Below are 72,089 nucleotides of genomic sequence, written 5' to 3'. Positions count from 1 at the left end.
GACGGTAGGGGGATGATCGATGTCGTTTGATTTTGTATTTGTCCAGCAAAGCTTGAGTTTCCGCCCGGAAGTGAGAGCCTTGATCGCTGATGATTTCATGGGGTACCACATATCTGCCGATGATGTCGATGCCCCAGGTTGAGAAAGGCCAGGGTGACGTCATGGTGTATAAAAGGGATGGTGGTATGTGTTGTATGTTGGCGAAGATTTGGCAATTGTGGCAGTGTTTGACGTAGTTACGGCAATCGGCTTCCATGGTGGTCCAGTAGTAACCTAGCCGTGTGATTTTTCGAGTAAGCGTCATTGCGCTCATGTGAGGGCCACATTCTCCATCGTGGACCTCTCTCATGACTTTTTTGGCTTTGTGATGGTCAATGCAAAGGAGGAGAATTCCTTGGGGTGTTCTTTTGTATAGTTGATCTTGGTTTATCACGAATTGTGATGCGAGTAAACGGATGGCTCTTTGTCCTCTTTGATCAGAGTTGGAAGGGAGTTCATTTTTCGTTTTGTAGTTGAGGATGGCTTGGTACCAAGGTTCATCATAGCTTTCCTCATCGTCAATGATGGCACAAATGTGAGCTGGCTCGCTCCTTCTCTCGACATATAGGGGCATTGATGTCATGTCGTCAGGTATGTTGACGAGCGCGGCAAGCTTTGCCAGGGCATCGGCAAATTGATTTTCCTCTCGCGGCAAGTGGAAATAATCGATTTGGTCGAAGAACTCGGCCTCTTGATTGATCTTTGCTCGGTATGGAGCTAAGCTATCAGATCGGATTTTCCATGATCCGGACACCTGATTGATGATGAGCGAGGAATCGTAGTGTACCCTCAGTCTCTTGATGCCAAGTGTGATGGCTGCTTGTAGGCCGATGAGACATGCTTCATATTCAGCGGTATTGTTGGTGACGGCAAAGTCTAGTTTGACCGAGATCGGAACATGTTCTCCCTCTGGTGATATTATAAGGATTCCTACCCCGAAGCCTCTCAGATTAGATGCACCGTCGAAGTATAGGTCCCATGCATCGGAATCAGCACAAAGGATGTCTTCGTCAGGAAGTGACCACGTGTCAGTCGTTGGATCCTCGTTGACGGGGTTCTCTGCTAGGAAATCGGCAACTGCTCTTCCCTTGATAACCTTGAGGGGTACAAAATTGAGATCGAACTCGGACAGCATGAGTGTCCACCTAGACAGCCTTCCGTTTAGTACGGGTTTTTCGAAGATATATTTGACCGGTTCCATCTTGGAGCAGATGTGGACCGTGTAGCTGAGCATGTAATGCCGCAGGTTATTTGTTGACCATACTAGGGCAAGGCATGTCTTTTCCAGTTGGGTATACCTCGTCTTGTACTCAATGAACTTTTTGCTGATGTAGTAGATGGCTCGTTCTTCGCCGTCGACTGTTTGTGCTAACATTACTCCCATGGCTGTGTTGGTAACAGTCAGGTATAGGGATAAAGGAATCCCCGATTGAGGTGGCATGAGGACAAGAGGTTTAGATAAGATTTATTTTATCCTGTCGAAGGCCTTTTGACAGTCGTCGTCCCAATCGGTGTGGCCGGAGGCGCGAAGCTTCTTGAATATCGGTTCACAAATCATGGTGAGCTTGGCAATGAAACGGCTGATGTACTGGACCTGGCCGAAAAATCCCCGAATCTCTTTCTTGTTCCTAGGCCGAGGCATTTACTGAAGGGCTTTGATTTTGGTTGGATCAATCTCAATGCCTCTTTTGCTGACCACATGTCCCAAGAGTTTTCCGGAGGTGACCCCGAATGCACACTTCTGAGGATTTAGTCTCATGTTATATTTCCGCAGACGAGCGAAGAATTTCCAAAGGGCGCTGATGTGGTCGTCCTGTCCTTTTGATTTGACGATCATGTCATCGACATACACCTCTACCTCCTTGTGCATCATATCATGTAGGAGAGTGGTAGCGGTTCTTTGATAAGTTGCTCCGGCGTTGATAAGACCGAAGGGCATGACCGTGTAGCAATATGTACCCCACTGTGTAGTGAATGTTGTCTTGTGCATGTCTTCCTCAACCATTTTAATCTGGTTGTATCCGGCATACCTGTCCATGAATGATAGGAGGGCATGTTCGGCAGTATTGTCCACCAGAATGTCAACATGTGGCAAAGGGAAGTCGTCCTCTGGACACTTTGATGAAACCAGCCTTGAACTGTTTATTCACTTCTTCCTTGATTTTCAAGGCCCATTCAGGACGCATCTGGCGTAGCTTCTGCTTCACAGGTTTAGCTCCGGGCTTAATGGGTATCTGGTGCTCTGCAATTTCCCTGTCAATCCCAGGCATGTCTCTGTAGGACCAGGCGAACACGTCCTTGTATTCGTGGAGGAGGTCAATAAATTGTTATCTTTCTGAGGGGTCCAGGGTTGTCCCTATCCTGAGTTCTTGAGGTGTATTGTCGGTCCCTACGTTAATAGGTTCGGTCTCCTCAATGATAGGGGTTCTGGTTTCCCGTTTGTCAAGTTCTTTGGCTAGGTGAGGTGGGTAGTCACTCAAGTCAAATTCCTCATAGTCATTCAGAATTGCATTGCAGTTAAAATGAGACGAGTCATAAGCAAACTTAGCCTCTGAATCAACCACGACTTTGTGATAGAACAGTGGGAAGGGGACTTGACCGGGACATCAGGAGTGTTAGGAGCTATGACAGACTCTAACTCCGACTCAGACTCAGATTCAGATTCTTCTTCACTTCCATCCTTGAACATAGGGCCTTCTCCAGTTATGATCTTGAGAATGCGGCCTTGGCGATCGGTCCACTTGACGGTCTTCCTCCAGCCCTGTGCAGCTTTCTCTGGAACAATGTCAGCGATCAAGGCGGTTGGGCCAAATTGATTGTCCTTCAGGGCGATGTTGATGATGTCCTCATAGTCGAGGTGCTTAATGTTATCTTCCCCAAAGAGGAGGGTGACAGCTTGTCCATCGAGGCATGACGACGGCTTAGACTCGGTTGAAGCAGCTTCGGTGCTGTTGGGGATGAAGTAGCAGTCCTGGAAGACTTCCACACCCGGGTACCTAGCCTTGGCCACAGAGTCATAGATCGGCTCCGGAAAGCCGTGGTAGAGCTCGAATTCTCCCTCGGGGACAAAATATCCATTGAGGGTTAGATGATAGGGACGGAGGATAACTCCGTGCTTCTTGCGTTTTCGGACTAGGAGGTTCATCTCCTGGATATCTTCATCGGTAGGTTCAAATCCCAGCCCGAAGGGAATGTTGGGGACCTTAGCCTGTTTCAAGGGAGGTAAAGTGCTCTTCAGTGGATTGAGGGGCAAACCCGGGAAGTAACCCTGGCGCATCATGATGCGGTTGACTGTGAGGTTGGCAAATGGGTCACAATCAAAGGGTGTTGACTCATCAGTTATGGCATTCACGGTTTGGAATCCCCACATTTCATTATCATCTTCCTCAATGGCCTGGGAGGCTATTCCCTTTCTCATGACAGCTTTGATCGGGGAAGCAGGAATTGTGATTGTTTTCCCGTTGAAGGGGACCCTGATCTTCTGGTGGAGAGTTGCGGTAACCGCCTTGACGGCGTGAATCCAGGGACGTCCCAAGAGCATATTGAAAGAGGCGTCGATGTCGACCACTTGAAAACTGGTTTGCCTTTCCAGCGGTCCGGTTGCGACAGCCAGAGTGATGAGCCCCACGACCTTGCGACGAGTGCCGTCGTAGGCGCGTACTCCTTGATTTGTCGGGACCAAATCAGCTTCCTTAATAACCAGCTTGTGAGCAGTCTTGAGGGGAATGACATTCACCGCGGATCCGTCATCCACAAGGACCATGGGCACATTCTTCTTGAGACATTGTACGGTAATGTATAGGGCAAGGTTATGATTGGCTCCGAAGGGAGGGATATCTTCATCAAAAAAGACGACTGGGTTGTTCACGTCAGGGGCGTCCCTTGTCATGTGTGCCACTATTTCTTCAGGGGAAGAGGTGGAGGGCACGGTTAATTTTCCCAAGGCCTGTAGCAAAGACTGTCGATGCTCAAAGGACGTTGCGATCAGTTGCCAGATTGAGATCTCAGCTTTTGCCTTCTGAAGCTGTTTGAGGATTGCATTCTCCGGAGCCCTCGGTTGAGTGTCTACTTCCGGGACGACTTGGTCATTCGTCGTTGGAACGACCGTTGGATTGTTTGGATTCTGATAGGGGCGTCCGGACCGGGTAAGGTGACTGATCTCTTTCGCTCGTTTCTCTTTCTCTGGGACAAGGTAGACATCCTCAACGTCGTCTCTCCAGATGCCGTTGATTTCAGGATCTCGAAGGCACCTTGGAGGGGTATTCCTTGGTGAGTAGTTTTTGTGAGGGATATTTTTGTGAGGGTAATTTTTGTGGGGGTAGTTTTTGTGGGGTTGATTATTGTGAGGTGCATGCCAGAATGGTCGCGGGAGCAATCCGTCCTGGTGTGGGTAGTTTTGGGTGCTCGGGGGTCTTTCCCTCGGGCGTGGTGGTGGAGGATTGAAGATAAGTCGACGGTAGGCATCGTCAAGTCGGGTGATCCTCTCGGAGAGACTGGCTATGGTTTCCTCAACCTATTGGAACATAGTGAGCATAGTGGCAGCACTGAACACAAACACTCCGTCTGAGGGATCTTTCTCCAAGGCATTCACCTCGTCATCAACTGGCAGGATGAGGTGTGAGCAGTCCCATGTTGGCTCATCGTCGGAGATGGCGTGGATCCCCAGAGGGTTTTTTTTGTTGTTTGGCTTAGTCGGCGGGGGTAAAGGCAAATCCCCTTTCTCAATCATGTCTTGGATGATGTGTTTGAGTCTGAAGCAGGTTTCAGTATCATGCCCCTTCCCTTGATGGTACTGACAGTAGGCATTGGGGTTCCAGAACCGAGACTTCTTAGCATTGGTCGGATCCGGGGTGGGTCCGATTGGTTGTAACTTTCCCTGGTCCATGAGCCTCTTCAGAGTACTTGCGTAAGTTGACCCTATATTAGTGAACACTCTCTGGGGGCGCTCAGCTCTCTTAGCAGATGGTTCAACGAGGTTGACCTCATCGATTTTGTTTGTTTGGTCGTAAGGGCGGGATCCGGTTGAGGTGGATCCTTGGTAGCCTCTACCAGTAATCTTGGCCAAGACGCCCTTCCGGAGGTCATCTTCAATGCGTATCCCCAGAATTTGCAGATCCTGGAAGGTCTTGATATTTTGATACCTTAGTAAGTTGGCATACACTGGGCGGAGATTGTTGACGAACTTTTCCACCAAAGTTGATTCACTCGATTTACTGACCAATAGAGTACTCACCCTCCTCCAACGAGTTAAGAACTTGGTGAACCCTTCCTTATCGTTCTGGGTTAGAACCTCAAGAGTACGGGTATTGGCTTGGATTTCAACATTGTCAGTGTATTGTTTAGCAAATTCGACTGCGACCTCATCCCAAGTGGTAAGGTTTTTTGGATCGAGGGAGTAATACCACTGGCGAGGGATTGGTTCCAAAGAGGATGGAAAGATCCAGGTGAAAAGTTTCTGTTTGACCCCTTTAATGGCCATGTAGTCTTTGAAGGCACGGATATGATTGAGCGGGTCCTCCACTCCTTTGAACTTAGGTACGTCAGTCAGGGTAAAGTTGTCGGGTAATTGATCCCCAACAGGCTCGAACCTTCGGTTGTTCTCAAGATGGATATTGTTACCCCGGGCTAGGAGCTGTTCTTCCAAGAGCTTTAGCCTCTTCTCAGTTTTAGTCTGAGGTGGAGTATTATGTTCTCCATTTTCCTTGTTCTCCAGGGCGTCGATACGGTTCTCGACGCGATTCAGGGTGACCTTAAGAGCAGTAAGCAAGCTGGCTAGCTGATCAGTCGTGACATCTCTGTTGTTATCATTGTTGTTGTGGTTTACAGACGAAGTTGAAGACGGGGCCATGGCTCTGAGGCTGAAAAACGGCTCACATTATAACTCAATCCGATACGGTTCGAAGACTGAACGCAGACAACACAAAGGACGAGACAAAGATCAGACTCAACAAGACGAGGGTGACCGTGTGTGGTTCCTCGGTGCTGACTCGATTTATGACGTGACGGTGTCGACCGAACTTTTAACACGAGTCCGACATAACGGCGCGACGCCATTGGATCGGGTCTCGTGGTGAGACTACTCATAAGTAAAGACCCATAAGTACGTTTGCTTCGACTCGATAGACACGAGGCGGAATTGGAATGGTGGACTGAAGTTTTCGAAAATAAAAATTTTCCAAAAGATTCATTTGTCACTTTGTGGACGGCTTCTGAAGATAGAGATCTCCACAAGTCGATCAGTTGAAAGGGTTGTCTTAAGTTTATTTGCAAAAGACGGTTTGAGTTTGAGTCGGCTCGGAAAACAGTGTATTGTTTTCCAAGACGGTTTTGAAATTCAAAATTGTATGTTTTGAAAATCAAGTTTGAAATGTTTGAAGAGGTCTCGGGGACGGTGCATGGTCCTCGGGATCTCTAGAGTGTCTCGAGAAAAGGGTGTGTGCTTTTCTCGGGTTTTGAAAGAGCCATTGTCGGCACGAAACGGGTTAAAGTCCGTGTCTAGACGCGGCGATTATAACGGCGTAAAAAGGCGTGTTGAAATGGTTGTAAAAAACCGAGTTTGAAAATCGTCATTACGATGGCCTGGAAAGGCGTGTTGAAATGGTTTATAAAAACCGGGTTTGAAAATCGTCATTACAACGGCCTGTAAAGGCGTGTTGAAATGGTTTATAAAAACCGGGTTTGAAAATCGTCATTACGACGGCCTAGAAAGGCGTGTTGAAATGGTTATAAAAACCGGGTTTGAAAATCGTCATTACGACGGCCTAGGCGTGCTGCGGTCGGCGAAAGACCGAGGTTTGAAACGGCCATTATAACGGCGCAAAAGGGTGTTTTTGAAAGTTTGAAAATGACGCGGAAGGACTTATGATCAAGTAGCACATAAGCACTCACAGTTAATTATATTATGCATTATGCTGACACGGGTTTTGGTTTAGAAGGGTGGGTTACACACCAAGCGATCAAACCGCGATTTGCGAGAGGGATACCAATCCAAACAAAATGTGTAAGGAGGGTGCCCTAGCCTCGTGCTCGAAAGTGATGAAAGCTCTTTGACGAAAGAGAAATGTGTGACGTCAATGGTATGCTTGACTCAATCGGGATTCAAAACGCGGGGATAAGAAAACTCACGCCGACGAGACGAGCCAACTTGTCGAAAAGGGTTAGGTTATGGGTCCGGACAAGGAACCCGACCGAGACCGTAATATCAATTAATGCATTCCAACCAAGACCTCGTTCGAGTCTCACCATCAAGGGATCACAAAGACGTAAGTGTCCTAGTTTTCCCCCGCGGAGTCGTCAATCTGTGGACATGGCCCACCTGCGTATGCCCAGCCGATCTGTGGACAATGGCAGCGGTCTTTTGAAAGCCACGCTCAGCGGCGTAAAAATGCTTTCGACCGGATCGTTTTAGATCGGTCGGTTTCGTCTCGGTAAGGGTCTCGAAACGATTAGAGATGTTCAGAGTCGCCACCAAGCATTTGTGGGATGCTTGGAACCCGTTCGAAATCCACTTTATACCTCGGTCAAATCGAAGCAAAAAGCAGCGTTTGACATTGGTACTAAAGATAAGGAAATCATCCCTCTTTAGCATCCTATCTCTAGAATGACTCTCGTACGCCCTGGATAAGGTTGTCCACTATCCAAAGTTTCTGAGTAAGAGGTGAAGGTACGTATTGGGAAGCCCTTTAATCAGACACACAATCCCGCCCGCGGTAGCGGCCTCTACTGATCGATCTTGGTTGGTTGAATGCAAAAGTTGATAAAACGGTTTAAATGCATGAATGCGCATCCAATAATTTAAACCTAACATGTGAGAGCTTTCTAAGTCGGTTCATTTAATCCAAGTATCAAGTATAAGATGTTGAGTTGGATTAATGATTGATTTGCATGAAAGACGGAAATTAAACATCCATTTACCGTATTAGGTTTAGGGTGCATAACGTGATCCATTTGTCTTAGTAAGGCATTTTGCAGATATGATTTTCGAATAAACAAATAGTCTTCTGATCTGTCCTATATACGGGCTAATCGGAGTCGGGATCGTCCTTGACTAATGCTGGAAAGGGAACAGGTCCTGTACCAGACGGCTACATGAGGCGCGAGCCAGCCGGCGGTGTAAAGGGGCCTCCCCTGGTTCTGAAAATGAGAAAGAAAAGGCCTGCTTGAGGCGCGGGTCAGCCGACGGTTATATGCCGTATTCTGACCATTTAGAAAACGTAATAAAACTTGTTGAGAAATGGGTATTTGAACCCGATTTGGTTTGAAAGGGTCGTTTAGACCACATTTGTTGATTTGAAGAACTAGACTCGAATAATCATCATTATTTTGATAATATTCGATGTCGGGTTCGACTTGACAAGCTTGACATGAATAGTTTTGAAAATGATTATGAACTAATTGTTTTAAGTTCATTTGAATGTAATTAGTCGATACTCATCACCGTACCCGGGTTAAAATCCGGCATGGTATGTAGAACCAAGGATGACTTTGTGTTGGGGACTAATATGCTTGTTTCGAAAATGTAAAGAAAATGATGAAAGGCTTTAAAGTACCTCCCAAAATGTAAAGAAATGAAATAAAAGGTTTTAAAATACCTTTTAAATGTCATTAACCAAATATTATCGCCGAAACACGGATTTAACCGTCATGGTATGAGGAACCAAGGGTGAAAAATGTTTTATGGTTAAAACAAATGAAATGAAATAAAAGGGTTTGAAAATATTTGAAATGGTAAAAACCGATTACAAATATGAAAACGAATTAAAGGGGAAAGACGAGAACAAACACGGTTGATCTCTGGCCTGAACACCTCATTTAGGCGCGGGTAAGCCTGCAACCTAAGGGGCTTCTGTCTCAGGCCAAAAATCAGTTTTGGCTCGTTTACCCCATGTTTCGGTTCATGTTATGCACGTTTTAGCATGTTATAGTCATGAAACAAATGAAAACATGATAAAAAGAGGATTTTTACACCCTCATACTTACATGTTTGGTTATGGCGAGTGACCGACGTAAGTGTAACAACTCGTTTGGTCGGAAAAAAACTCGGTTTAAAACCGTTTTGGTAAGTAAAAAGAGTGTTTTCAGATTAGTGACGGTGTAGTGGTCGAAGTGGTCGGTCAAGTGGTTTAATGCACGATGACGGTACCAAACAATGTGTAAGGCTTGTATTTACGATCGGTAGGTCGTAAATACGCGTCGGATTGTGACTTAAGAAGTCGAGTAGAGAATTTTAAGGGAGAAAAGAGGGGGCGGACACTCGCGTAACTCTCAAATAGGGGGCATTTGAGAGGTATTTATAGGAAAATGAGTGGTTGTGTGAGTTTTGAGCGACGTGGCCACCTGGGCTGCTCAAAGAGGCGCGAGCCACGTCGCGGGTCTTCGAGGTGAGTTATCGCTTTCACACAAACGCAATCATGATTTGTTCTATCCTAGGTTTTGTAGTCATATGTTTGGTACTTGACCAAACATAAATCCGGGAAAACTTAAGATAGAAGGTTTGAAATGTTTTGTTTTTGGTGGTTGACTCGGTTTGACTCGTTGTTGGAGTCGGGATTTGAATTTTTGAGTCAGTTTTTGGTTCGGTGTCGGTTTTGACTCTAGTTAGGGTCATTGCGACCCCGTCGTCGTGCATTAAACACTCCAGGTATTTTTGAAATGTTTTGAAATGTTTTATTTTCGAAATCGTTTTAAGTTTTCCGACGTAAAGTTGTACACAAACTGTCGATCAAACGCCGCGATACCAAAACATGTTATAGTCCGATAATCATCGGGTGTTTGTCGGAATTTCAGCAGATACCAGGTATCTACATATGGGCCTAAAGATAGATAGCGATTCACGTCAACCATACCGTGATACATACTCTTGTTTGTATCAAGGGCTTTCACTACTCGAGGAAATGGACTAGGAACCGACCTTACTCATGTTTGGCACGGACCTCTCCACAGACCAGGGTTTGATTGCTTGGTATGGCAACCCACCTTTCAAAGCGAAAACCTTTTAAATGCACTCAGCATACTGTTATAATGCATGTTTGTATGTGTGTGTTTACCAAATCGGTCTCGTGTCTATTTTCTTCATTTATAAATAAAATAATGTCAATGTAAATAAAATTCATTTTCAAACCTTTTCAAATATCACATTGGTAAACCAGATAATGCCGAATTTTCTAATTTTCAAATTCCAATTTTCCAAAAAAAAAAACCTTTTCAAAAAATCCATTTTGTAAATTAAATAATGTCCAATTTTCTATAAATGTAAAATCCATTTCTTTCAAAAATCACTTTCTGTAAAATTCCATTTTCAAAGTTCAAGTTAATTTTAATTTCTCTATAAATAAAATCCTTTGTAAATTCTCAAAAAAAACGTAACAAAAAAACGTAAAAATTGAAAAACAAAAAAAACCCAAAAACGTCTTAAACCAAAATATTTTCATACCATGTAAATGTAAACATGTAAATTCAATTGGGCTAAGTTAGAGTCAAAATTCAAACTGGCTATGTCCTAGTCGGAACTCTGTCGAGTCATAAACCCGTCTTCCTTTACATTTTGGGTCTTTTCACATTCAAGTCAAGTCCTAAGGCGTCACGCCGTCATTTTGGACCCCCTACCCTTATTCAGTTAGGATCTAAATATTTCTACACCTCGACTCACACACTCGAGGCTAACACGTCGAGTCATTCCAAAATCCGTCTCTCGAATTCTCCTAATGACACATTTGGGACACACATACCCGAACCTCGAGTCAAGTTTATCTTAAAACACATGACTTAGAATCAACACGTGTCATCAATCCCGTCAATCCAGTCAACCATATAAATGTCATTCCATCAAGGTCAACACACGAGTCTAAGGTCAAGGTCAAACACCGTGAGTCCAAACACGTAAAGTCACTCAAGACATCTCGCTATTTCACAAGTCAAGAGTCTAGTTATCCCGTCTTGTCCTCATATGTTTTCCTTCGTATATCCCTTGTTTGTCGCCTTAATATGCGTGATCCCGTGTCGAATCAAGTTGTAACGCGTGTCATTTTCTTCTCGGTAGGAATTCTGCGATTTCCAATGAAAATGTTCAAGAACGTTTGTTTGTCGTCGTCGAAGAACTAAGTACTGCAGTCATTAAGCTTCAGGCCACCATCGAAGACTTGAGCACTCGTGTCATCAATATGGAAAACAAGATAGATATGATGAAACCTTTACTACCTTCTTGTACCCCAAGGCCAGGTCATAGCTTCAACACAATTCACCCATCTAAGAAGGTCAATGAAGACAAGGGGGTCAACCTCTTGGAAACTCCACCCAGAAGGCCGCGACGAGCTTATAGGGATTTCTTTTGCCTCGGAACCACATATGAAGTAGCTCTAAAAAGACTGGTTTCCCAGGGAAAACTTCATCCAATTGGTCCAACCCCAGACCCTGAAAAGATATTGCCTAGGTGGAAGGGTAATTCATATTGTCAGTACCATCGAGGTAGGGGACACGATACGGAGGAATGCTTTTGTCTAAAGCATATTATTCAGGATATGATCTAGCATGGCAAGCTTCATGTGCCACCTTTCGTCAAGCGATCCAAGAAGATCGACCCTCTTGGGTCTAATATCACTAAACATGACCATGAATCATTCCTAGATTGTTCTCACCTCCTCGCTCCTCGTGATGACAAAGAGATCAATGTCCTCGAAGACGACGATATCCAAAGTGGAATGCTCATGCTTTCCATTGCCTTCAACAATAAATTTTCCAAAATATAGGGAGCTATTGATAGCTTAAACTCTCGACTTTCCAACATGGAGAACCAGTTTGCTGAAATGGGTAAGAAGCTTGATGCCCAACCTCTCAAGATGAAAAGTGTCCAGACAAACCCTCAACTTGACAGTCCTAAGGAGAAAGCAAAAAGTGAGTAATCTATTCCTAGTTCTTCTCATCCAGGAATAAAAATAAACAAAGGCAACCTCATGGAGCCTTCGTCAAAGAAACCTAACAATTCTCCAAGGTCATTCACAAAGGCTTCCGACAAGAAGGATACACCTCCTAGGAAATTTACCAACATTGGTATTACATACGCCGATGCCTTTCAGAGACTCATGGAGCGACGAATGTTAAAACCTACAGGACCTACGCCTGACCCAGAGAAGAAGTCTAAGTTATGGGATGAGAATGTTGTTGGAGTTAGTGTCCTCCACAATAGTGCGTTTACATAATAAATCTCATTAATGGAATATCATCAGATATTTAATTATTTGATCCTCGTCAGTTGATTTGAAAGAAAAGTAGATTCATATACATATTAACATACTCATATATGTCATAATTAATTTGTCATAAAATTAAATGTGGATTTTATGCATGCAAACTAATAAACAAAATAAGGAAGAAAAATAATTTTCTCACCATAAAATCGGATTTATGGGCACAAGTGAGTTCACCTACTCACTTGTTCTTGAGCTCTCCAAATGGAAGAACAAGGACTCAAATGTAGAATCCCTCCCAAAAGCATATACCCAAGGAATACATCTTAATAACCAATATTATTTAGATCTAGCAATAATATTAGTTTTGCATTAAAAATATGACACAAAAATAATTTTTGTTCTCTTGAAAATTTCGGTCAAGAGATAGTAATCTTTGTGAGTTTATTTCTCTAGATTTCATAATATTTAGAGAGCATGTGAATTTTTCTTACTCTAGGAAAAATGTTAGTAAAAAGAATGAATAATAATAATGCATAGAAAAAAAGAAGCTCTTCTCTCTTTCTATTAGGGTGGCCGAAAAGAGGAGCATTGGGTAGTATGCCCAATGCCTTTTGTTTGTGCTCTTCACAAGAGACTAGGCATGCAAGCCTACTATCAAGTGTTATGATTGTGTTTCTATTTAAAAATAAACAACACAATATAAACCATGTACACACACCCACATTTTCGGTTTTGGCATAAAATGGAGAATCCATTTTATTTTGTCATTTGTCAAATTTGTCACATGTAACATGTTACATGACATGTCACAATGTAATGTATTTTTATCACATTAAAAATCAACGTATTATTAAAAATACGTCACATACAAAAATCGACTTAGTAATATCATAATTACTTGTACCAAAAATGTTTCCGAATTATAAACTACAACATTCTGTATTTATAATAATTCATTCATTCCGTTTCAATTGTTTCTGTAAACAATAATTTCATCTAAGTAATAAAACAATTCGATTACTTAGACCGTGTCTTATTTAATCATATTTACAATAAGATACGTAAATTATACTCACAAAATTATCCGTCAATTTTAAGCAATTTAATCAGCTCGTATCGGTATACGATTAATTAAATAATCAATTAAGAGTATTTCCCTATAGGTATGACCTAAGGGGATCAACTGATCACCACCGTCGCACGACAGTAATGTCAAACTCTAGTCAGCCAATCATTACCGATATGTGTGGACCAGTTGACTGTAAAATATTACATCCCACATGTATTCTTAAAATGAGATTTAATAATGATATTTAAATCATTTGATCGCACTATTGTTGAGGACACATTTCCCAACAATCTCCCACTTGTCCTCAACAAGTGTGCGTCACCAATTCTCTTGTCCTATTACTATCTCCCACTCAATGCAAGGTGTCTTTTTGGTCGTACTTGCAAGTGATCATATCGAGAGTGGTTTCCTCGATCCGGAGAATAATCGATTGACCGGATTTATCCACTCGGATACCTTCCGAGCGTGGCCACGCATTTCCGATTCATTACTCCTCGAGTGGCCCGAGATATTGTTTTAACCCTGACAAGGGGATGGACAATTCCTATCGCACTCATTCCCTTCGACTAGCCACGACCATCATAACCCAAAATATGCCCATTTGACCCCATTTACGAAGGTCGTAGTAACACAAATCAAAGTTAATCTGAAACTGTGCCATCTTAGGTGAATAGTCTTTAGTCAAAAGAATCGACTCATTAGAATACTATAGTAGCTCTCGCCACGACCAGGCTATATATAATCTGCCAGAACTCTATAAGCGGTCATAAGGCCCGACAAAATGTTCCTAACAGTCTGCCTATGTGATCGACTAGTCATCTCACATGACTCTATGGCACTTGAACTTGCCATCAATCGCATCACACTCTAGTCACTTCGAGACGTCACCTCATACAAATGACTATGGGCGAATACAATGCTAATCCGTGTTCACTTTAACGGGGTTCAATTGTCTCTACAACCCGTTTGGATGTAACAGAGTATAATAAAAGAGTTTTAAAGTAAAACTCGAACGACAAATGTGATTATCACATATGAATAGTCAATGCCTGATTACTATTTCATATTCTATAATCTAATTTGATCTTGTACGTAGTTGTTCATTTCAATTCAATTGAAATGACATGACTCATCATGTTTAGCCTTTGAGAAGGCTTTGGTTAGTAGGTTTTATCAACTTCTTGTACCTTACTCAACCTTACTACATACTCGTTTTCCTTTGTAATGTATACATTTGCATCACAAAACTTTCTGAGTACGTGTCGAGATCCAATCAAGACATAGGCCTTCTATCCTTAGAATAGCTCCCACTGTTTTTGCAGTGTGCGGGACTCTTCCTTCTTGCACATCCCATGATTGCAAGTGTACTCAATTTCCGTTATAAATATCTGTCATTGTTCTTTATTGCCTAGAACGATTCTAGAAAATATACTTCTTAATTAACATTGCCACAATGGTATCTTAACCATCCTAATGTGTTTTGATTATGGTTTTGTCGGAAACCATGCGCAATCTCAATTGTCAATTGTCACTTGTGTAACACCCTTACACAATATTGCATCATAAACACTTTGCTTTACTTCTTTAATGCTTCTGCAAGCACTTAAGGGTAATCTTTATAGCTTACTTGGTAAAGATTACTTAAATTCGATTTTTGAAAAACAATTCATCATACTCAAAGCATATGAAGTGTTATACATCATTTCTTTTTAATTGATTCGGCAGCGGAAGCAAATGAAATCAACCAAATATGTTCAATTTAATTGAACTAGTCATGAATCTTATCAACATAAGACTTCTTATTGACGCTAATATAATGTGGATTTATCTTCATAAATCTGGATATTAAAGATGTATTGTAATACTCCAAAAGTCTTAAATCATTCCTAATGATCAATATGTCATCCACATATCGGACTAATTAAAATTTCCGTAACTCCCACTAAACTTCATGTATAAACACAACTTCTCGACTTATCGAGAAATGTTTTATCACATGATCAAAATGTTGATTCTAACTCATTGATGTTCTACTTAAGACCCTCTCTTAAGTTTCACATTATCTTAGGATTGCAAGAATCTAATAAACTCATGATATGTATTGAATACATTCCTTCTATCGAAGAAGTGAGTTTTAGATTCACTCGCTATGTATTTCATAACCTCATAATGAAACACAATCCCTAAGAAGATCCAAATAGACTTAAGCATTTCAATTAGTGCAAAACCCTTTGCAACCAATCTTGCTTTGAAATATCTCTTTATTAGTGCAAAACCCTTTGTCACTAATCAAGCCTTTATTTCGGATTTTCATGGCTCTAAGCCTTGAATTGAGTTGTGACTTAAACACTCTTATGTAAGTCATATGTTCATTACTTTCTAGAAGTAATCAACTTGAATCAAACAATTTCTTTTGTAAGTTATTAGCTCTTTACTTTCTTAAAAGTAGCATGAATTTATCATTTTTAACAAGTGACGAATTTAACCTCCTAGGTTTTGAAGAAACAATGTCTTACACAAAACGTCTCATGTAGCCAAGAAAGACCAGTTTCTTGCAACATAACATTCTTTGTGGCTCTTGAATAATTTCTCCCACTCTGTCTTCTAGAAATAAACTTGTATTTTAGAAAGACATCTTCATGAGCCGCAAACCCGTCGTGCTCGTGATAATTGAAAAGGGAAAAATGAGCATTTGTTTCTTGTGAAAACTTACAAACATGGTACCCTTACCATTTCATATCTCATATGATCCGATTTAGTGGAAAAATAATTTAGACAAAATGATAAAATCCCCAAAAGGATCAAGTGACTCAAAGTAACTTGATTGAAGTCCAAACCATATCGAATAGCGTTTGATTTCTTATCTAACCACACATTATCCCATAATGCGTGTTAAGAGAGATTAATTTGTGATACTATATCACAATTCATTTGGCTTATATCAAAGTCTTCACTTTGATAATCCCATCACGACTAAATCGTGATTCCTTGAACTCTTTGAAATTCTTCAAAGATTTCTCTATTTACCTTATTAAGTGAATATATTAGTGTCAACTTAAATCGTTGGTAAAAGATAATGATCAACCTATTTTGGATAGATAATTAACAACCTCGATCTCCTTTTCAACCAAAAGGCATGAGACATCTTGCTTTGAATACAAGATACGCATATACCATTAACAATCTAATGGTTTCAAGAGTACTCGATAACTCTTTGCGTTCATCATTCCAAAATTTAAGGTTTAATCTTGGGTTACCAATTTGAGTCTTGTATCATCTTCATGATATATCATTCTAGTTTGGTTTAGAATATACTCACCTTGATGATGGGCTAGCCATACATCAAATCGTGGTGTATAGGGTCACAAAAGTGAAAACCTCTTTTGTATCTTAACAAGTTTATATTCTTATTTAGAGTTTATGCACTTAAAAGTCACAATTAAGTACAACTTTAAATCCAAAAGCTAGATTGAGTACACAATGACTCTATCTCTCATCATTATTGTTGCTAGTCGTCATATTGTAATCATCCTATGTGTCGAATACAATGATGAAAACCTCCACTGGTTTCTAATATTGACGAATTAGTACTAGCAAAATTTATGTTTAATCAAATAAACATTTAAAGAAGAAGGTCCCATTAGATGTCCCACAACTAACTTGTTGATTCTTCAATAATTTGGGGTAGTTTTCTTTCTAGTGTCCAACATTTAAGACAATGGAAACTTTATCGGTCGGGATTGATAGGTTTAGTATCGTCATTCCTCAATGACTTTACTTTTAACATTACCTTGTATCAATTCCTTTACTTCTTGAACCTCGTCCTCATCTTAACGGTTTAAGAGAATGCTCCCACTCATTTCAATAAGTCTTTACTTAGATAAGCAAAGTTGAATCTTATGAAGATTACTCTTCAATTTAATCGTTTTAGTCTTAAAACTTTCATTGAAGTGGTTGCGTTATTTTGGTCAATTACGAATTCTAACAAAACTAATTACCAAAATAATTTATCGCTTCAAGGTACTTAATTCAATTAAGTATATGAATAATAATCCATTGTAAGTAGATGTGTTAGTCAAGAATCAAAACCTGTTTGATAATGAATAACTTTAATCTATACTCTTTACAAGAGATCCTTAGCAATGGTTCGTTTGAGGTTTTAGAAGCAATTCAAATTTTTGTCTTTAGTTACGATGTTTTAATGGAGATTTGTATCAAAATCGAAATGATATCGTATATGAATTGTGGTAAAGAAATAGAACAATAATAACAACGGAATAGTGGAAAACTTAACATTTATCGTTTTATTAATACTTGTAAATAACAAGTAAAGCATTTACATAGTGACCTCTACCCAACTATGATAAATGATTCCAAGACCCAAATTCATATTAACTTGGGCACGGTATGGCCGATGAAACCCTTATCAATATAACTCGGTGGATTAACGCTTTAATCGATTCTACTTTTAGAACTCTTGGTCGATAAAATTACTCTAATATTTATCTATAGCCGGAACACATGCGACTACGGTCACGAATACTTCCGTTGAGCTCAATCCAAATTTCGAATAAATGTGTCCATGATCCAAATCCACATCAACTTGGGCACGGTATGGCCGATGAAACCCTCATCAACATGAATTCGGTGGATTAACACTCATCACCCACTTCCCCTACGTAACAAGGTTTGTACCCCGGTAGGGCCGAGTGCACTCCCTCGCGAAATAGGTTTTCATGGTTTCTACTATTTGGTAAGGCTATGTCTCAATTAATTGTTTTAGCGAGAGGTCATGTCAATTTATTATCTATCACGTTTTAAGTGAACTAAAGCGGTGAACTACGATAATTCTAATTGACACGGTCGATAAATTCGATAAAATAAGGATGCATGTTTTAGTTATGGCGATTTAGCGATGCATGTGACATAAAATAAAATGCAAGCATAAAGATAAATAAATCCTAGTATGGCCTTTCCTAAAAGAGAAAAACTATTTAACTATTACATATTCGGAAACCAACTCCATTGGTCCCTTGAACTTCGGTTGTGGCACGCATCTCGAGGTAACACCGTCTTTATGTATCGCCATTCTTGAAGAAATCCATCTTTTGGAACTCCGGAATGAATAAAATTACATAATAAATTACATAATTTCCTATTATACATTTGTAACTTAAAATAAAATAAATCTATTAAATTACAAAACGGTGATACGAGATCACAATAAAAATTACAACCGAATCGATATTCCCATACATTTCGGGAAATACCAATTAAAAATCTAAGGCCATACTAAGTAAAATTACATAATTCAAAATTACATAAATTAAAATTATGACAATCATAAATAAAAATGCAACATTATAATATGTATGAACATGCTCAATTTTTATGCTAAATCGCCTTTTAATTAGCCAATATCGTATATTACTCGGTTTTTACGGATTTGCGTGATTTCAACATTTTATAATCACAAAAATACATAAACTCATATTTATGCATAAGTTAATTACCCTAACCTCTTAGGACTCAAAATTTAGTCTTCACTAATAATTTGACCATAATTAACCTTTATTTACAAAATTGTTCATAAATGGACCAAAAATTACAAAATAAGCTATTAAACTTCAAATAAATCCAAAAATTCCAAATAAATTTGAAATTTGAAATTTAAACTCATGAACATTCTGGAAAAATTCCATGACACTCATAATGTTCAAAAACTTTAGGTTAAAAAATTCGAAAATTTACCGGAAAAACAATGTTGCGGTTTATCGATTTATAATAAAATAATCATAAAAACATGGAAAAATTATTTTCATTAACTTTTCAATTTTAGATCTGAAAAAGATAATAAAATGCAACATTAGATGTTTTTCCTAAGTCATAGATTATGTTTTATTAATTTTCACTAATAATGTCACTATTTATGCTATTTTTCTTCACAAATTCATAAATCATGCAAAAAGCCTTCTTTATAGCCAATTATTTTACACACATCTTGTAAAATTTCATGTGACAACATATTAATTTTCTATGACCAGATTCGAAATTTAACTCATATTAACCTATTTTTCACTTAAATCCGAATTTAATAATGAAAAATTCATTTTTCGAGCATAACAAGTCCAAAAATTATGAAAATTTACATGTTATCTCAAAATAATATATGTGACAACATATCCAAAAACAAGTGAAAATTCGAAGTATAGCTATTTTTAGACCAAAAATGACATTTTTACTCATAAAATCACATTTAAATGCCATTATTGTAAATTATGAACAATAAAAATCCGAAAAATTAACCAAAATACCCTAAAACACTTTAGGACCAGAAATATTAACATGCATGTAATAATTTCGTGATATATCATAATAACACAAATTTTACAAGTTTTATTTGTTATTCATATAACTTGGAAAAACTTTTAACCAATTTGCATGCAAACAACCTTGGCTCTTGATACCGATTGAAAGAAAAGTAGATTCATATACATATTAACATACTCATATATGTCATAATTAATTTGTCATAAAATTAAATGTGGATTTTATGCATGCAAACTAATAAACAAAATAAGGAAGAAAAATAATTTTCTCACCATAAAATCGGATTTATGGGCACAAGTGAGTTCACCTACTCACTTGTTCTTGAGCTCTCCAAATGGAAGAACAAGGACTCAAATGTAGAATCCCTCCCAAAAGCATATAGCCAAGGAATACATCTTAATAACCAATATTATTTAGATCTAGCAATAATATTAGTTTTGCATTAAAAATATGACACAAAAATAATTTTTGTTCTCTTGAAAATTTCGGTCAAGAGATAGTAATCTTTGTGAGTTTATTTCTCTAGATTTCATAATATTTAGAGAGCATGTGAATTTTTCTTACTCTAGGAAAAATGTTAGTAAAAAGAATGAATAATAATAATGCATAGAAAAAAAGAAGCTCTTCTCTCTTTCTATTAGGGTGGCCGAAAAGAGGAGCATTGGGTAGTATGCCCAATGCCTTTTGTTTGTGCTCTTCACAAGAGACTAGGCATGCAAGCCTACTATCAAGTGTTATGATTGTGTTTCTATTTAAAAATAAACAACACAATATAAACCATGTACACACACCCACATTTTCGGTTTTGGCATAAAATGGAGAATCCATTTTATTTTGTCATTTGTCAAATTTGTCACATGTAACATGTTACATGACATGTCACAATGTAATGTATTTTTATCACATTAAAAATCAACGTATTATTAAAAATACGTCACATACAAAAATCGACTTAGTAATATCATAATTACTTGTACCAAAAATGTTTCCGAATTATAAACTACAACATTCTGTATTTATAATAATTCATTCATTCCGTTTCAATTGTTTCTGTAAACAATAATTTCATCTAAGTAATAAAACAATTCGATTACTTAGACCGTGTCTTATTTAATCATATTTACAATAAGATACGTAAATTATACTCACAAAATTATCCGTCAATTTTAAGCAATTTAATCAGCTCGTATCGGTATACGATTAATTAAATAATCAATTAAGAGTATTTCCCTATAGGTATGACCTAAGGGGATCAACTGATCACCACCGTCGCACGACAGTAATGTCAAACTCTAGTCAGCCAATCATTACCGATATGTGTGGACCAGTTGACTGTAAAATATTACATCCCACATGTATTCTTAAAATGAGATTTAATAATGATATTTAAATCATTTGATCGCACTATTTTTGAGGACACATTTCCCAACATGATTAACGTAAATCAATAACGGTTGGCTGACTAGAGTTTGACGTTATTGTCGTGAGACGACGGTGATCAACTGACCCCTTTCGGTCACACCTAAAGGAACGAATCCCAATTGACAACTAATTAATTGTATGAGATACAATTTATTTAGTCCCTTGATTTATAGACTAAAAGGTTAGTCAATTATTTTTAGAGAGATTTTGAGTTACGAACTCGAGGCACGACAGTTATTATTTAATTATACGATAATTGAATAATAAATTTTTGGGAGAGGGGTTTTAGTTAATTAATTGTTAATTCACTAAAACTGTACTAATTGATTAATGTGATTAATATTAGTACGTAAATAATATGTGTAGTGGTACACGTATATTTACGGAGTGATTTGGACGAATTAATTATGGAAGTATTTAAACATGAAACGATGTTTAAATAAAATTTACACGTATTTGTGCGACAAATATAAGAACCAATATGGACCCGTAAATGGGCAAGTGGACCGTGTAAAATAGAGAAGTGGATGATTAGGAACATTATCATTTCACCTTACTTTATATACTACCATAAGTTATCTTATATAGATTTTGCATGTGATGTAAGATTAAAAATATAAGAAAAATTGAACACTCCACCTCACACACACCCCACCCGGTTTTCCCCCCCTTTATAGACCAAATTGTTGTTCATTTTTCCATAATTCACTTGTACACTTTGCATGTGATTTCTTTATTTGGTCTTCCTCTCTCTAAAATAATATACATCTTTACTAAGATTGTTAGTATACAAATTAATATTTACTAAAAGAGTTAGTAATATTAAAATATTATCAAGGGTATAATTTTAACAAGTTTCTAGTTAAATACTTGTTAGACTTTTTAGGTTGAGTTCTTGGGTGCATCTTGAAGGAGATCTTCTCTTTGAAGATTTGTAAGGAGGATCATCCATTTGTTATAAGCTCAAGAACAAACTAGTAAGGTGAACTAGTTTGTGCCCATTTTACCATAAAATCAATGTAAGGAAATTGTTTTTCCTTAAACTTTCATTTTTATGCTTTTACATTTGCATGCATGTTACATAGATCACCTAAATGATAAATTATGAGATAATTTATTTTTTATGAGTCTAATATGGATCTATGATCTTTCAAATGCCTATTGCAAGTACCATAGAGGCAAAGGGCGTGATATAGAGAAATGTTTCAAATTAAAACATGTCATTCAGGATATGATCGAAAGCGGGAAGTTGTCCCTCTCAACCTTTAGCCCACAAGGCAGCTTAGGCAATCCACATGGATATACCACTTATCAAAAAGCTCTTCTTGACTGTTATCCTTCCATTGTTCCCAATGATCAGGACGAGGTGCTCAAATGGGTGAATGCTCAAAGTTAGATGCCGAAGCCAGTTGCTGGAAGAGAAAATGTTCAAGCGTGGGCCGATGATTACGAGTCTGGATCTAAGATCGCGTCAAAATCCGAGTCTGAGTCCGAGTCCGAGTCTTTTGCTTTCTATCCCATAATTTTGTCATAGTGTCTTTCTTCGTGTCCATTTTCATTCCTAGTGACAACCTGGGGTCTATCTTACGAGTCACCTATCTTCTCGAGTCTATGTTAAATACATTCATTTCTCATTTCAATAAAAGTACAATTTTCAATCCACATGTACAATCCACATCTCTTCCTTTACCCTTTTCCTGTGACAACAAGAATTAATTTGAGACATTTTAAAACAAACGAACAACGCATGGAAAGTCGATGTGAGTACACTTAAATGATGTTCCATTCCAAGTTGTAGAGGACCTGAAACTCCGTGTTCTTTCCTTACCTATTCCATGTCTGGCAATAGAAACCTCACTATACCCTAGTTTAGGATGAGCCTATCTTAAAGAGATTCTAGGAGGAATCCAGACCATCTCCCTTGTTAACGATCTATGACAAAAGGCAAGCCCATTCCCCACAATAAACAACCCGTGTTATGAAAGACCAACCCGTTTCACACCAAAGGTGCTAGTCTGACCCAAATCCATGGTAGCAAGCAAATCCAAGACGATACGAGCCATGATCAAAGACAAAGGATCAATCAAGAGAAACTGGTGTTAATATCTAAGGCCGCAATTATGCCCATAATCCAAGACAAAAGAGTTAAAAGAAGAAGGCTCAATCAAGTAATCCATGTTAATATCCAAAGTCAAAGTTATTTTCAAAAACCTAAATCAAGAATATGAGCAAAAGCCGAGATATATTTCAAGACTAAGAATCTGAGTCTGAATCAAGAACGAACATGAAATCAAATGCTGAACGGAATACTGCTGAAGTCTATATAGAATCAAGACATCGATGAAGATGGTCATCTAGCACCCTCACTTAGCCTTTCACACACCCTAAGTCCTTCTCGAGACCGTTATGGGGAGATAGTTAGGAATTTTGAGAACCCTCTCATGCTTGTCAAGTATACCCATCCTTTAGGGCCAAGACATTAAAACTTGATCCCACATCATTTTAACCTACCTTTATGTGCTCAGGCTACATCAAGCCAAGAGACTCAATTTCCAAGCCATATTATAAGCCATAACCCCATAAAGCCTTAACTCTACAAAATCAAGCTCCAGAGATTTGTTCATCAAAGCCTCTTATGTCCGAGCCCCATATTCAAATATCCAATCCAGTTTCACCTTGACCCAGACACGGAGTCCTCAGGTACTTTTCTACCTAGGACGGGACGAACCCATATCCATCCTTATGGTCCACTTTCGAGTACGCTCACACGACAAGGAAATTTTTACAAAATTAGTTATACCTCTTTCGTCTATGATCAGAGGGAGTTATCTCAAATCGATTCTTTGAGTCACCAAAGGAATATACTCTCCTGACCCATGCACTTTAAAGCCCTGATAACATAACTAGGAACACACTTGAACTACGAGCATGGTTTGATTTCACCTCTTCAGGTGGACATGCAGGCATTCCTTTCTTACACAAGAAGGATACAACCATAACACCCAAATAAAATTAACCAAACCTCAGAACTACGATCTGGTTTGATTTCACTTCACGTGAATACGTAGGCAGTCCTCATGGACACAACCATCCCAACCATCAACTTCCAACCTCAATTACCATCTTAACCATGAACCTTCAACCTTAATTATTGACACCCATTTTACAACCATCCCTTTCCATTTCATAACCTTTCAACCACAATTTCCATTTCTACCTTTTTACTGGGGGCTCCTTTTGTCGCCCAGTCTCCATTTTACCAAAGTCTAGAGTAATTTTCTCATCCTGGGGGCTTCTCTTCCGAGATGCCACCCTTCCTTCATCCTCCCTTTTACTCTCGAGTCTCATTTGAGTCAAGCTAGTGCTCGGTCCAGACAATGACAAAGGTCTTAGATCGATTCTCGAAGTTATCGTGCCTCAAGAGGGATCTCTTTTATAGCAAACGATGAAGACATCCAAGTAGATAGCTGATCCATGGCTCATGCCTTGCCTTTATATGCCGTCATCATTCTTCCAATTCTTCTACCTTTTGGAACTGATACGCATTGTCACCCACACTTCGTTGGGGGTTGTGCATACTTAAGCAAAATCTATTAAATTCATCCCCGTGTCGCGTCAAACCCATGTCAGTGTTGCGTTAGTCTATCGTCTTGCGTCCTAGTGAGTCAATGTCGCATCAAGTCATGCATCTATAGCCCATTGAATATGCATAACGCATTACCAACTCCACCTGTATTTCAAGTTTTAAGCAAATTTTATGAAGGAAAGAGCTTTCGAAACTTGTGTTTTTCCTTCCTCATTTGAGGACCATGTGCTAATTGCGTTTCCTTGTGTGTTGTGCGCTATTTGCCTATTAGGTTGCATTCTTGTGTGGCTACTAACCATGCAGGTGAGTATCAGAAGCAGTGTTCGCTCCAACTGAGGGCTTCGCCTAAGTCTTCGTCCTCCCCAGCATTATTTTGCAGTATTGCTCATGACGATCAAGATGTCCCTAGTCGTTAATATATATGTTCCAGCGCAGCAGTATTTCGCAATATTTGCTCACCCAAGGTTTCTCCCATGGCGATCAAGATGTTCCTAATCGTCAATATATTCCCCAACGAGAATTCACTTAAGGCCGACGCAAGCAGATTCTCCAGCAGTTTCTACCGACGTCCTGCTACGCTCAATATTATTTTTTTCTCACGGAGTTTGGCAAAGGTGTCGTTCTCCAGAAGTTCCCAAACCAGCGCCTCCTTCCTTAGGTTCGCAAACCCAAAGTTAGGATTCTTACCCCTTTATTCTTAGATCTTAAAATGGCTTCCTTTAGGTCATAAGCCTTTAAGCTCCCACACCAACGTCCTTAGGTTCATAAACCCATAAATCCTTTTGGAGTTCTTATACCTCAGAAAGCTTAAACGCATGCGTTTAAAACAAGAATTAGTAACCCAGTAAGTTTCTAAACTTAACCTCAGGATCCAATTCCTCTTAGGTTCACAAGCCTTTAAATTCCCATACCAGCCCGTCCTTTTAGATTCTTATACCCAGGTTCATACACCTAGATCTTTAGGTTCCCAAACTCCCTAGAGTTCATACGCTTCTACCTTTAGGATCACCTTTTCTTAGGGTTCTTACACCCAAACCTTGGTTTCCCTTTAGGTAGAACTTATATTTGACCTCCTTCTCGTTGATGTTTTCCTTTAGGGCCCCACACCCTAACACAATCCTTACATATCTTTTAGGTCTTAACCTTAGCTCCTACGCGACTCCGGAAACATCTCGGGAAAGAAGTCTCAGGTATGGTTTCTTCTTATGGTTGGCGAGCTTCCTTACGTAGTTTAATGGACTTTAAACGACCCTCCCCGATAGTCGACAGACTCTAAAATGTTCCCGACGACAGGTCCTTGGGTCGGACCCCTTGAGCCGCCTCGTGTCGCCATAGTCTTCAGGTTGTAATCTTCGATTCACCTGATGGCTATACTTTGACTTTCGCCTTGTCCAAGCCTCAGTCAAAGTGGGGGCTCTGTAGATACCTCATTTCTACACCTTCCGCCAACCACCCAGTGATGATTGGGCCGCATGTTTGGTACGCGGAATGATTTATGACAGTCTGTAAGTTTATCGTCAAGTAATAGCTCAAATACTTGTGTCTACCCCTTGGTCGTCATCTACGTGCCAATACGGTCGTTATGACAGTAATTAGAGTTCATTTGGAGTCCGGGTCAAAAACCGCTTCATTTTCTAAGAAATCGTTTAAAATGCTGAGTCGGAATGTCCTAGAATATTCCAGATATTTGTTCCCTAATTTAATTTTATATTTTTTGGTAAAATATATCCCATAAATCTTATTTTACGAAATAAGGAAGTAGAGATCTACCGCAATTCCATAAAAGAAACGCGGAAATCTTTCTTCCGCAAGAGGAAACCTCTGGGGAAATGACGCAGTAGATGCTGCGCCTCTTGGAAGGATCGCAGCAGCTGCTGCGCCCTTTCTCCAGCTCGTTTCTTCCTGTTTTCAGATTTTTTCAGTGATTTCTTTCCAAAGATTGAGTCATTCCAAAACTCTTCACAATTTTTAGTATAAATAGGGACCTTCGTTCTCCATATTTTTCACGCGAGTGTCCGCCCTTCTCTTCTCCCTTTGCATTCTAAGACCGTGCTCTATGCTTTCGACGCCTACGTGCTTGATCAATCGACCAAGTAAGCTCAGGTCATTCTGAGTTCCAGTCACGTTGCATGACCGACCAATTTGACCACTACACATCAATCAATTAAATCTAAATCCTCTAACGAGGGCACTTTCTACATACATTCGAGTCGAGCAATCACTAACGTTAACTTAGTCAATCTCGTTTCGTCAATCATGTAAGTCTGAGGGTGTAAATCCCATTCTTTTTATTGTGTTTTATTTTTTTGTACTCATTATTGTAAGATTTACATCAAAAGTATGTTTAAAACCGACTTCTAAAACCCTTTTATCAAACCTTTTGTCACGTTGCCTCTTCGAAGGGTCCCAGCATCTGCTGCGCCTCTTCCAGAGGCTACCGCCGCTCCTGCTCTTCTTCTTCTTCATCGGTTTTTTCTGTTTTTTTCGTTCTATTTATTTTACCTTCTTATTTTCTTTTCTTTCTTTACATAAATAGATTTTAATATATTCCTTTTAATTATCATGTTGTTTCCGACTTAAATCCCTTGTAATCAATATTTTCGGGTTTTCGTTATTAAATCAAAGCCGGATTTTAGAGACTCGATTCGTTCATATCAAGTTTCTGGAATTCGTCCTTTGTACATATGTTTCCATTGTTTATTTCCAGTTTTTCACATCTTTTCAAAGGTCGTTTCCGTCTTCATAAATAAACCTAGTTTGTTTTAATTCGTTTATGGCTCGTTCTTAACTCATTTTAATCCGCTTTAATTCGTTTTATTGCTTTTATGACGATCTCAGACGTAATTAATATGTTATATCACTTTCACTTGAATCAAATATCGATAATCAATCATAAAACATACTAACGAACATTAACAAACCCGCGGTTCTGACTTCACAGCCAAAACTCAACTCAGGAATAGACGCAGTAATAATTGCGCCTCTTCCAAGGGACGCAGCAGTGCTGCGCCTGTTCCGAGATGAGCTCTGTCCCGGAACTTCCGTTCTCGCTTTGAACTAATCCTTTAACTGCGTAATTAATTGGCTATTAATCATAATATCACCCTTAATCTGCCATATTTTCTAACCTTATTTATTTTCCTTTCTTTTCTTCAAATCGTCCGTCTTAAGTATATTTTTGACGTAGATTAATTAATTCATTGTAATCCCCTATAATTTCAATTTCGCTATTTATTTATCGTATTTATTATGTATGGCTTATTTATTTGTTTTTCACAATTAATTAATCCTAAATCCTAATTCGACATTAATAAGTGCTAATTATGTGTTCACCGACTTAGTTTAATCTCACATGCTAGGATTAATCTATTCTTTGTTGCATTGCATGCATATAATCGACAACATATCTAATACGAACGATTTCCCTAATCATTAGTAGAGGCCGCTATCGAGGCGGGCGGGATTAGGTGTTCAGTAAAAGGACTTCCTAATACGTACCCTCGCCCCTTACTCTAGATCTCTATGAACATCCGTGTTCATTGGCATCCACAAGAGTCATTCTACACATAGAATGCTAAGGGTAACGAGTTCTTAGTGTTCATGTCACTACTTTGTGTCTTGACATGGCACGAGGTCTTCGAACGGTACCAATTTCCCATAAAAATTGGTGGCGACTCCACAAATGCAGGCTTATTCAGTCTTTCACCGGTTTCAATGCCTTACAAATCGGTAACGGCCCATGACGTGGTTTGGCTATCCAAGGTTCCATGGGAGAAGTGTCGCCGCCTTAAACGATTTCACACAAAACGCGCGGGTGTGCGCGGCGCGGGTGGCCCATGTCCACAATGTAACTAGATCACCTTAATATTAAATAAAATGTTATTTAGTTACTAATTAGAGGAGTTTAATTTGGGATCTGGAACTTTCAATCACATGCTTGTATTGAATTGTTAACCTTTGATTCTAAATCAGAAGCGTTGGTTAATTTGTTAATTCTTTTCCTAAGATCGAAAGTCGGGAATAGAATTAGACTAAGCATGTTTTAGTAGTCTGACCTAATAAATCTGACAGCCCACTAGTAATCATTCTAAGGTTGGTATTTACACCGAAAGATATTATTTTATAATAAACATAGATAACTATTGATTGTATGTCTCCCTAATTCGACATCGATAATTGCTAATTTACATGTGCAACCCAACCTCCCTAAATCTTTTATTACCATTGTTATACATCTTAATTTGTTATCGTTTTAATCACCATGTCAATCAAACAATCGAATCCGACCTTGATAGAACTATAACCATAGCTTATCATATTGTATCTATCGTCTCCCTGAGATCGACCCTACTTCCCTGACTACATTTGTTTGTTAACCAAGCCTAGGGTATCTTTGTTAGGTATGCGATAAGCCTTTGAATGGACGCTCGTATTCATGGCAAACGAGAGTCATTCTAGACATAGAGTGCTAAGGGGAACGAGTCTTTTATCTTTAGTATCTATTTCAACACTACTTTGTACTTTGTTTGACCTAGGTAGAAAGTTGATTCGAACGGTTTTCAAGCCCCCCATAATTCTCTTTTCGAGACCTTCATCGAGAAGAAAACAACCGAGCTAAAAAGATCTAGTCTCCTTCCAAAAAAAAGCACTTGCGTTCCCACACACGGCTTTAGACCGCTGTGAGCGAGTGCGCACAGGGGTGGCATGTCCGCAATTGTACAAACTACCGTATTATCAATAATACTCTTTATAGTCTGCACTTGTAATTTTGCGTTCTTATTCTCATGTGATACCGGGTTCAAAAGACTTTCTTAGCACACAACGCACTCTGTGTTAAATGGCACACATTCTATTTCGTATTTTCTAAAAGATCAAGAGTTTATTTATGTAAGACGACAAAAAGTCTAGAGTACACATGAAATGTTGGTCTAAAGTATGTGGGTCAAGGCTTGGAAAACAGCTGCTCCGGTCACTCTATTTACAGCTTCAGTGGGATGAAAACCATCCCAGAAATAATGGGTGCTTCTATCACTGCATGGCGTTGAAGAGTATGAAGACTCTTTGCATTGAAAATCTTCCCTTAAGATGCAACATGGCTTATCAAAAACTGTTATCCCTGAAAATTATGCGCATACATATTGTCAAATTAGACATTAGTATATACTACTATAACAACATGAGGTTGTTTTATTATATTACCCACCTTGTTGAGGACCCACTTCAATTGCTTGCATATTTATGAAACTAAACTTAGAACCAGGAAGTTTCTTATTTAGGCTATGCAAAAGGGTCTCCAATCTGTTGTTGAACAAAGTCACGGCACTATTTATTGAATCCACACAAAGTGTTTTGGGTCGGAATCGAACAATTTCACCCAACGTGCAACCAACCTTCCCTAGTCCGAATACTGCCATTTTTCTAGCTCCATTTTTGTACAATGTCTTGAATGCCAATAATACATAAATATTATTAGTTGTAACAAAATGCTCAAAAACAAATATTAATGAAAATAATTAAGTACATTATAATATTGTATACCGTTATTTGGCTCGAGTATTCAGCAATGAGCTGTTCAGAGAATTGACGAGTTTTGTACTGCCGGCTTGAATTGTAATGCTCCCGTACGAAGTAATTGTTGAGGTAGTCATTGCTTCCCATGTTAATAGTGTATAAGCAGCTTTCTAAGTGTTGACCTACTGAATTGTTCATTAAGGAACCTAGTTTTGAGATTATTGTTTCGTGGTTCTCTAATTGCTTGCCCAGGCTCACACGATCGCCCTACAAATAATTTTTAGAAATTACAAGCAATGGCAAGTTAAAAAAAACATACTCTTGTAAATTAGTAAAACTTTTAGAAAATGGCAATAAATATCATAATGCATATTCTTGAGTTTCAGTAAAGCAGTAATAGAACAAAATAGTTTACTTTTTTCTATGATGTACAGATGATGTACTCTTGTGTGTTTTTTTTTTTTTTTTTTATGATATACCCGTAATTTTCAAAGTTACAAGGTACCCTTAAACAAATACATTATTTTGGAATCAATCAATATATATATATATATATATATATATATATATATATATATATATATATATATATATATATATACTAAAAGAGGAACTTTTGAAGCGATTTCATTGGTTATTACTTTAGAGCGATTTCATTGACTATTGCTTTTGTTGAATAAAATTTTAATATTAATTCAACTTTAGATAGATTATATATTTGTAATATATGATGTTCTAGGAGTCTTTAAATAATTGGATACATATGCTAATAAAACTACGAATTACACGATACGTCAAATAATTTATATTGTAGTATGTGCTTGATGCGTGTGTATCTATAGCCTTAGATTTCCTTTAGAATGGCAACGGGTGCTTTATCTCAAGTACAATGTCTAATATTATGAGCACAAAGGTGAAGTTTGGCTAACAAAAGTTAAGGCTCCGTTTGGCAAGACATTTCAGGTACCTGATTTGGTCAAAGTAGCTTATTTGACCAAAATTTCAGGTACCTTATTTTTTTGTAAGCGTTTGGCAAGTAGCTTATTTGGCCAAATAAGCTACCTGAAATGAAATGCTACCTAGAGTAGCATTTGAGATTTCAGGTACCTGATTTGGTTTGATTTTCCATTTTTACCCTTTAAATCCATACTATTAAAGAATTATCATATCCTTTTACGTCATTTCATCAAAATCAGTTATGTTTTCAGTTAGTTTGCCAAACATTTTTTTATATAATCATCTACCTTATCAGTTCCTAATTTTCAGCTACCTTATCAGTTACCTTTTCAGGTTTCAGTTAGCTTTTCAGTTTTCAGTTACCTTTTCAGGTTTCAGCTACCTTTTCAGTTAGTTTTACCAAACAGAGCTTAACATGGGTTGCAGTGGAATCATTAACAGATGAGGGTAGATTTAGAAAAAACGTGCTTTAGTTAGTTATTAGATCTTGATATTTGAGTAATAAATAAATTTTACGGAAATTTTTTATGGTACCTCTTAATTTTGTCAGATTTTTTATGGTACTTTTTATTTCAAAAATCTGCCTATGATACCCTTGAGGTTCCATTTTTGTGTCCATGGTACCCCTAATGTAAAGGCCGTTAAATAAACGTTAAGTTTTAATGATGTGGCAATGAATTAGTAAATATGAAGTAAAAATGGAAAGTAGGGGTACCATGGAAAATTTCCGTAACTATATTAGTACTTAACTAGTTTAGATCCCGCGCAATGCATGCGCGATATATATAGGTTATTATTTTTAGCGTGCTTTAATTATAGTTTAAATTGACACGTTATTCATTTTCCTTTTCATATTTTACGTCAAAGTATTTTGATTGGAGGAAATAAATAAAGAAAGAAATGTGTATTTTAATGTTTTTTTAAACTCGAAACTAATGATGTCTATTTATAAATTTTCTAAAAAAAATAAAAAAATTCATCATATAAGCTAAGAATATGAGATTATAGTTTTATTTTCTACGGGTAATTATGCACCCAACCATTAATAATAGCTGCAGATAAAAAATTTAGCAATATATAATTTATGGGTTTATATCAAATTTATTTTACCATCAATAGTTATATTTTAGAGTTTAATAACAAAATTATACTTTGATGAAAAGAAATATGATAAAAGGATAATGGTTTAATGGAAGAAAATCAATTTTAATTTTTTCCTTAATTAAGGAAGTGCTTTTGGAGGGAAAACTTTTCAGAATCTTTATTCTTTTAGTATAAGAGGGATTCTAAACTATTGAAAAGATAAAAAGAAAAAAATCCACAACTAAAATAATATATCATCCCACTAACTTAATGGGAAATAATTGGAAACGTAGCCCCAACAGAAGTTAAGATATAATTTCAATCTACTATATATATATATATATATATATATATATATATATATATATATATATATATATATATATATATATATATATTCACACGACAATAGCTTCAACATCGTACATTATTTTCATTCTTCTTTTGTTTCTTACTCTGTATAGATTATTGTGATTTTTAACTCTATATATATTATTATTAATTTGGTGTGACATGTATGATAATAATTTATCAAATGCCTTTCTAAAATATATAAAAAAAAAATCTAGAATAGGATGATAGTATTAATATATTACTATAAACAAATTGTTCAATAGTGGAGGACAAAATCAGTATTGATGATCAAGGTGCATAAGAGATTGGACAACTGATCTATTTGGCCAATATTCGATTTTTTGGCACTATGAATTCTACCAAAAGTTTGATGTAAAAATTACTTTTGTACCGATTTTTAAAATTTTCATTTTTTTTATTTGTTTTTAACTATAGTGGTATCGACTTTCAGTACAACCCATGAACTCCCTAACACATTTTTTTATGAGCATAACTTTGGAACTTTGACTTTGAATTTATTTACTGGTAAAGATTCCCTAGCTGAAGAACATTCATAGGTTTTAGTAAAACAATTTGGACTTTTTTCGAGTTTTCTATACATTACCCGTTTGCACTCGCTAATTTCCGTTATTGGCTACGCCTACTAATTGCATTACTGCAACCGTAATTCACAAACTTAAATCATAAATATATCGAAAAAGATACTTCGTATGTATTTTTGGTATTATCGTCATACGAAAATATTAGCATTGTTATAAAAATAATTGTCTTACAATTTCACAAAAGTGAAGTTTTCAACAAAAATACTACGGAATGCAATGAAAAAACGTCAAAGAATCATCTTGAAATCCGCAAAATAATTAAGTAAAAACATTACAATGAATTATACACCCTTTTAAACTTGCAGCTCCATTATGGTTAGGATTATTAATTAGTCAAATGCTTTGTTTACGATTTTTTTAGTACTTTAACATTCATGTTATTTGAAAATTAAGAGCACGCTAATTAAAAGTTAGATATTAGCCATCTATTGCAACTTAAATTTCAAACTATATAAGAACAGTGATATTAGAAAATTCAACTTCTGCTAAGAGTGTAATTTTTTACACCAATAAACATCAACTTCATTTTTTTAACAATTTATTAAAGATTATCATTTTTTAATGAATTTTGGGGGACAGAACTTAAACGACTTAAATCCAAGGTGTCTTATATTGTCTGGACTTACAACAGATAGTCAGCTCCTACATAAAAACTACAAAGAATCCTTATCATATTTAGGAATCTGGCATAAGTTATAGGTAAGGTAAATCTCTAAGTAGTATACGCTTTCTTACTCTCAGAGTCCTGCGACCTATGGGCTATGGTTCGAGAACTTAGCCAGATACGCAATATAAGATATTGCATAAGAAAGCAATACTGTTGGAATAAGTGTCCTCCGATAATAATGCGATCACAACTGTCGATCATGATGATCACATGTTTAAATCTCATTTTAAGAATACATGTGGAATATAATATTTTTATAGTCAACTGGTCCACACATATCGGTAATGATTGGCTGACTAGAGTTTGACATTACTGTCGTGCGACGGTGGTGATCAGTTGATCCCCTTAGGTCATACCTATAGGGAAATACTCTTAATTGATTATTTAATTAATCGTATGCCGATACGAGTTAATTAAATTGCTTAAAATTGACGGATGATTTTGTGAGTAAAATTAACGTGTCTCATTGTAATTCGATTATATTAGATACGGTCTAAGTAATTGAATTATTTTATTACTTAGATAAAATTATTGTTTACGTAACAATTTGGAATTGAAATTGAATGAACAATTTATTTTAAATACAAGACGTTGTAATTTATAATTTGATAAACCGTTTTGGTACAAGTAATTACGAATTACTAGTCGATTTTGTAAATGACATATTTTATGAGTATGTTGATCTTTAATATGTTAAAAATACATTACAAATTCACATGTCAAGTAACATGTGACATTTGTCACAATTTGACAAATGACAAAAATAATATGGATTCTCCATTTTATGCATGTACCGAAAATAAGGGTGGGAGTATATAGTTTATATTGTGTTGTTTATATTTAAATGGAGACACAATCATAACCCTAGGTTGTAGGCATGCAAGACTAGACATCTTGAGCAAACCTATAACTAGGGTTGCATGCCTAGTCTCTTGTGAAGAGCAAAAATGAAAAATATTGGGCAACCTACCCAAGCCCCTTTTTCGGCCAAAACAAAAGAAAAAGAGAAGGAGTTTTCTCTTTAATTGATCATTCATTCAAAATCTATAATTTCTAGAGTAAGAAAGAAATAAAAAAAAAAAACTCCCTACTATTTGTGAAAATCCTAGAGAAATAAAACTCACTAATCTCTTCTCCTCTTAACCGAAATAGAGGACAACAAATTAATATTTTTGTGTCAAAATTTTAAGTAAGACTAATCCTAATACTAGATCATATTATTTTAGTCTTTAAGAGGTTTCCTTGGGTATATGCTTTTGGGAGAGATTCTAAACTTGAATCTTGTTCATCCATTGTTGGAAAGCTCAAGAACTAACAAGAAGAAGATCTTGTTGGTGCCCACAAATGACCGAAATTTAGATGGTGAGAAATCGATTTTCTTATCTCTTCTTATTTTGTTTGCATGTATAAGATCTAGAATTTATTTTATGACTAAATAAATTGATTCATATATGAATATGTAAATTAATGAGATTAATAATTTCTAACAAGCGGTATCAAGAGCCTTAGGTTGTTTGCATGCAAATCGGTTATTGTTTTTCCGAGTTATACGATTAATAAATAAAACTTATAAATTTGTGTTTATTATGATATATCACGAAATTTATTATGCATGTTAAAGTTTCTGGTCCTAAAATGTATTTAGGATATTTTGGTTAATTTATGGATTTTTATTGTTCATTTTATATAATAATGGCATTAAAATGTGATTTTATGATAAAAATGTCATTTTTGGACTAAAAATAGCTAAACTTCGATTTTTTCAATGGTTTTTGGATATATTTTCACATATATTATCTATTGATGACCTGTATAGTTTCATAATTTTATGAGTTTTTATGCTCGAAATATGGATTTTTCAAGATAAAATTTAATTTAAATGGAAAATAGGTTAATATGAGTTATATTTCGAATATGGTCATATAAATTTAGTATGTTGTCACATGCAATTTTACAAGATGTGTGTAAAATAATTGGCTATAATGAAGTCTTTATGCATGATTTATGAATTTTTGATGAAAAATCATATAAATAGTGACTTTAATTAGTAAAAATTGCTAAAACATACTTCATGACTAAGGAAAAACGTCACATGTTGCATTTTATCACATATTTCAGATCTAAAATTGAAAAATTGATAAAATTATTTTTCTCATATTTTTATGGTTATAATTGATAAATCCTATAAACCGCAACATTGTTTTTCTCGATAAATTTCGAAATTTTTAACCTAAGTTTTTGAACATTAGGAGTATCATGGTATTTTTCCAGAATATTAATGAGTTTAAATTTTGAATTTTGAATTTATTTGAAATTTTTATGATTTATTTGAAGTTTATGGCATTATATTGTAATTTTAAGTCCTTTTATGAACAATATTAAGAAATATAAGTTAATTATTGTCAATATGTTAGTGGAGACTAATTTTGAGTCCTAAGATGGTTAGGGTAATTAACTAGTATATAAATATGATTTTATGTAATTAATGTGATTTTAAAAGGTTAAATCACGCAAAATCCGTAAAAACCGATTAATATATGATATTGGCTCCTTAAAGGCGATTTAGCATAAAATTGGGCATGTTCATACATATTATAATGCTGCATTTTATTTATGATTGTCATAATTTTATTTTATATAATTTTTGAATTATGTAATTTTACTTAGTGTGGCCTTAGTTTTAATTGATATTACCCGAAATGTATGGGAATATCGATTCGGTTGTAATTTATTGTGATCTCGTATCACCGTTTTGTAATTTAATAGATTTATTTTATTTTACTTACAAATGTATAATAGGAAATTATGTAATTTGTTATGTAATTTATTTATTCCGGAGATCCTTGAAGACGGTGCCACTCGAGAAGACGATCCATTAAAGACGGTGTTGTCTTGATATGCGTGCCAAGACCGACGTTCAAGGGACCAAAGGAGTTGGTTTCCGAATATGTAATAGTTAATTAGATTTACTATTTTCGGAAGGCCATACTAGGATTTTTTATGCTTTGCATTTTATTTATATGTTGCATGCATCGCTAAATCGCCATAACTAAAACATGCATTATCATTTTTAATCAAGTTTATCGACCGTGTCAATTACAATTATCGTAGTTCACCGCTTTAGTTCACTTAAAACGTGATAGATAATAAATTGACATGACCTCTCGCTAAAAATAAACAATTGAGACTTAGCCTTACCAAAAAGTAGAAACCATGAAAACCTATTTCGTGAGGGAGTGCACTCGGCCACACCGGGGTACAAACCTTGTTACGTAGGGGAAGTGGGTGGTAAATGTCTATCCACCGAATTCATGTTGATGAGGGATTTATCGGCCACACCGTGCCCAAGTTAATGTGGGTTTGGATCATGGACACATTTATTCGAAATTTGGATTGAGCTCAACGGAAGTATTTGTGACCGTAGTTGCATATGTTTCGTGCTAAAGATAAATATTAATGTAATTTTATCGACCAAGAGTTCTAAATGTAGAATCGATTAAAGAGTTAATCCACCGAGTTATATTGATAAGGGATTCATCGGCCACACCGTGCCCAAGTTAATATGAATTTGGATCTTGGAATCATTTATCATAGTTGGGTAGAGGTCACTATGTAAATGCTTTACTTGTTATTTACAAGTATTAATAAAACGACAGATGTTGAGTTTTTCCACTATTCCGTTATCATATTGTTCTATTTCTTTACCGCAGTTCATATACGATATCATTTCAATTTTGATTCAAATCTCCATTAAAAACATCGTAACTAAAGACAAATATAAATTTTCTTCTAAACCTTCGAATTATCCATTGTAAGGATCTCTTGTGAAGAGTATAGATGGAAGTTATTTGTGATCAAAAGGGTTTTTGATTCTTGACTAACATATCTACTTACAATAAATTATTTCTCATATGCTTGATTGAGTTAAGTACTTTGAAACATTAAATCATTTTGGTAACTAGATTTGTTGGAAATCAAAATTGACCAAAATACTGGAACCACTTCAATAAAAGTTTTAAGACTAAACGACCGATTGAAGAGTAGTCTTCATGAATTTCAATTTTGCTTCTCATAGCAAAGACTCATTGAAATGAGTGGGAGCATTCTCTTAAACCGTTAAGAAAAGGATAAGGTTCTAAGAAGTAAAATTAGAATGGAATTGATACAAGGCAATGTTAAAAGTAACGTTATTGAGAATAACAATACTAAACCTATCAATACCGACAGATAAAGTTTCCATTGTCTTAAATGTTGGGCACTAGAAAAGAAACTACCCCAAATTATTGAAAAATCAACAAGTTAGTTGTGGGACATCTAATGGAACCTTCTTCTTTAAATGTTTATTCGATTAACATAAATTTTGCTGATACTACTTCGTCAATATTAGAAACCGGTGGTGGTTTTCATCATTGTATTTGATACATAGGATGATTAGAATATGACGACTAGCAACAATGATGTCGAGAGATAGAGTCATTGTGTACTCAATCTAGTTTTGGGTTTATTTTTATACCTTAATTATGACTATTAAGTGAATAAACTCTAAATAAGAATATAATTTTGTTAAGATACATAAGAGGTTCACTTTTGTGACCCTATACACCATGATTTGATGTATGGCTAGCCCATTATCAAAGGTGATTATATGCTAAACCAAACTAGAATGATATATCATGTAGATGATGCAAGACTCAAATTGGTAACCCAAGATTAAACCTTAGATTCTGGAATGATGAACGCAAAGAGTTATCGAGTACTCTTGAAACCATTAGATCTTATGGTATATGCGTATCTTGTATTTAAAGCAAGAGGTCTCGTGCTTTTGGTTGAAAAGGAGATGGAGAATGTAAATCATTGATACAGAATAGGTTGATCATTTTCTTTTACCAACGATATAAGTTGACGCTAATATGTTCACTTAATAAGGTAAATAGAGAAATCTTTGAAGAAGTTCAAAGAGTTCAAAGAATCACAATCTAGTCGTGATGGGATTATCAAAGTGAAGACTTTGATATGAGCCAAATGAAATGTGATATAATATCACAAGTTAATCTCTCTTAGCACGCATTATGGGATAATGTGTGGTTGGATAAAGAAATCAAATGCTATTCGATATGGTTTGGACTTCAATCAAGTTACTTTGAGTTACTTGATCCTTTTGGGGATTTTATCATATTATCTAAATTATTTTTCCACTAAATCTAAAACGAATCATATATTAGATATGAAATGGTAGGGTACCATGTTTGTAAGTTTTCAAAAGAAACAAATGCTCATTTTTCCTTATTATAATCATGAGTACAACGGGTTTGTGGCTCGTGAAACTGTCTTTCTAGAATACAAGTTTATTTTTAGAAGACAGAGTGGGAGAAATTATTTAAAAGCCACCAAAAGCCACAAATAATGTTATGTCGCAAGAAACTGGTCTTTCTTGGCTACATGAGACGTTTTGTGTAAGACGTTGTTTCTTCAAAACCAAGGAGGTTAAAGTCGTCACTTGTTGAAGATGATGAATTCATGTTAATTTTAAGAAAGTAAAGAGCTTACAACTTGCAAAGAAATTGTTTGATTCAAGTTGATTACTTCTGGAAAGTAATGAACATATGACTTACATGAGAGTGTTTAAGTCACAACTCAATACAAGGCTTAGAGCCATGAAAATCCGAAATAAATTCCAAGTGAATTGTTAGATATCAAAGCTTGATTGGTGGCAAAGGGTTTTGCACTAGTTGAAATGCTCAAGTCTATTTGGATCTTCTTAGGGATTGTGTTTCATTATGATGATATACATATAGCAAGTGAATCTAAAACCCTCTTCTTCAATTAGAAGGAATGTATTCAATACATGTCTTGAGTTTTGTAGATTCTTGAAATCCTAAGATAATGTGAAACTTAAGAGAGGGTCTTAAGTAGGACATCAATGAGTTGGAATCACTGTTTTGATCATGTTATAAAACTTTTCTCGATAAGTCGAGAAGTTGTGTTTATACATGGAGTTTAGTGGGAGTTACGGAAATTTTAATTAGTCTAATATGTGGATGACATATTGATCATTGGGGATGATTTAAGACTTTTGGAGTAATATAATACATCTTTAATATCCAGATTTATGTAGATAAATCCACATGATATTAGCATCAAATAAGAAGTCTTATGTTGATAAGATTCATGATTAGTTCAATCGAGTTGAACATATTTGATTGATTACATTTGTTTCCGCTGCCGAATCAATTAAATAGAAAATGATGTATAACACTTCATATACTTTAAGTATGATGAATTGTTTCAAATCGAATTTAAGTAATAGTTACCAAGTAAGCCATAAAGATTACCCTTAAGTGCTTGCAGAAACATTAAGGATGTAATGCAAAGTGTTTTTGATGCAATTTTGTGTAAGGGTGTTACACAAGTGACAATTGACAATTGAGATTGCGCATGGTTTGCGACAAAACCATAATCAAAACACACTAGGATGGTTAAGATACCATCGTGGCTATGTTATTTAAGAAATAGATATTCTAGAATCGTTCTAGGCAATAAAGAACAATGAGAAATATTTACAACGGAAATTGAGTACACTTGCAATCATGGGATATGCAAGAAGGATGAGTCCCGCACACTGTGAAAACAGTGGGAGCTATTCTAAGGCTAGAGGGCCTATGTCTTGATTGGATCTCGACACGTACTCAGAAAGTTTTGTAATGCAAATGTATACATTACAAAGGAAAACGAGTATGTAGTAAGGTTGAGTAAGGTACAAGAAGTTGATAAAACCTACTAACCAAAGCCTTCTCATAGGCTTAACATGATGAGTCATGTCATTTAAATTGAATTGAGATGAACAACTACATACAAGATCTAAATTGGATATGAAGTAGTAATCAAGTATTGACTACTCATATGATAATCACATTTGTCGTTCGAGTTTTTTAAAATCTGAAAACTCCTTTTATACTTTGTTACATCCAAACGGGTTGTAGAGACAATATTGAACCCCGTTAAAGTGAACCCGGATTAACATGGTAGATAAGTCCGGTCAATCAGTTATTCTCCAGATCGAGGAAACCACTCTCGATATGATCACTTGCAAGTACGACCTGAAAGACACCTTGCATTGAGTGGGAGATAGTAATAGGACAAGAGAATTGGTGACGCACACTTGTCGAGGACAAGTGGGAGATTGTTGGAATAAGTGTCCTCCGACAATAATGCGATCACAACTGTCGATCATGATGATCACATGTTTAAATCTCATTTTAAGAATACATGTGGGATGTAATATTTTTACAGTCAACTGGTCCACACATATCGGTAATGATTGGCTGACTAGAGTTTGACATTACTGTCGTGTGACGGTGGTGATCAGTTGATCCCCTTAGGTCATACCTATAGGGAAATACTCTTAATTGATTATTTAATTAATCGTATGCCGATACGAGTTAATTAAATTGCTTAAAATTGACGGATGATTTTGTGAGTAAAATTAACGTGTCTCATTGTAATTCTATTATATTAGATACGGTCTAAGTAATTGAATTGTTTTATTACTTAGATAAAATTATTGTTTACGAAACAATTTGGAATTGAAATTGAATGAACAATTTATTATAAATACAAGACGTTGTAATTTATAATTTGATAAACCGTTTTGGTATATGTAATTACGAATTACTAGTCGATTTTGTAAATGACATATTTTATGAGTATGTTGATTTTTAATATGTTAAAAATACATTACAAATTCACATGTCAAGTAACATGTCACATTTGTCACAATTTGACAAATGACAAAAATAAAATGGATTCTCCATTTTATGCATGTACCGAAAATAAGGGTGGGAGTATATAGTTTATATTGTGTTGTTTATATTTAAATGGAGACACAATCATAACCCTAGGTTGTAGGCATACAAGACTAGACATCTTGAGAAGAACAAACCTATAACTAGGGTTGCATGCCTAGTCTCTTGTGAAGAGCAAAAATGAAAAATATTGGGCAACCTACCCAAGCCCCTTTTTCGGCCAAAACAAAAGAAAAAGAGAAGGAGTTTTCTCTTTAATTGATTATTCATTCAAAATCTATAATTTCTAGAGTAAGAAAGAAATAAAAAAAACTCTCTACTATTTGTGAAAATCATAGAGAAATAAAACTCACTAATCTCTTCTCCTCTTAACCGAAATATAGGACAACAAATTAATATTTTTGTGTCAAAATTTAAAGTAAGACTAATCCTAATACTAGATCATATTATTTTAGTCTTTAAGAGGTTTCCTTGGGTATATGCTTTTGGGAGAGATTCTAAACTTGAATCTTGTTCATCCATTGTTGGTAAGCTCAAGAACTAACAAAAAGGAGATCTTGTTGGTGCCCACAAATGATCGAAATTTAGATGGTGAGAAATCGATTTTCTTATCTCTTCTTATTTTGTTTGCATGCATAAGATCTAGAATTTATTTTATGACTAAATAAATTGATTCATATATGAATATGTAAATTAATGAGATTAATAATTTCTAACAAATACGACTTAGAAATCTAAACAAAATTGAAAATTTAATATGACATTGACCAAGAAAGATTAATTGAAAATATAATAGTAGTAGTTGGTTACACTACTCGGGACAATTTGCATTATGAAGCACCGATTTCGGTTCAAATTCGGAAAATATTGAATTTCCAATTGTCATGAGTTGCATAAAAGTCATGATAAAACAAAACTCTTCTATTATATTTGTTATAAAAATGTTTTTAAAGCAACAATTTCAAGATAAATATTCAGAAATTATTTTTGATATTACCGGCCAACGGCCGGGCATGAAATCTAGTAATATAATATTTGAAAGGTTTTAGTAGAAGGAGTACAACTAATATAATCTTTTATTACTCATCAATATACAATCAATCAATCAATATCAATATATATATAACTAAAGGAGGCTTTTTTTCTAATTATACTATTAACATTAGAATTAGGAGATAATTAACTATTTACAATTTTTCTATTATAATTAGGAATATAATTTTTCTATTAGAAATGAGAATTAATTAGTTATTTTACAATTTTCCTATTAGAAATAGGAAATAAATTAACAATTTATTAAGGCTTTTTTTTCCTAATTATACTATTAGAATTAAGAGATAATAATTATTTAAAAAATTTCAGGAATATGATTTTCCTAATAGAAATGAGAACTAATTAATTATTTTATAATTTTATTATTTGAAACAGGAAATAAATTAGTTATCTACAATTTATTAATATTAAAAAATTATTCATTAGTATTTGTTCACTTTTTGTTAAATTAGAAGGAAAAAAACCTTTGATATATCGATAATATCCAATTTTATAACAACTTCCGATTAAAAAACTAAGTTATTATGTGGCTAAAAGGCCCTGGGCCAAACTGGGTTGTGACAAATGTGCATGCATAATATGTACTGCATGGAATTTACTCATGTAAAGAGTAAAATGAACGCTGAAATATGCCCCTACGTCTTTTATTATTGCTAATGTCATATTTAATTATACATAATACGAAGTTTATTTTTCAAATGTCATATGTATTTCTCATACTAATTTGAAAGTTATTTCCCTCACAATACACTTCAACTTCTATTGTTAATTTATTATAATATTATTTACATTCATTTGTCATTATATAAAAGTATATTAATCAAAATTTAAATAAGATATTCACAAATTAATAATAAGTACAAAGTTTGATATCTATTTTTCAAGGAGTATTAAAAGATAAAGAAAGTTGTTGCTAATTTGCGAATCGAAATATCATTTTATGACAAATGAGTAAATGTTTTGAAAAACTTTATTGTGCGATTGTTTTACAATTTAAAGTAAAAATGGTACCACGAGTAATAAAATAGATTTGAATGAGGCTTAAGGGTAAATTAGATACACTTATTATAGAAATATGGGTAAATTAGATACACTTATTATAGAAATATGTATAAGGTTAAGATTCAATTCAAGCAACGATCAACATTAAAAAAAAGTCATGAAAAACACATAAAAGGGTAAGAGTAGTCTTTCCCTAACATAGTGAAGACCGTCTCTCACAAACTTTTCTTCTGATAAATTTACATGCGTAAAAAACGGTACTATTCAATTATATGGAGCAAACTAATTATTGTTGATGATATATATATATATATATATATATATATATATGTATATATATATATATGTATATATATATATATATATATATATATATATATATATATATATATATATATATATTTGTGTAAATTGAGCACAACATCACTATAATTTAGAGAGAGATACGAATTGGGGAAGGTGAGACATATTCGTCATGCATAATATGATGCTTTAACAACCTTAAGGCAAAAATATAAAAATAAATGAAAAAATTTAAACCTAAAAGCGGGTCACGTACTTGCCAACTCTTCTATAGTTCTCTACCGCATTAATATTCTCATGAAATTTATGACATTTATTTCATATTAATAAAAAAATTATTATACTGCTTCGTACAATTTGTGATTTATAATTTTTAGCTAACTTATTTGAACTTGCTTAAATTTATTTCAAATGAGAAGATGGAGGGCAAGACTATTGTTATACGGGGGTGTCATAGGTAGCCCCGACCATGTAGTATTGCATTAGAATTTGGTTCACATTTAAAGGTAGGTCTATAGTTTGACCGGGAGATATAACATTTAACTACATGTAAATGTTTTTACGTAACTACCATTAGGAGTGGGCACCGGTCCAAAATCGGACCAAACCAGACCGGAACCGGAATCGACAAAAATCATGCACCGGAACCGGACCGGATTTAAAAAATTCCGGTTCAAGACCGGACCGGATCGGTTGGACCGGAATTTGTCATTACATGACCACTTTTACAAATTCCGATTGTTGGACCGGATTAAAATATAATTTTAAGAAAAAAAAAATGCAAATAACAATAGCTCCGGTCCAAACCGGTCCGGACCGGAAAATACCTATCTCGGACCGGAATCTTAGAAAATGGTGGATCGGAAACCGGACCAGAATTTTTAATTCCGGTCCCGGTCCACTAGATTTCGATCAGGACCGGTCCATTTTTCCGGTCCGGACCGGATTATGCCCACCCCTAACTACCATTTGACCAAACAATGATTATTGTTTTCCTTGACCAATTGAAAAACAAACAGGTATTAATGAACAAAATTTAAAAACTCTCAGTCCCAAGTATCATATATATAAACTTCATATTGGTTTTATTTTCTTAAAAAAACAACATTGTCGAGAGCAAGGGTTAGTTTACATTGGATGGTGGATTTTTCTAGAAGTAGAGGTTTAGTTTTTCATATGGTTGGATAAATTTGAGATAAGTTTCGGAGACAAGGATCGATCTTTCAAGGGATGAGATTGTTTTAGATCATGTGTGTGAATAGGGAAGAAAAATAGGGGTTTGCGTGAAAGATTTTGTTTCAAATGAGAAGATGGGGGCTAAGACTATTGCTATAGAGGGAGGGGGTGTCATAAGCAGCCCTAGCCATGTAGTATTTCGTCGGAATTTGGTTCACATCCAAACGTACTTCTATAGTTTGACCGGGAGATATAACATTCTAACTGCCTCTAAATGTTTTTACATAATTACAATTTGATCCATGGGGTGTCATAAGCATCCCTAGCCATGTAGTATTTTGTCGGAATTTGGTTCAAATTCAAACGTACTTCTATAGTTTGACCGGGAGATATAACATTCTAACTACCTCTAAATGTTTTTACATAATTACAATTTGATCCAGCAATGATTAAATTATGGTGGTTATTCGAAAGGAGATTTGTTGCATCATTGAGTTGATTATGCAGAGTAGATATTATTGTTTTCCTTTACCAATTGAAAAACAAACAAGTATTAATGAACAAATTCTAAAAACTATCAGTCCAAGTATCATATATATAAACTTCATATTGGTTTTATTTTTCCTAAAAAAAAGTATTTTATTAATCAAACACTCTTTTATTCTTATGTCAATATTATGTTAACGGGAATTATTTGTTGGTCATGCGGCATACATAAAATCTTAGACATGAACAATGTACTATATGTCTATATTCCATTTTATTGTGAAATTTATCACACATTATTTTAATATCCGTGCAACGCACGGGCAAGAAACTAGTTTCTTATTATTTAATACTTTTTCTACATTCTATTCTTGTTTTTTTTTAAAAACACATAATTTGATCAATAGAAAACAATATGTATTTTTTTTCATTTATTTATTTAAAAATAGAAAAGGATAATATTAATATAATAGACTTTTTTATAATAATTTTTAGAGATTCCACTTTCAAATTTTCTTAAACATATTTTCATAATTTTAAAATACTTTATTTTCTACAAAGTCGCCAAAGAAATAAGTTAATATATTATTTAAGCAATATCAAAGTATATGATCTTTTATAATTTAAAAGTAAATTATGCCAATATTATGTGACATGAATGATGAATGCAAACTTTGAGCTATTGTAGTTAAAATCAAACGTTGTGTTATTCTTAAAATCCAAAACATATATAGAAATATATATTTTTGTTAAATTCGCATTACTAATCCTCTCTTTACTAAAAGAATAGGAAAAACTTGAAATTTTCCCGCCTAAAATACTTTAGCTATAATTTGGGTCTTAATTTGGGAAATTATTCTCTCTTTTTTTTTTTTTTTTACCTTTTACTATGACACATTAAAAATTGTCTTCATAGTTAAACTCAAAATATAGTTAAATATTACTTTTTCTCTTTTCTAGCTTTTATTACAACACAAATATTAATTTAATTGTTAAGTTCTCCATATAAAGTGATCTAAAAAAATTGCATTTTCGCGCGGGATCTACTCTATTCTAATTAAAAGTATATTATTTTCTTTGAGATAATATTTTTTATTTTATTTTTTTTTTGCGGAAAAGGGCAAAGAATCTCTCACAAGAGGTCCACTTCTATATCTATATTATTTTATTTTTATAGTTTCTTTAGGAAGTTCTTTTTTCAACATATTAGATAAGGCTTTTTCCAGGTATGATTGAGATGGTATTTACTTAATGTCAAGTTACCTTAATTATATTTTCAATGGTATAAAGCAAACTAATTAGTGGTTTATCATTTCCTCGGCCTCCAAGATGTAATTATTATTACCAATAAAAATCTAACTTATCATATAGTTATGGACGTTACCGACTTTTTATGACCCTGTGCAAAATTTTAAATATAAGCCCCTAATAAAGTTTATTTTATACTCCGTAGTATTGAATTGCATAATCTTAATCTATAGTAACTTTTTTATAACAAACAGGGTTGAAATGAGAAAATGACGATAAAGTATTAGAATAAAATCATTTACCAAAAGTTCACCAGTTTCTGGACGAATACCAGCTGAACCAGATGCGTAGTTTACTCCCTTTATAATATGTTGATCTTTCGCTATGCTAAAAGGTGATATTGTATCTTCAAACTTTAAATGCTCAGCTGTAGGGGGAAAAAAACACAAATAACATTATACCTCCAGTGGTACAATAGCATCATACAACCAAGTTATATCTTAACGAGCTTATGTGTAATTTTCTTGAGCTTTTTTAAAGTTAATTTTTTTTATATTTAAGTGAATGAGTTCAGAAATTTTATGGTATAGCTCAACTTCTTTAAAACAAAACTCGAAAACTTTATTATATAACTCGGGTTCTAGAGCATACAACTGGTACAACTGGTTGTTAGATCTATTAACTGGAAAAAACATATGCAACACAGTTAAGTTATACCAAACAATTTATAGGTATTAATATTTCTTCTCATTCATTCGGTCTAATAATATAGGAAGTGATGCTTTTTAAATTGTTTTCTTTATTTTTTTTGGAAAATAACGAGAAAAAAGAAATGAAATAACAAAATATTGGTGAAAGATAATATAGAATTACAAACTATAATAATCAAAATATTATGGGCATGGGTAAACGAACTTTTGAGTAAAAGTTTTAACATTTTATAAATTAATTAAAACTAAGGACAAAAACGCCACTAAAAAACGTACATCTGATACCTATAAAAGGAAAGTGGCGACTTTGTGCAAAACTCAAAACTACTTGAATTCGCAGTATATGCCATCGCCTCACCCTTCCTCCACATTTTCCATCTTCATCCTACACTGTCGTCGGAGATAAGGCCGAACCACGACCTTTCTCCGGCGATCCTTTACTCCGTCTAGGCTTTGACTATGGCGACTCAGATTAACTCACTTGTGTCAAAACTTTGCCTTCTAATCGTCCCTCGAAATTAACGTTTTTATCTTCTTATTTCAATTAATCTTATATAGTTTTCCGTCAACCTATTTTCTCATCCAACAAGATCCTCGTTAGCGACCGGTGTATCGACGAACCCTACCAGCAGGGCCGGGTTCTGGACAAGGGCCCAATGTTGGGAAGGGCCCATTGGAAAAAAAAAATGAAAGTTTGGAAATTCTCAAAAGTCCAACGCAGGAAAGTCTCAACCCCAACCAAGGAAAGAATAAACTTGACTTTTGGAAAGTAATAAAAATTTTCTAGTTTTCCTAATTTGATCATCTCATTTCCTGCTTTTCAATATCTATTTTTCTGATTAGTTAATTTCTCTTCAAAACCCAAAAATCAATTTTTCTTATAAAATTTCTGTGTTACTTCAAAATGTAACACTTTTATCCTTTATAATTAGAATTTCGAAAGGTGTGAAGTATCGGTGTCTCTCCTACTCGTTATTCACTTATTCGCTAACCTCCAATCGTCTCTTCGTCGGATGTCGAACCATCTCCGTCACCTCAATCAGTCAAGGAAGCAGAGACTAGGGATGTCAATGGGGCGGGGTGGGTGCGGAGGATGAGTAACCCGCATCCGCGAACTATAATGCGTACCCACAGCCGCCCACGACCCGCAGCGGATTGAACTTTTCAAACCCGTCCCCGCCCCACGAGGAACTATTGACCTGCCAAATTACCAATCTCCTCACAATGTTCAATTTCGCCTTATTTCTCTACACAAGTTGTCGCTCAATGAGTTTAGGTGGGATATTGTCTCACAAATAAGACCATACAACCTGTTGTACAGTAGCATTATACAACAGGGTCATATATTATATATACTATATAAATCCAATTAAAAAAAATGTTGGACGCACATCTCAATTCTCAAATCTCTTTTAAACGACTCTCAATTCTCACACAACCACTTGAAACCCTTCTCTCATCTCTCTTAAGCGACTCTTAATTCTCAAATCTCAATCGCATCACAATTTAGGGGTTTAGGGTTAGGGTTTTCTGTAATCTCTCTTAAACGAATAGTCACCTTCCTCTTTTTTCCTAATTCTCATTCCAAAATAATGGTGAAAGGGAAGCAATTGACATTAGTATTAAAGAGGAAAAAGGCATCTAACAATATTTCAGTGAACGAGATGCAATTTACACCATCAAGACGGAAAAATACATCAAACAATAATTTGAGGTAAATTTCTACACCAATCATACGAACTATTATTAAAAGAATACGAGCTAAAAAATACGAGCACATAAGAATACGGGCTATTAAGATAATAATACGAGCTAATATAAAAAAAAAAATAAGAGCTTAAATCACATAAGAATACGAGCTATTAAGATAAGAATACGAGCTAATGAAAAAAGAATACGAGCTTAAAAATACGAGCACATAAGAATACAAGCTATTAAGATAAGAACACGAGCTAATGTAAAAAAAATACGAGCTAATGTAAAAAAAATACGAGCTTTAACTATTTTCATGCATTATAAATTTTGGATAAAAAATTTCCTTCAAGGTGATGTTCACGAGTCACGTCATATAATTTTGTTCCGCATAGTCAATTAATTATAATAATTTAAGGGAGGATGTGATTTATTAACCGGATGATGGAGGAAGATGAAGAGGAGTTAGAAAAAATATTGAAGCAGTCAGAGAGCGGAGAGCGATTGGATTACGTTAATTTTTTTTTTTCAAAAGTATATTTGAAAAAAGACTAAAATAACCCTGGATGTACAATGCTATTGTACATCCAGTTGTATATAGTCTTGGAACTGATATTGTCTTTATGTTACGAAGAAAATGATAACTTTAACTACAAGTGAACTTAAGTTGTATTTACACTTATATCTCTAGGAGTAAAGTAATTTGAAAAATAAGGCTACGATAAAAAAAAAAATTGAATACGGTAAGTGCATCATCGATAATAACATGTTTGTAAGAGTTTTTTTTTTTAGAAGATGATCCATTTTCCGTTAAATAAGCATTTTTTAACACCATTCTTATTTAAGACTGCTTTAACTTAAGACGGTTTTCACACCCGATCAAAATCGAAGTAGAAGTAAAAGAATGATGGATTTGATGTTAAATATTGAAAGGGATACTTCATGCAAATGAACATTTGAAATTTACAAATGCAAAACAAGAGATTAGAAAAAAGAATGAAACTAAAATAATTAATTAAAATTAAATATTGAAAAAGAAATGATTAATTAGTTTTTTTTTAGACAAATGTGTACTATCATATATAAATAAAAAGCGTAGTTTACATAAAACTATTACAATACCAAGTCGTATTACAGCTAAGAAAATGCTTGAGACGATTAAAACTGCTAGATAAAGCAACAGGAACAGAGGAGTTGATGAGGTCGTGTATCATACTCAGAAGTCGGAAGCTCCTGAATTTGAAAAGTACACCTTACAGTCTGAAAATTGAGGCGAAAATCATAGCCTCAGTCAGAGCTAGAATATGAATTTGAAGATGTGAAGAGCCAAAGCATTGAAATGCTTCATGTGCAACAAGGTCATTGCTGTAAACCTTGAACGATCCAACCGATAAGTTCTTGTGGAAAGTAACATCCGTCCGAAAATAATAAGAAATGTGTTGCGGGAAGGAGGATACAGTGTTGCTAACCTTAGTGGAGAAAATAGAGCGGGCATAGGGATTAGAATGGCAACTGAAATCATGTTGTCGAAGAGAAAAACGGGCAGTTTCAGCAATAATCTCTTCAGGGCAGACACAACTGTCTCTGAAAATCACATTATTCCGGTGTTTCCACATTGCGAACATAGTGAGAGGAAAATGCAGCAGTAGCATGTCATTATCGTCTGAGGAGTAATTGATGTAGCGTAGAAAGTTTTGAAACCAGGTTAAGAACGAAATATGAGAACCAACGTCTGACCGAATGCCAAGAAGAGTGGCAGCCCAGATACGTTTGATAAAATGGCAGTCACGGAAAAGATGGCTTAAAGTTTCAGCTTCCTCATGACAAAAAGAGCATTTTGGATAAACCGGCATACCTCGTCGAATTAAAACATCCGCAGTAGGCAAGATACCGTGAACAACTTTCCAAAGAAAAATCTTGATATGAGGTTGACAAGGTAGGCTCCAAATGAGAGACCATTTAAAATCCCGTTTAGCACGAGAGTGATGCGCGTCCGATGAGGGAAGGCAGTTTTGCAGAAGAAATGAGTAACCAGAGCATGTGGAATACCTTCCGTCTTCAGTTAATTTCCAATAGACGAAGTCATCCATAGGTTCAGGTGGGAGTTCAAGAGAGCAAATTTGTCTGGCATAGACTGTTTCGAAGAATTTAAAGATAATTTGCTTGTTCCAATGAGTCGAGTCAAGTAGAAGGTCAGCAAAAGTAATAGGGTGAGATCGGAACTTAGGCTTAAGATTAGGTTTTGTACCATGAACACAATCATCATTCTTGATATTAATCAAATTCCCATTCCCAAATTGCCAAGCAAAACCCTCCCGAAGAAGATATGTATTTTTCACAACACCTTTCCAAGCAAAAGACGAAGCCGAGTATTTAGAAATTTTTTCAGGAATAGGAAAGTATTTTCGATATTTTGGACGTAGGACAGAAGAAATAAGGGAAGCCTGGTGATGATGACAGCGCCAAAAAGTCTTGGCCAATAAAGCTTGACTAACAATGCGAGCATTTTTAATGCCAAGACCACCTTCTGTTTTTGGCAGCTGCAGAATGTCCGGGGACAACCAATGTTGAGCACGCTTATTCTGATTTTGTTTCCACCAAAAAAGATCAATTAAATAATTTATTCTCGTGGTTATCTGAAGAGGGATTGGCAGGATGGCGGCCACATGAGCAAAAGAGGCAATCAGAATAGTATTGATGAGCAGAAGCTTAGCTGGTGTTGACCAGGATAGAATTTTAGAAGTAAGGTTGTCCAAAATAAACTGAAACGCAGCAGTTTTTCTTCTGCCAAGATCGATTGGGACACCAAGGTATATTCCAAAATTTTGTTTCGAAGGTACTCGCAAAATATCAGTGACATGTTCTCGGAAATCATCCGGCGTATTTGGACTGAACTTGAAATAGGATTTTTGGTGGTTAATCATTTGACCCGAAAAAGCAGTGAAAGAGGTTAAGATATCTCGTAAAGACTCACAGGCTGATGGAGTTAACCGGAAGCACAGGAGAGCATCGTCAGCATAAAGTAAATACGAAATGGTAGGGCTATTCCAGGATAGCTTAATACCCTCAATAAAACGTAGTTCTTCCGCCTTAACAATCATGAGCGAAAGAATTTCCATGCAAAGAATAAAAAGGTAAGGTGAAATAGGGTCGCCCTGACGCAAGCCACATTGAGGAAAAATACGGGTGGAAGGAGTACCATTAATAAGCACTTGTATAGAGACGGTTTTCTGTTCCATGTTCTTAAAACCAAAAAGCTTAAGAACATGGAACAGAAAAGGCCAAGAGACTCTGTCAAAAGCTTTGTTCATATCAAGTTTGATCGCTCCAAAACACCGAGTACCACTACGCCTTTGGTTGATTTAAGAAAGAATTTCGTGTCCAATAAAACCGGTGTCGCTGATGAGTCTTCCAGGGAGAAATGCATTCTGATTTTGGCCGATAAGAGAATCAGTAACCTTGCGGAGCCTGAGAGAAATACATTTGGAAGCCGCACGGTAGATAACATTGCAAAGACTAATGGGGCGGAACTGGGATATACATTCAGGACTAGAAACTTTTGGAATAAGAACAATGTGAGTATTATTCCAGGCCGGGGGTAGATGGCCGTCATTGAGAAACCCGAGAATGGCTGATGTAATGTCCACATTTACAGTGTGCCAGAAGAGCTGGTAGAATTTAGGTGGAAAGCCATCTGGTCCCGGTGACTTGGTAGGTTTCATGTCAAAGAAGGCCTTTTTTACATCGTCTGCAGTAAAAGACATAGAAATATAAGCCTGCTGCATTGCATTTAACTGGGGAAAAGACAAGCTTTCCAGTTCCGAGAAAGAGGGTGCTGGTTGAGAAGATGTAAACAAGTGCTTGAAGTGGTTCATAATTAAAATCGAAAGGTCCGATTCAGACGAAGTCCAGGAACCATTAAAATCTTTCAGAGATATAATACGCAACCGTTTCTGTCTTGCTTTAGCTCTGTTGAAGAAAAAAGAAGTAGGAAGGCCGTCATTTAATTGGAAATCAGATTTAGCTCGTTGGTGCCAGAAGGAATGCTGGACGTGGACTTCATGCTCAGTACTTTTAAGATGTTGCAGGTATTGAGAGCCAGATTTGGAGTCACTAATTTGAGAAGCGGAGGCAAATAAATCCTGGGAAAAAGAACTACAGTCGAGCATGAACTCGTGACGATGTTGAAGAACCCATTTTAGAATACCATTACGGATTTGAGTAAGCTTGTTGTTTACAGAGGACGTAACAGGACCAGTAGAGAAGCTGTGCCAAATAGAAAGAACAAGTTTTTGAATGTCGGAGTGACTGAGACACAGAATATCCACACGATAAGGCCTCTTTGGTTTGGTAAGACGGGCTGATAAATCAAGAATAATAGGGGCATGGTCGGACAAAAAGATAAAGAGATTTTGGATATGAGCTTCAGGATAAGATAATAGCCAGTCTTGAGAAGCGTAACCACGATCAAGACGTTCTAAAATAAGGTTTGAGGAATCTCTTTTATTAGCCCAAGTAAACCTAGGACCGGAGAAAGGTAGTTCACAGAGAGGCGAATTTATTCTCCAGTCAAGGAAGGCATTCCAGCCAGTAATGCTGGATGCTCCTCCAATTTTATCACAATATTTTTCAATCTGGTTGAAGTCACCAATCATACACAGCGGAGAATAAGCGTAACAAAGCTGCTTCATTTCTTTCCAAAAACTTGCTTTAAGCTCAGTACAAGACTCACCATACATAAAAAGAGCATACCATACATAGCTCAAATTATGATCTACAACTTTACAGAGGATGAAATGTTGATCAACAACTAGAGGCAAAACATCTGATCTATCATCCCAAAGTAAAAGCAAACCACCACTTAAACCCGCAGAATTTGTACCACAAAAATTGGGCAGGTTCAGTGAGCTAGATTTACAAACACTATCCGCTAAAGAGCACTTAGTCTCTTGAAGGAAAACTATTGAAATATCGTAGTAGCGTACAGACCACTTTATGTACGGAATAATAGGGGCATCCGTACCACCCAAACCCCTACAATTCCAGGAGAAAACTTTCATCGATCTATTGGTGGCAGAAACGGGCCCGCCACAAGCCAAGGCTGCGAAAGATCATCCAAGTTGACTGGAGAAACGCGATTGGAAACCCTCTCCGCATCTGCAATCGAAGAGCAAATCTTTAGTCTTTTATTTGGGAAAGAAGGAATAAAGCCTTGAGAAGATTCAGCTTCAGAGAAGCAGGCAAAATTCCTCTTTCGAGAAGCTGTTGGAGAACTAGTGAACCTCCTAAATTCAGAATTCGAAGAAGAGGAGAAGGTTGATGGTTCCCGTGAGCTGTGAATGGAAATGTCATTGAGGAATTCTGAGAAGCCAACCATAGACGCAGGAGAGAAAGACGAGGATGCAGAAACAGTGTACTCAGACTCGAAAATACCATCAGATATTGAAGATGAAGGAGTGAAGACAGCAGACGAAACATGAGATACAGTAGGAGATGGCGACAACAAATTTTTAAAAAATCCAAAACTAACAGAAGTAAAATGACAACTTAAATGATCAAACTTCGGACCTCAGCATGCCTTCTTTGTTTGCTACTTGGCCCAATACCACTATGCCACAATAAGCATTATTATCATTATGGATCGTTAATAAATACTTTAAGGGTTTTTCTATCCTATGTCCACTAGGCATAGGATAAGAAACCTAAAAGGAGAAAGAATTAGTGGATTTTTATGGGAAATTGCAATGTCCTATTACTGTAAAAGAAAAATATCATTAATTCTTTCCTTTTTAGGTTTCTTATCCTATGCCTAGTGGACATATGATAGAAAAACCGATACTTTAATGATAACTATTTCCACATTACGTCCCCACCCTATTGGACCCCAATTCGGGGAATCGAATCGAGTTGCAAGTTTAGGTCCGCCCCTGAGTTTTGGGCCTAAGGATAAGCTAATTAATATATTTAGCTTTGGCGGTACCAAATATATATAAAGATTACTTTTGTCAAAATTTTATAAGGACGGATTGTTAATGAAAAACGTAAATAAAAGAATCAAAGAGATTTAGTAAAGATTTGAAATTTTACTACTTAAAAGTTGAAAGAGGCAATCCACCATTCGTCGATTCATACTTTGATCAGCTACTAATATTGACTTTATATTAACACACATGTAATAAATTGGATTTGGTGTAGTTGTTGCTTACTTTATCCCTTAACCATAAGGTCATGGGTTCTGCCCATGTGAATAAAGGAAACTCTTTGGTGAGCCGTTTACCTCTTCGTGAGAGCACCCGCGGCGAGGGGATTATACATTATTGTTAAAGGTGGACACCCCGGTTTACAAAAAAAAAAAAATATTAACACACACGTGTATTATTGTTGTTAACAGTATAAGTAGATCGGGGAAGTGGTGATTTAGCCCCATAAGTCTTTACAATTGTGAAATTAAGCCCTGTAACTCTCAATAAGAAAAAAGTTATACAATAACTAAACCTACTTAATAACTCTCAATAACTCTCAATAACTCTCAATAACTCTTTACAATTGGAGTAATTTAGCCCCATTACTTATACAAAAAGTTCAATTTGGCCCCAATTCAAATTCTCACCAAATTCTCCTCAAAATCTCAATAGCTAAACCTTAATTTCTAGCCCAATCTAATCTTACCTTACTCAAAAGGTAATATATTCTTGTTATTATCATTTAAATCGTCTTATTTTGTTACTAAATTGGATTAATTAGAGAAATATTTATGTTCATTAGTTGGTATATCAATCCGTCTCATTGTAGACGGACACAATCCATCTAAAGATGTAGACAGTGACCCTTTCACAAAATGCAAGTGAGAGGGCAAGTGGGAACTATCTGTCTATAACCTTAGACGGAAAGTGTCCGTCTAAAGTGAGAATTTGTGTTGGTATATTATATGGTGTCGGGGCATGTAGTGGTGGCTGGTGGTGGGTCTTTGCGTTGGGGAGATGTGATGTGTGGGGTTGGGCAGAATGCTCCTACAAGAGATGTGACAGATGGAAGTGCGGCTGCTATGGTGTTTGGGTCAGATGATGTTTTGGGGGATACCGTGGGAGAGATGGTGCAGGGAGAGCGTGAGGGTTCTGGGCATACAGGGAAAGGGGGTGTGAATGTTCAGAAGTGGCAGCGCAGGGCCAAGATGTTGAGTGTGGAGGGGTCGGAGGTCGACAGGGAGGATGGGGGTTTGATCTTGAATGAAAATCAGAAGAGGTTACGAGTGGATGATGAATTAGGGGGTGGTATATTAACGAAAAAAGCTACTTTACACAGGGATGTGTCTATATCTGAGGCGGAGGCTGACTCGAGTCAGTCCCGTCGGGCCCAATGAATCTCTTAAGCCTCAACTGCAGAGGGCTGGGCAATCCCGATGCAGTTGGAGGTCTCCGGAATCTTATCTGGAGGGAGGCCCCAGCTTTAGTTTTCCTTTGTGAAACGAAGCTGAGTAGTGTAGAGTTTGCTTTAGTTATGGCGAGTTTTGACGGGTATAGTAGTGTGTCTGTTGATAGTATGGGTCGTTCTGGAGGGCTTGCTTTTATGTGGAAAATAGATATTCATGTCACCTTTCGGTCTGCTTCTGTTCATTTTATGGATTTTGATATACGGATGGATGATCAGGATTGGAGGTGTACTGGTTTTTATGGGTGACCTGCGGTACAGGACCGTCACCTGTCTTGGTCGCTGTTACGGTCACTCGCAGCTGAGTCGCAGGGGCCGTGGCTTTGCATGGGTGATTTTAATGAAGTTCTTTTTGCTAATGAAATGAAAGGGGGTACGAGGGCACAGTGGCAAATGAATAATTTTAGGGATGCGGTGGATGTGTGTGAGCTGAGTGATTTAGGTGTGGAGGAGTATGCGTTTACCTTTGACAATGGGCAGGCCGGGGAGAATAATAGGCAATGTCGGATTGATCGAGCAATGAAAAACGAAGGATGGAGGGAACTTTTTCCTTATGCAAAGGTAGTTCATTTAGGGCGGGAGTGGTCTGATCATTCTCCTATTAAAGTAGTGCTGGATGGTAGAGAGGGTATGGATGGGCGTTCTAAGCGGAATTTCCGTTTTGAACAGATATGGGTTGGCGAAGAGGGGTGTGAAGATACAATAAGGCGAGCTTGGGAGAGAGTGACTGGGATGTTGTCGATACGATTTCTAGGTGTGCTAGGGAGCTGCAGAAGTGGAAAGGAGTGAGTATTGGTAAGATTATGAGGGATATTAATAGAAAAAGGAAGAGGCTTGAGTGGCTAAATGTAAATGAGAGATCAGTAATTAATGTACGGGAAAGGAAAGTTGTTATGAGGGAGTTGAATGATTTACTTAAGCAGGAAGAGATTTTTTGGTGTCAACGTTCTCGGGCATTATGGTTAAGAGAGGGGGACCGGAATACTAAATACTTTCATAGGAAGGCTGGGCAGCGTAAGAAAAAGAACCGGATAGACCGTGTGGTTGATGAGGAGGGACGGGTCATTACCGGGGAGAGGGGTATACAGGCGGCAGCAGTGAAGCATTTTGGTTCGTTGTTTACGTCCACCATGCCGGTGGGTTTCAGCGAGTTATTGGATGGTGTGCGGGATTGGGTTACGGGGGCGATGAGTGCAGTGTTTGAGGACGTGTATAGAGGAGAGGAAGTATTCGATGCGCTGCAACAAATGCATCCGTTGAAGGCTCCTGGGCCTGATGGGATGAATGCGCTTTTTTATCAGACATATTGGCATATTGTAGGTCCATCTATTACTCGGTTGGTGTTGCGGATTCTAAATGGAGGTGAGTTCCCTGCTGTTATTAATAAAACTCATATTGTCTTAATTCCAAAAAAGAAGGCGCCGGACAAATTTGGTGACTATCGACCGATAAGTTTGTGCAATGTTTCATATAAGCTAGTGGCGAAGGTTCTCGCTAACCGGCTTAAAATATTTTTGGCCGACTTAGTCTCCGAGAATCAGAGTGCTTTTACCCCCGGTAGGCTAATTTCTGATAATATTCTGGTTGCGTTTGAGATGTTTCATTATATGAAGAATGCCCGAAGTGGTGGGGGGCATATGGCTCTGAAGCTTGATATGGCCAAGGCGTATGACAGGGTTGAGTGGGTGTTTTTGGAAAGGGTTTTACAGGCTATGGGGTTTGCAGGGCAGTGGATTTTTAATGCCATGAGATGTGTGAGGTCGGTGTCTTATGAGGTGTTAGTTAATGGGGCTCCGTCTGAGTCTTTTGTTCCTGAGCGAGGTCTGCGACAGGGTGATCCTTTGTCTCCGTATTTGTTTATTCTCTGCGCGGAGGTGCTTTCAAGTATGATTAGGAGGAAAGTGGAGGAGGGGGCTTTGAATGGGATTCGGGTGGCACCTGGGGCACCAGTGATTTCTCATTTGTTTTTTGCAGATGATAGTATTATTGTTGTTAAGGCTAATGAGAACCAGGCGCGAGTTGTCATGGATGTTTTGAGTAAGTATGAAAGGGCGTCAGGACAACTTGTAAGTAAGGAGAAAACGACGGTATCTTTTAGCAAGGGCACGGTGGAGTGGCGAAGGGAGAAGGTGGCGAGAGTTTTGGGAGTGAAGGTTGTTGCGGAGCAGGATAGGTATCTGGGTTTACCGACGGTTATAGGGCAATCGAAGCATGCTCTCACCAAAATTGTTCGTGATAAACTTAATAATAAAATGCAAGGTTGGCGTGGTAAGTTATTTAGCAGAGCAGGGAGGGAAACTTTGATAAAGGCAATTGCCCAATCTATTCCTACCTATGCGATGAGTGTTTTTAAGTTACCAGTTAAGTTTTGCAATGAGCTTCGGTCTATTGTATCGAGATTTTGGTGGGGTTCAGCTGGAGGTGCGCGTAAGATATCTTGGTTGTCTTGGGATTTTATGTGTCGGGCTAAGGTGAGAGGGGGCATGGGTTTTCGTGATTTTGAAAATTTCAACTTGGCCCTGTTAGCGAAGCAGGCTTGGCGGTTAATTTGCGATGATGGTAGCTTGATGGTGCGGGTATTGAAGGGTAAGTACTTTCCGAATGGCACGTTTATGGATGCGCCAGTAGGGAACAATCCGAGCTATACTTGGAGGAGTATTTGTGAGGCAAAGTGTGTTATGGGATTGGGCTTAAGGAAAAGGGTGGGCAATGGAGTTGATACGCGGGTTTGGTTGGATCCGTGGATACCCAATACTTCTTCTAGGTGTGTTGTCTCGCCACGAGGGGATAATGCTCTTGAGATGAGAGTAGCGGAGCTCATGGTGGTGGGTGATTCACGGTGGGATCGAGAGAAGGTGGAGGCGGTTTTTCTGCCTTTTGAGGTGGAAAGGATTATGAGTATCCGTCTGAGTGAGCATTCTAGGGAGGATAGCTGGTGTTGGGATAAGGCGAAGAATGGGGAGTACTTGGTGAAGGAGGGGTATCGCTTGTTAGCAGCAGATGAGGGAGGGGAGGGGGAGCAGTCGGATAGTTCGATGGGAGGTTGGTTGTGGAAGGCGTTATGGGCTGCCCCGGTTTTACCGCGTATTAAAGCCTTTATGTGGCAGCTGTGTAACAATGCGTTGCCGGTCAAGGCTAATATAGCAGCACGTTTGAGAGGGGTGGATGGCTCGTGTCGTTGGTGTCATTTTGAAGCTGAGTCTTGTGTCCATGTATTGAGGGATTGTGGGTGGAATGATGATGTATGGGAAGGTGTCGGCTTAGATGTGCAAGGAATGGTTGGTGGCGGGAATGTTAGGGAGTGGGTGGAGCTGTTAATTCGTGATATGGGGGAGAAGGAGAGGGTGATGTTTATGACTACTTGTTGGGTAATATGGGAGCAGCGGAATAAGATGGTTTTTGATGGACGTGGGTGGAGTTGTGAGGCTATAGTCCTGAGAGTAATGGATATAAGCTGGGAAATGCAGTGTTGTCAAGAGGATAAAGCGGGGGCAGCGAGGGAGAGGGGGGTGTGTGGTCGGTCTTTTGGCGGGTGGGTGAGGCCGGGTGCAGGTGTATGGAAGATTAATGTCGATGCGGGCGTTAAGGAGGGTCTGGGAGTGGGAATGGGGGCGGTATGCCGAGATGAGCAAGGGGGAGTGGCGTGGGCGGTAGCTGTTCAGGAGGAGGGTGGTCGGGATGTGGCAATGGCGGAAGCAGAAGCTGTGTATCTTGGTCTCAAAGAAGCAAGACGGCTGGGGTTGCGGAATATTATTATTGAAAGTGACTGTCTTAATGTGGTCACTGATTTGCAGAAGAATAAAAAGGGCCGGAGTGATATTTGTTTGATATACGATGATATCTTTAGAATTAGTTTGTTTTTTGAGTCTGTTGTTTTTACTTATACTAGTAGATTGTCTAATATATTGGCACACGAAGTGGCTCACGCTGTTCCGTGGTCCATAGGTAGGCGATTTGGACAGATGATTTGCCTCTGGTTTTTGTTAACATTGCGGCCCTGGATTTAAGTAATATATGATAACCCGTTAGGGTTTCTTTCAAAATATATATATATATATATATATATATATATAGACATGTCAGACATGGGAGTGTTTGCTTATGATTGCTTCTGCTTTGATTTTTTTTTTTTGTTATAGAAGTTTGAAGATGAAACAACTATGTACGGAAAATGTGAAATTTTAATACGTATATGGAGAGTACAAGATTTTTTTCTTATTATTTTAAGGAGAAATTGATGAGATATTGATTTCAAGGGAGATAGGAGTATTAGATACAATTTGAATTTGGGCCAAATTTCACTTTATGTATAAGTATTAAGGCTAAATTACTCCAATTGAAAGTTATGAGGCTTAATTTCACAATTTTAAAGAGTTATGGGGCTAAATCGCCACTTCCCCAATTAGCCAATTATATCCAATCAATCATGCAGTCGATTACCTTTATCAAAAGTTAGATTTGATATACCAACCCTGTATATTAATTGAAATTTCATCACCTTTATCAAAAGTTAGATTTGATAATATACCAACCCTATATATTAATTGAAATTTCTAAGCACTTTTCCAGCATTATTACATGAAGACAAGCACATTTCGTTAACCTAACCATTATTCTACTCCAAAGTTGATGGACAATTTAAATTGAATAATAAAACTATAGACCATTTTACCCTATCAATAAATCTCCCTTATGATAGGTATATCGGTCACATACTTGTAACAGGTTAAATATCATTCACATGACTAGATAATAAGGGAGTTACAAATGACTTGTCTTTATTTACCAACGTGAGTTATTAACCCGTCACAAGCTTGTGATTATCCTTCACAAATGATAATTTGTGTTTCGTGACTTAGGCCTTTTTCTTCTAAACTTAATTTTGTTGAAGTCAATTGAACTGAAGTTATAGGAACTTAATTTTTTTAAACTAAATTTATAAGAGTTTAACTGAACTTATACCAGCTTAATTTTTTCGAATTAAATTTTGCTAACCCGAACTTATAGGAATTGAACTGAACTTATACAAACTTAACTTTTTTGAACTGATATTATAAGAGCTAAACTGAACTAAAGCGATGACTTTAATTTTTTTTTTTTTAAAAAAGAAAGAAAAAAAAAGGGCCTTAGACATTAAGATTGATTTCACGAGACAAATCAATTCAACTTGTTACTCCCAGTCCTGATCCTCTATTTATCTATTTTATTTGGGTGTCTTGCTCATTTTTTACCTTTCTAATATTGCAATAATTTTCACAAAATATCATCCACAGCTATATCTACTAATGTTCATCCCCTCACTTTGGTCTTTATGAGCAAATAAAGGTAAACACGAAAATAGCACAAGACCGTTTGAAGAATAATCCCATAAAAAAGAAGAAGAATGCCGTTTAGTTATCGTTTCTCATTTTTAATGCGTTAATTAACATGAATTATTAATAATCGGTGTTTTCGTTATGTGTGGACTTTTGACTTGTGAAATTAAAGAGGCTTCATGTGTAAAAGTCAATTACACAACTCGTCATCGCTCTTTTGCAAATTTCAACGACCCTTTTACCATTTACTCTAGTCATTTCAGCAATAAATCAAACGTTATTTTTGTTTATCAGTGTTTTTAAAACGGTTTTCTATTGAAAGTCATAATATACACGGAGTATTTCGTAATATAAAAGATATATGCAAGATGTGTCATGTTACGTACTCCATTTTTATTAATCAACAATTTACATCATAGTTACGGCGACAAATAAACGGGAACATCCACATCCAATACTCCTTCTTGAAACAGCGTGCTAAATCTAATCTTCGTTTTAATGATGGCCTTCCAACTTCTTATTTTTTTAGTAGATCCAAATCACGACAGAAGCATCTTCGGATTATTGCTTTGAAAAATGATATGGGAAATTGGACTTCCTCTGATACAGATCTTTCTCAATTGGTTATATCTCATTTCACAAGCTTATATAGTTCGAATGTTCAAGCACTCCCATCCTCTGCCCTTGAAGACTTGCCTATTCCTCAATTAAATGGTTTTAATCAAGATTATTTGTCAAGCCCCTTCTCTCCTAATGATGTGGAAAAAGCTTTTTTCTCGATGAAACCAGATAAGTCACCTGGACCAGATGGCTTTCCACCTCATTTTTATCAGCTTTACTGGGAGCTCATCAAAGAAGATATTACATCAGCGGTTCTTTTATTCCTAAATGATGGGTGCTTTCTCCCTGCATGGAATAATACTCATATTGTCCTCATTCCAAAAGTGGACTTACCAGAGTCTATTTCTCAATTTTGTCCTATCAGCCTTTGTAACGTCATATATAGGGCGGCATCCAAATGTATTGCTCTCAGGCTCAGGAATGTGATTGATGGCATTGTCGGCCAAAATCAAAATGCTTTTGTACCTGGCCGTTTAATCACTGACTGGGGTTTTCTTGGCCACGAGGTTCTTACGTATATTAACCAACGCAAAAGGGGTACTAGATGTTTTGGAGCTATCAACATGAATAAAGCTTTTGATAGGGTATCATGGCCTTTTTTATTTACAATTCTAAAGCTTTTTGGTTTCCCAAAGAAATTCAGAAAGCTTATCAAGACTTGTGTTAGGACGGTCTCTTTGCAAGTTCTTATCAATAGGACACCCTCTGGCCGAATTTTTCCTCAGTGTGGACTGCGTCAAGGTGACCCTATTTCACCCTATCTTTTTATCCTATGCATGGAGATCCTTTCCCTTATGATTACAAAAGCGGAATCTAAGGGACTCATTGAAGGTATTAAACTATCACGACATAGTCCTGCTATTTCTCATCTTTTATATGCTGATGATTCACTCTTGTGCCTCCGTCTGACTTCTTCAAGTTGTTAAACCTTGCGAAGCATCTTGAACGACTTGAGCTCTATGTCGGGTCAAATGATAAATAATCAAAAATCTTATATCAAGTTCAGCCCAAACTCTCCTGCTGATTTTAAAGAGCATATTATTGATATTTTGCAAGTGCAAGCAAAGACTAATTTTCGTTCATATCTAGGCATCCCGATCGATTTAGGCAGGATAAAAACTTCATCTTTTCAGTTTCTTCTTGACAAGATATCACACAAAATTCTCTCCTGGGGACCAGCGCATTTTTCTCAAGCGGCTAAGTTGATTCTTATTAATTCAATCCTTATGGCTTCCGTTACTTATATTGCATCTGTTCTTCCTATTCCACAGCAAATCACCTCGAAAATCAATTTTTTGATTGACCTCTTCTGGTGGAAGAATTCCCAAAAGAAACGTGCTAAGCATTGGTTACCATTTGAGCAATTACAGCTATCAAAGACAAATGGTGGTCTGGGTTTAAAAAGCGCACGACTTATTAGCCAAGCAATGTTGGCTAAAAAATTTTGGCGCTGTCACCAACATCCAACCTCACTGATCTCAGAAATTCTCTGTCCAAAATACCGGAAAGATTTTCCTATTCCTGGCAGTATTTCAAAATATTCAAACGCTTCTTTTGCTTGGAAAGGAACTGTCAAGTCCACCTTCTTACTTCGTGACGGTATTGCGTGAAAATTTGGAAATGGAAGCTTAATTGATCTAAGGAATGACGCATGGGTTCTTGGGAATAAGCCTATTTTAAAGTCCCAGTCGCAAGTGCAGACAATCAGTTTTGCGGATATTATGCTTGATTCTACTCATTGGAATTCGACAAATGTTTTCCAGTTCTTTAATAAAGCTACATCAACAAGTATTTGTGCTTTGGAACTTCCTCCTGAGCCTACAAATGACTATATATACTGGAAATTTACGGAAGACGGATTTTATTTAGCTAAGTCAGGATACTTGTTTCTTTTGGACAGAAGTCATCACTCATCTTCTTCAAACTCTCACTTTGCTTTGATCTGGAAACTTCCATGTCAACCTCACATCAAGATTTTCTTGTGGAAAATTGGCCGTCATATTTTACCCACTGCCGACATCTTAATTCGCAGAGGTTTGATTGTTGATCATGCGTGCTGTTTTTGTAATCTCGAGTCTGAAACTTTGGCACACCTTTTCCGAGACTGCTGCATAACTAAAAGACTTTGGTTTGCTAGCCACCTCGGAATTCGGGTTGATTCATCCTCCAACACACCCTTTACTGCTTGGATGAATAATTTTTTAAGTTACTTTTCGCTTTCCGGGAACCACGAACCTTATCAGCTTGATTTCATGTTCAGATCTAAGAGTGATAAATATGAAATCAACTCGACTGATGTTGCCTGCCTTCGGATCCCTTCTCTAGAGCTCATTCACCATTACTTCAAGATTGAGGTTACTTTCAACAAAAAGACGTGGCAGGGCTCTTTTCGAATCCGTTGCAATGACAATATCATTCATGAAGTTCCGAACTTCTTCTGTAATTCTCATCTTCAATGTTCCATTACCGCCTTACTTGAAGCAATGTCTCATGCCTCAGCGTGTAAGCTTCAAGATGTACTTTTCACATTCGGAAACACCAGACTCCTTCAGTTGCTTCACAAAAAGGACAAGCTTAAAGTTCCCGTTGCATTTTCTAATAGTATGATGCGTATTAAATCTTATCTTAGCTGTAATTTTAAGTGGTATATTAGTGGCTATGTGTAATGCAACTTTTCTTGATTATAATATATAGTACACTTTTGTCAAAAAAAAAAAAAAAGACAAATAAACGGAAACCATATATCCAACAAGTTACTAAGTCGAATTCACTAAAAAAATTGCAAATCGATGACGAAAGTAATAAGCAATGATTAAAACGGAGAAGATAGATGTATAACGAATATTAGAACGTAGATTTGGTTTCCCCGGCCTTTCATTTCGAGGTCATTGCACCATATTATAAACATGAAACTAAATACAGAATAATTAGAAAGACAAAAAAAAAAAAAACAATAAGCATCCAAGATATAATCAAAGGACCATCATTCGCAAGAGAACTAGAACACAAATTAAATAGCAATAAGACTTATACTAACTTGAGCCATAAGTAAGTCTCCTATAAAATAGTTTTACGATAAAACATTGTAAAATTTTACGTATATGATAAAGAGTGAAACTGTGAAAGGACCTTGATGCTCCTTATCATAGAAATATAGTGGTTGATGAAAGTTATTTTTATAAGATTATTTAGGTAAAATATGATTTGGTTTGCAATAACACTTCTATAAATCGATTTTATGTAAGAATTATTGATAACATATACGGAGTACTATATGAAGATGAAATCAAACGAAGGAATGACGTTAACGATGATAAATAATTAACATGTCTTTATCTTTTGAATAAAAAAAGACGAAGAAGAGAAGGAGAGGAAAAACAAACCAATGACGTCAACGATGGTGCGACCATTTGTGAACCTTCCGGTTGGACGTCCATTGATAAGATAATCAATCCCATATGGAAGATAATTAGCAGTGGCCATTGTTTTAAGGTCATTATTATTACCGGCATCGGATAATGAATCTCCAAATATGAAATAGCATGGAACTAGAGGTTCTCCATTAACCTTTGACGTCAAAATAGATACCAAAATGATCGAGAAAACACCAAATAATCTCCACATCTTCAAAGTTTTGTTGGAGATTATTTGGTGAAAAAATATTTATTTTTAGAGGATAGTTTCTTAACCAAGTTTAGTTTTCTCAATGCATCTATGCATGGGAGTATATATAGAGATATATAAAGGCAAATGAAATAATAGTCAAGCTGTTAAATCCGTTTCTACCGTTTCAAGATGGCCACATAATTACATTTCGATCTATAGTTAACTATAGTATCTCTCAAAATAATCAAACATTATATCACCGAGAATTGTTATCTGCCTTCTTTTTTCTATCATCTTTTCTACCTTCTTCTTCTACAATCTCTTTAAATATTACTCTCTTTGTCCCGATCATTTATCCTTTAAATTTAACTTTTAAAGTTTATATTTTGAGTCATACACTTGCCTTCCGAAAAAGATGTACAACAACCCTCTAAATTACTGAAAGTTGTGCCTTTACGGAACAAGAGATTATGCAAGTATCTGGTCTAGTGGAGGGATCATTACCTTTTAGGTATCTTGGGGTACCTATCAAGACTACTAGACTCTCTGCTTTGGACTGTAAACCTCTAGTGGATAAAATTGTCCAAAGAATCAGGTCTATTGGTGCAAGGAAACTCTCATATGCAAGGAGGTTTGTGCTTGCCAAGGCTGTACTCAACGCTTTGCATGTAATACCCGCCCTGTTTAAGGACCCTTTGACCGACCTTTTGACCACATAAGACCTTAGGAGGGGATAGGTGAGAGGATATGATACTTATGTGATGATTTACTCGACCTAGTATGGATGTAATACCCACCCTTTTAGAGACCCTTTGATCAGCGTTGACTGACCTTGGGAGCGGTAATAGTCCTTAGAAGTGCGTGCCAGGTTACCTTGGGTTGTGAGTTGTGCGTGGTACTCGATAGAGTAGAGGCTACTCGATCGAGTAGGGGGACACTCGATCGAGTATGTGGGACACTCGATCGAGTAACGGGTTTTCAGCGAGGGTTTATAATCGCGTTTTGTTAAATCCGCAAATCATTTCCGCCTCATTTCTTCAATCCTTTAGTCGCCTCTTTCCCTTCCCTTCACCATAAAACCTTCATGGAAGCCTTTGAAGGTTCTTGTGCCTTAGTAGAGCATAGCTTGAGTCGGGTAGCGGTCTTTTGCCAGGTTTCTCCTTGTAGGTATGTCGTCATCATCGTCCGTATCCTTGTCTTTGCAGTTAGGGTTTGCTTGTTAGTGATAGATGATTGTGTTATGTATATAGGTGCTGCTTGATTGCTGGATTTTTCGTATGTTAGCATGGAGTGGTTGCAGTTGCTTAAAGGTAGGTTCGCCTACTCAGTTTCTGTAGATGGTATAGTGTGTCGGTTGTTCTGTCGTTGTGGTTGTATTGTGGTTGTGTTTGTGTGGCAGCATATATACGGTGGTCGGTCAGTATATACAGTTTGTTGGTTGTGTTGTATTGCGGTATATCGTGATTGTTTGTCTACGGTTCTCGAGATGCGTTCTCGGCTGAGTGGAGTCACTTGCGGGAGTGGCTTCACGCCCTAGTTTCACCCTCCGTGGAACCCGCCACGGGAGGGGATGTGCACATTAATGGGACAGGGTTATCGCTCGGTATGATGAGCGGGGATTTGGTGAGTACGGCTGCGGTCCCCCACTGGCAGGGCTGGTCCAGTGGACAGTCGGTGACGGAGAATGATTGGAGTGGGTGTGCTTGTGGGTGTGCCTGATTGTGTTGTGTTGTGTTGTGTTGATAGATGGTTGATATTGTCATGTCTTATCTCAGTACTGACCTTGTGTGGTTGTCTTTTTGTCTTATGTGTCTGCCGTGATCCCTTATGGTGAGCAGTCTGTCTTAGCAGGTGTTGATGTTGTTGATAGCTGGAGTCCGGGCAGGGATGAGTCTTCACGAGATTTGATAGTGTAGAGTGTAGCCAATGAGTTGTACCTTTATTTTGGTTAAGTTGGTTGTAACGCTTGTAATATAACTATAAATGTTCTTTTATCGACTTTTGATGATTACTTACCTCGGGCAACCGAGATGGTAGCGCCCTTATATGCTAAGGAAGGCCTGGTTAAGGCTCCTCTGAATATCGGGGTGTTACAAAGTGGTATCAGAGCGACGATTTTGGAACCTGTAACAAATGAACCTAATGAACTTAGTGAGTCTAATAAAATGAACCTCGTGTATGTATAATGGGAGCCCCAGCAGATGCTAGATTTTGGGTGAGTAGGCGCCCTCATTTCGAAATCTTGGCCCCATGGTACTTAAGCCAATCACTGGGTATGGGAATGCGGAGTCCGTGTGTATGACTAATGTGTATGTTAATTTCGTTGGAACTATCTGTGGATGAGTTTATTGAAGTTGGTATGAGCATGATAGTCGCACTTTAATCGTATATGGTAAAGTTGGATAGAATTAATGAACTTATGTGATGTAGGTTTTATTTAATAGAAATGCGTGAAAGTGCGGAAGTGTGTGCGGTAATATGAAAGGTGGACGTGTTGGTGTTTACTTTAAGTTGTTAATAATAACGAACCTATATGAGTTTATAATTTCTACCGTAGCTATAATGATGATAGTTAAGGAAGTTTTGAGATATAGTACGAGAATTGGTAATTAGTGATGCGTATATACAATGCTTGGTGATTGAAACTTTCCGCTGTGTAATGATTAATTTGTGTAGAATAATTTAGTTATGTTGAAATTGGAACTCGGTAAGCTTTAATTTGTTTGTGTGGAATATACTTAGATGACATAAAGATATTTGTCGTTAATTAGATGCTTTATATTGATGTGAGCACGAGTTTGCTCGCCATGCGGTAAGCTGAGTCTAAGTATGATATGGTGACGTAAATATGTAAGTGAATGACTCGGAAGCAGGTAAACCGAGTTGGGTAAATTGTTGTAGCGTAATATGACATGAATCTTATCTGATGAGACGTATGATATGCTTGAGTAGTAATGGTAATACATGAATGAGTATGATGACTAGTGACGAATTCCGAGCATGGTTTGGAATCAATGCGCAATGTTGTTTTTGCAGGAATCTTCAAATTATTTCGTACTTCTGACCGAGTACTTAACCTTACTTGACCGAGTGCGAGTGCTTACCAGACCGAGTAGACCTCACTCGATCTAGTTAGGAAGCTATGACGTCGGGGTGTGGGAATTTTCTACAGACACTCGATGAAATAGCACCTACTCGATCGAGTAGAGGGCACTCGATCGAGTACCCTAGGCACTCGATCGAGTAGGCTACAGTACCGAGCTTCTTACGGGTTTCTTAAAACCTTTATTTCCTCTTTCTCTCCTCATTCTTTCTTCTTTATTTCGAACCCTAAGCTCTTATATCCCTCAAAAGCTCTCATAATCTTGTAGTGTGGTGACTGATTTGGGTTGTTTCTTCTTATTTGATTGCATTCTTTTACTTTCCTATTTAATCAAGGTATGAATTTCTTCCCTATTTACATGATTTATCACTTTGAACTTGTTAGAGTGGTAGGATTAACTGAAATTTTGATTCATATGGGCGAATTATTGCTTTTAAATTGTTGTAATATGATTCACATGCTTCCCTTTCTTGAATGTTGGTGATTAATTGCTGTAAAACTAGTCTATAAATCGCAAAATCGGGGACGAATTTTCTAGGGTTTGCAAAAATCAAAACTGATTTTGGGTTGTTTCTACATATTATATGATGAAATTGAACACTATATATGGTATATATCATGTTGAAGGATGAATTTTGGTGATTTTCACCTTAAAAGTTGCCTTAAAACTCCGTCTTAAAAGTACCCCAAATTGTAATTCGTTTTCTATATTTGAAATTTGGTGTTGGATATGATTGTTTAAGTAAGGGTTAAACTTCAATATGATAATGGTGATGTTAATTGATGGTGAATATGTCAAAATCGTTACAGCTGTAGAGACCGTCTGACAAGTCTAATTGAGTTGTTTGTTTCTAATATTGAAGGTTGATGATGATATGTTGTAAATTACCTTTCTATGAGCATGTACGAATATCTCACATGTTATTAAGTATGTATATAGAGTAGCATTTGAATCATGCTAGGATGTCAGAATTGGTTGAGTAGATTGTGTTTGTCATGCTAAACTTTTCACAACAATAGAGATCGTCTGAGTTACTATAAACTGAATTTATACATATCAATTGGGGATTTGTTGGTGACAGTGTGTACCTAGTTGAATATTCAAAGTTCAATTGCGTGAATTATGTGTCTTACATGTTTATACAAGTTTGTTTAAGTTATATGCTGAAACAGGTGCCGAGACTGAACTTAGGGACCCGTCAGAGCAAGAGGGGGAGGGCTTCACAGCCCGAGCCTGGGGAAGGTAGTGGACCCGTAGTACCCGCGGTACCGGAGTACCCCTACGGTGGTGTTTGAGGATTTTAAACAGAGGGAGTGTTTTGTGGCGTTGCAGAAACGCAAAATAAGGCCTACCCGTTGTGTGGATACCACACTTCTGACTGACTTGGGGATTGAGACGGATGTCCGTCACATATTTGAGACTTTGGGGTTTATGGGGTTGTATCGGCTGAGGAAGCATACTTACCCTTTTCTTACTTTGGAGTTTATGAGCTCGTTTAAATACGAGCCAGCTGCACAAACTGTTGAGTTTCGTTTGATGAACACAAGTTTCCTGTTGACCATGGACCTTTTCGCGTCTCACCTTGGGTTGGCCAAGCCTCCCAAGGATTCCATCGGTGAGATCCCTTCTGAGTGCGGTGTCTGCCGCCTAATGCCTTGTCTTACCGGAAAGCCAGCTCCCACCTCAAGCAACATGTTGATTAATGATGTTCAACATGTTACCTTGAGGATCTTTCTTCGTTCTCTTTCGAACCTCCTTTATGATAGACCGGATATTAGCAAACTGAACAATCATGAGGTGTTGCTTCTGATGTCTTACCTCAACCCGGAGCGGACCGAGAGGGTGGTCTTTAATGCTCCTGCCATGGTCTGCGCTAGCCTTGCTTTGATGGCTATGGCCACTTCCCGGTATTTGAGTTGTGGTGCTATCGCCACTTGGCTAGCTGAAAAGCTAACCTCCTTTGAGGCTTCTTCCGAGTATGTTCCTCTGGCTACACCGGTGCCTACTATGGACCGAGACTACTACCTCGACCTGAAATGGTTGAGAACTTTAGCTGATGGCAGCCTAGCTTGGAGGGTGTGGGGCATGAGCTGGATGAAGATTCCGGCTCCTGAGTACCTCCCACCGGCAGAGCCGTTAGACCCGGTGGTTATAGCTGTGGACTCCGATGAGGAGGAGGAGGGTGATGATGGACCCCGACAGTTGCGGACGTACCTCATCGATGACACGATCCTCCAGGTGATGCCCCCGCCGAAATAGGGAGAGAATGCAGCCGTAGTGGAGGAGAGGCCCAGGTTGGGGAGAGGACCCCGTCGAGTGAGGGAGAGGACCGCTGAGACTAGACCACGACCGGTAGCACCACCGCGGCAGCACCCTTTTCGTGCTACCCCTACCTCGACACCTCGGAGACGCGTTCGAGCTATTTGGCAGAGAGAGTGTCATGTACTTTGACACTCCGGAATATGCATGAGATGGCGTACACTCAGAGGATAGGGACCGAGGGACCACATCCAGTGTGGTGGAGTGGAGTCGGGGACTATAGTGGGGGTTTTCCACTCTTACGGGGTGGATCAGTCAGCTTGGGGGACACCTCAGTCCTTTGCTTTTGGTGGCTTGACCCCATGGTACGTGAGTCTTGGAGCTGGGGCGGGGGTTGATGCGGGTATTGGGTCATCGGGAGCGGGCACATTGGGAGGTGATGGTGGTGGAGATGAGGTGATGGAGGAGGAGGAGCAGCA

At 37.0% G+C, this 72,089-nt stretch overlaps 1 protein-coding gene across 1 annotated transcript; it reads right to left on the bottom strand.

Annotated features, from left to right (window-relative positions):
* Positions 1-29,460: 29,460 nt before the first annotated feature.
* LOC141642907 (GDSL esterase/lipase At4g18970-like) lies at positions 29,461-66,356 on the bottom strand. Its single transcript, XM_074451899.1, has 5 exons — positions 66,025-66,356; positions 47,178-47,302; positions 30,170-30,409; positions 29,835-30,072; positions 29,461-29,747 (listed from the first exon to the last, which is right to left on the bottom strand). The coding sequence occupies exons 1-5, from the start codon at positions 66,263-66,265 to the stop codon at positions 29,560-29,562; spliced, it is 1,032 nt and encodes a 343-aa protein (XP_074308000.1). The 5' UTR covers positions 66,266-66,356; the 3' UTR covers positions 29,461-29,559.
* Positions 66,357-72,089: the final 5,733 nt, after the last annotated feature.

This window comes from Silene latifolia, chromosome 2, assembly GCF_048544455.1.
Source record: "Silene latifolia isolate original U9 population chromosome 2, ASM4854445v1, whole genome shotgun sequence".
Lineage (NCBI taxonomy): Eukaryota > Viridiplantae > Streptophyta > Magnoliopsida > Caryophyllales > Caryophyllaceae > Silene > Silene latifolia.
This window is presented reverse-complemented; position numbering and strand designations above follow the sequence as displayed.

Excerpts from the sequence above, each read along its gene's own strand:
- LOC141642907 (XM_074451899.1), bottom strand. The coding sequence starts at position 66,265 with ATGTGGAGATTATTTGGTGTTTTCTCGATCATTTTGGTATCTATTTTG. Across the intron at positions 47,303-66,024 it reads CACCATCGTTGACGTCATTG|CTGAGCATTTAAAGTTTGAA; the intron begins GTTTGTTTTTCC and ends TTCCCCCTACAG. Across the intron at positions 29,748-29,834 it reads TGAAGTGGGTCCTCAACAAG|GGATAACAGTTTTTGATAAG; the intron begins GTGGGTAATATA and ends CATAATTTTCAG.